This window comes from Rana temporaria, chromosome 9, assembly GCF_905171775.1.
Source record: "Rana temporaria chromosome 9, aRanTem1.1, whole genome shotgun sequence".
In the NCBI taxonomy this organism is placed as follows: Eukaryota; Metazoa; Chordata; class Amphibia; order Anura; family Ranidae; genus Rana; species Rana temporaria.
In genome coordinates this window covers 165405841-165462958 of record NC_053497.1, presented here as the reverse complement: position 1 = coordinate 165462958, position 57118 = coordinate 165405841, and the positions used below count along the sequence as shown (strand labels likewise).

The following is a 57118-nucleotide window of genomic DNA, read 5'->3' as shown; positions in this document are numbered from 1 at the left end:
AATGGTGTATAGGCACGACTGACCATCAGTCAGCTTCATCGATTAACTGATGAAAAAATCCATCAGACCGTTCTCATCGGATTGACCGATCGTGTGTACAGGGCATAATAGGTTTTCTTTTAAGATTTCTAATACTTCTAAGTAATTGGTTCCATCCATTTCCCATCAACTCTGACCAGCTTCCCTGTCCCTGCTGAAGAAAAGCATCCCCACAACATGATGCTACCACCACCATGTTTCACGGTAAGGATGGTGTGTTCAGGGTGATGTGCAGTGTTAGTTTTCCGCCACACATAGGGCCGGATTCAGAGAGAAGCGCCTATCTTTAGGCGGGCATAGCGTATCTCAGATACGCCTGTGGACGTATCCCAGTGCGCATGCTCCAAATGACGTCGGCAAATCGTCATTGCTTTCGACGCGAACGTAACTTGCGCAAACGACGTAAAAAAGTTCAAAATTTGACGCGGGAACGACGTCCATACTTAACATTGCGTATGCCTCATAGAAGCAGGAGCAACGTTACGCCGGAAAAGCATTACGCAAACGACGTAAGAAAAATTCCGCCGGGCGCACGTACGTTTGTGAATCGGCGTATCTAGGTCATTTGCATATTCTACACCGAAAACGACGGAAGCGCCACCTAGCGGCCAGCGTAAATATGCACCCTAAGATACGACGGCGTAAGAGACTTACGCCAGTCGGATCTTAGCCTAATTTCGGCGTATCTTGCTTTCTGAATACAGAAAGAAGATACGCCGGCGCAGCTTTGAATTTATGCGGCGTATCTATAGATACGCCAGCGTAAATTCTTGCTGAATCCGGCCCATAGCGTTTTGCTTTTAGGCCAAAAAGTTAATTTTTGGTCTCATGTGACCAGAGCACCTTCTTCCACATGTTTGCTGTGTCCTCCCACATGGCTTCTCACAAACTGCAAACAGGACTTCTTATGGCTTTCTTTCAACAATGTCTTTCTTCTTGCCACTCTTCCATAAAGGGCAGATTTGTGGAGAGCACGACGAATAGTTGTCCTGTGGACAGATTCTCCCACCTGAGCTGTGGATCTCTGCAGCTCCTCCAGAGTTACCATGGGCCTCTTGGCTGCTTCTCTGATGAATGCTCTCCTGTCAGTTTAGGTGGACGCCCATGTCTTGGTAGGTTTGCAGTTGTGCCATACTCTATCCATTGTCAGATGATGGATTGAACAGAGCTCCGTGAGATGTTTAAAGCTTGGGATACTTTTTAATAACCTAACCCTGCTTTAAACTTCTCCACAACTTTATCCCTGACCTGTCTGTTGTGTTCCTTGGCCTTCATGATGCTGTATAACAAACCTCTGAGGGCTTCACAGAACAGCTGCATTTATACTGAGATTAAATTACACACAGGTGAACTCTATTTACTAATTAGGAGACTTCTTAAGGCAATTGGTTCCACTATTTTAGTTAGGGGTATCAGAGTAAAGGGGGCTAAATACAAATGCACCGCACACTTTTCAGATATTTATTTGTAAAAAAAAATTGAAAACCATTTATCATTTTCCTTCCACTTCACAATTATGTGCCACTTTGTGTTGGTCTATCACATAAAATCCCAATGAAACACATTTATGTTTTTGGTTGTAACATGACAAAATTTGGAAAATTTCAAGGGGTATGAATACTTTTTCAAGGCACTGTAGCACTATAAAAGAAATTACGACTCAATAATGGATCTACTGCGCTATGTCCTGATAAACTATCTGCATTTATTGCTCACCCATTGGACTGCTGATATCACATCCAAGATAGCGGCATCCAGTAGCAGTCTCAGGGTTTTTGGATGTCTACACAAGGGAGGATTTTACAGGTAAATAACATGAATAAAATATGTTACATTTATATATAATATTCTAAGAAGATTGCTGCTGAAATGAATTGTCTGTTGAAAAGGCCTTTGGAATTGAGAGACAAGTAGTGGCGGCTGGTGCTCCAATTTTTTTTGGGGGGGGCGCAAATAAACAAAAAAAAAACCCCAAAAAACAATTGCAGCCTCACTGTGCCCATCAAACGCAGCCACTGTGCCCATCAGAGGCAGCCACTGTGCCCATCAAACACAGCCAATGTGCCCATCTAATGCAGACACTGTGCCATCAATTGTCGCCACTGTGCCATGCCATCAAATGCAGCCACTGTGCCATGCCATCAAACGCAGCCATTGTGCCATCATTTATCACTACTGTGTCCATTGTCACCACTGTGCCATCAATTGTCGCCACTGTGCCATCAATTGTCACCACTGTGCCCATCAATTGTCATCACTGTGCCATGCCAAACGCAGCCACTGTGCCATCAAACACAGCCACTGTGTCATGCCATCAAATGCAGCCACTGTGCCATCAATTGTTACCACTGTGCCATCAATTGTCGCCACTGTGCCCATCAAACGCAGCCACTATGCCCATCAAATGCAGCCACTGTGCCATCAAATGCAGCCACTGTGCCATCAATTGTCACCACTGTGCCATGCCATCAATTGTGCCCACTGTGCCATGCCATCAATTGTCCCCACTGTGCCATCAATTGTCCCCACTGTGCCATGCCATCAATTGTTGCCACTGTGCCCAATAATTGTAGCCACTGTACCCATCAAATTTCGCCACTGTGCCCTGTAAAATGCTGCCAATGTGCACATCAATTTTCGCCACTGTTCCCTGTAAAATGCACTTACCTGAAGCTTCCATGTCTTCCCTCGATGTCTTCTTCTGCCTTGGTGATGCTTCAGCCAATCAGGTTCCTGATAACCAGAATCCGGGAACCTGATTGGCTGAAACGGCTGTCAGTCTTATCCAAGGAACGCAGGGGGGCTGCGGTCCAAGGATAGACATCCGAGAGCCGGAGGGTTGTACTCAGAAAGCCTATCAGAGCAGCTTGCACTGATAGGCCGTTCCGCTCAGCCAACCAGCTGCAGTTATTCAGGTAATCGGCGCCCTATGTCCAGTTATCTGAATAGACCAGGCAGCTGGCAACCAACAATAACATACATATGTGCAATACAATGCATGAATGTATGTTATTTGCGAGAGGGGGTGGCGCTGCAGCGCCCTCTATAGACGGCCGCCAGAATTGCAGTTAAAATGTAAAAATTACATTTTAGCTAAATAAAAGTTCTTAAAGGGCCCGTTTTTTCTTTTTTTTGTGACTACAGGAGGGTGGGGGGGGGGGGGGGGGGGGTTGGCGCCTGGGCGTCCCTATGGACGGGCCGCCACTGGAGACAAGTGCCTTTTCCCGTCCACTCCAAAGCATTCTCTCCAGTTGGGAATTCTGCAGTCAGAGCTTACACCCAGAGACGTATTTAACCACTTGCTGACTGCATTACATATATACGTTGCGGATTGCAAGTGGTTTACCAGGATTATGTCTGAAGATATCAGCTATAACACCGGTATCATTTTTTGCAGCAATTTTTGTCATGAAAGCATTTTGAGCAGCTCATAGGCTACTGGAATGCTTTCCGAGGCGGTGGAATGGGATGCATCCCTCCTGCTGGTGTTTCTCGGGCTTACCGTTTCCGCTGGTTCTCCTGAGAAATGATGCGATTATGCGGCCAGCTGCTCCCATAGGCGATCAATTAGTGGATACTCTTTGATCGCCTCTATGACCTTGAAGGACCGGAGTGATATGACGCCACTTCTGGTCCAGGCTGAAAGTAAATCATTTTGTTTTTGATCTTTTGCTTAGTAGCGGAGAGATTTTTGTCTTTTTGACCCCAGATTTCTCCATAAAGAGGACCTGTCATCCTTATTTCGTTTACATTTCTTGTAATAGGATTATAAGTGATCAAAATAAAAAGGTGTAATTTATCCCCAAAAAGTGTCATTGCAATATCGCAGTTTCTCTATAAGTCGCCAAAGACTAGTAAACAACAAAAAAGAAAAATCCAATAGTTTGTAGACACTATGGGGTAGATTCATAAAGAAGTTACGCTGGCGTATCTATTGATACTCCGCGTAACTTCTAAGATGCTCCGGCGTATCTTTTTTCTGTATTCAGAAAACAAGATGGTATTTTTTTTTGGACCGTGTCAGTGTGTTTTTTCTTTAATTTTTTTATTTTCTACAATCATTTTTTTTATTCTTTTGTTTTTTTATTCTTTATTTTTTTATTCATGTGACAACACTGAAGAAATGACACTTTACTACAATGTAAATTAGTGTGTGTACAGCTTGTATAACAGTGTCAATTTGCTGTCCCCTCAAAATAACTCAACACACAGCCATTAATGTCTAAACCACTGGCAACAGAAGTGAGTACACCCCTAAGTGAAAATGTCTAAATTGGACCCAAAGTGTCAATATTTTGTGTGGCCACCAATATTTTCCATCACTGCCTTAACCCTCTTGGGCATGGAGGTCACCAGAGCTTCACAGGTTGCCACTGGAGTCCTCTTCCCCTCCTCCATGATGACATCACAGAGCTGGTGGATATTAGAGACCTTGCGCTCCTCCACCTTCCGTTTGAGGATGCCCCACAGATGCTCAATAGGGTTTAGGTCTGGAGACATGCTTAGCCAGTCCATCACCTTTACCCTCAGCTTCTTTAGCAAGGCAGTAGTTGTCTTGGAGGTCGTTTGGGGTCGGTATCATGTTGGAATACTGCCCTGCGAACCAGTCTCTGAAGGGAGGGGATCATGCTCTGCTTCAGTATGTCACAGTACATGCTGGTATTGATGGTTCCCTCAATGAAAGTGGCCTAAGTCGCTGATCACCGCCATTACTAGTACAACATTTTTTTTTAATAAAAATTCCAGCATATATTCCACAATTTATAGACACTATAACTTTCCTGTAAACCAATCAATATACACTTGGGATTTTCTTTTACCAAAGACATGTAGCAGAATAAATTTTGGCCAAAATGTATTAAGAGATTTTTTCATTGCGATATGTTTTATAACAGAAAGTAAAAATCTTTTTTTTCCAAAATTGTCGGTCTTTTATCGTTTATTTAATGGGTGCCCAACCATTGGCCCGGGGGCCACATGTGGCCCGTGGAGCCCTCTGATGTGGCCCTCGGCCTCCTGCTCTGGGATAGCAGGTTGGCAAGCCCAGATTACGGTTTGCCGACCACCATCCCAGAGCAGCAGTTTTGTGAATGAAGCCGCTGGTAGAGGAATCAAGCACTGAGCCATAGACTTCTGTTATTACCTGCGGGTTTGTTGCACTTTAAGAAAGTGCGCCACACCTGCAGGATATAATAGAAGTTTATGGCAAAGTGCAGCTAACCCGCAAAAAATACACAGATGCACTGCGCTGCACCTGCGGTTTGGGAAAATCGCAGTGCATCATTGTGAAAGCAGCCTTAGGCCCCTTTCACATGATCGGTCCGACCCAATCAGACTTAATATTTACCTCTATGGAGCAGTAAACAGACACAGACTTGTGTCTGTTTACACCCGCCTCCCTAAAAAAAAAAAATAGAAAGGGATCTGCCCCCTTTCATCTTGGCTAATCGGATTGGATCAGAGGGCCCATAGAGTAGAGTGGGCTGTGTCCATGGACACGGACCTGTCATCCTCCTGCTCCGCTCATTGTGGCCCGCAACCAGTTACCAATTCGCTTAAAGCGGGGGTTCACCCTATAAACAAAAAAAAAAAAAAGTTTTTTCTTCTAGCATAAAATGAGGCATAGTAGCGCGAGCTACAGTATGCCTGTCTTGATTTTTTTTATCCCCGTACTCACAGTGCTATCCTACTTTGAAGATTCCATCTCCCCACGGGGAATGGGCGTTCCTATCCAGACGGAGGATGATTGACGGCCGGCTCTGGCACGTCACGCTTCTCCGGAAATAGCCGAAATAGGCTTGGCTCTTCACGGCGCCTGCGCATAGTCTGTGTGCAGGCGCCGTATAGCGCCGTGAAGAGCCGAGACCTACTCCGGCTGTCTTCGGGGAGCGTGACGTGCCAGAGCCGGCCGTCAATCATCCTCCGTCTGGATAGGAACGCCCAGACGGAATCTTCAATGTAGGATTGCACTGTGAGTACGGGGATAAAAAAATCAAGACAGGCATACTGTAGCTCGCGCTACTATGCCTCATTTTATGCTAAAATGCTGCTATGGAGGGTGAACCACCGCTTTAAGTGGCCCTCGCTCTTCAAAAGGTTGGGCACCTCTGGTTTATATAATAAAAAAATTAAAAAAACCCAGTGGTGATCAAATACCACCAACAGAAAGCTCTATTTGTGGGAATTTTTTTTTAGAATTTTTTTTTTCCTTCAATCGATTTTTATTGAATTTTCAGGGAGTTAGAAACAGGGGGAAGCATACACGCAGGTGATGTTGACATATACATTGTCTATACCTGCAAACAATATTACTATATAAAATCATGCTAGAGTTTACAGTAACGTTTTGCAAATTGGTCAGTTAAATTAACGCAGTGGCAAAAAGCAAAAAATTGCCTGGTCATGAAAGGAAGGTAAATCTTCTGGAGCTGAAGTGGTTAACACATGTACAATAAACAGCAATTCCCATTTTTACAAGCAGCCTGTAATATGATTGCACAATCTACTGGCTCTGTGCTTTATCAGTGGCATAGTTTCCTTGCAGCTGTTTAGAAAAGAAATGAGTTCTTAAGCTTTCTGGAGCTCAGAAAAGTGGGATGATCCCAGTTATCCAATCATCGAGCTGCGGGAAAGCCCCATAGAAAGTAGCTGTTAAACAATTACTTCAGAATACGAGAAGACACGGCTCATTAAGATGGCTCTACTAGGCTACGTCCTGATAAACTATCTGTGTTTATTGATTGTTCGGGCAGGTTAGTGTGTATATTTTCCTTTTTTTATTTATTGATGTATTTGTTTCATCATTTAGTGTGAGGCCCCGTACACACGACCGGTTTTCTCGGCAGAATCCAGCAAGAAACTCGATGGGAGACGTATTCTGCCGAGAAAACCGGTCGTGTGTACACTTTTCGCCGAGAAACCCGTCGGGAAACTCGTCAAGCCAAATAGAGAGCATGTTCTCTATTTCCTCGTTGGGCAATGGGAAAATTTGGCTCAACGAGTTTTCTGACAGTCGAACAAGGAACTCGACGAGCAAAACGATGTGTTTTGCCCGTCGAGTTTCTCGGTCGTGTGTACGGGGCCTTAGTGTTCTTGGCATCAATCACATCACGTTATCAGAAGAAATCTGCATTTTTTTGTTTTTTACCATTGCTTTTTATTTTCATTTTTTACGCTTTTACGTTAGTTAATGTCTAGATATATTAGTGGATCTTTCTCTCTTTTCACAAAAATTCACATGTGCGTGCATCTGTGCATACTGATTTAAATCTGATTAGGACTTCAGTGCCAGGTCTATTCTGACACTTCTCTTCTCCATGTGTAAACCAGCATTTCTTTTTTTTTAGAGAGAAAATTGAGTACTGTCCGTGATACTTTTTTTATTTTCACTAACATACATTTTTTCAGGACAAGCTTTCGGGGTATGTCCCCTTCTTTAAGGTCCAAGCAGTACTCACCTTGAAGAAGGGGACACACCCCGAAAGATTGTCCTGAAAAATTGTATATAAAAAAAGTATCACGGACAGTACTAAATTTTCTCTGTCACAATTGCACTAAAACGTCTACAATCACGTCAAGTTTTTTTTCTAGAAAGTTACTTGCAACCCCCAAACATTATGGCCTGGATTCACATACATTGGCGCATATTTATGCCGGCGTAGCGTATCTAATATATGCTTCGCCGACATTGCGCAGAGAGGCAAGCACCGAATTCTCAAAGCACTTGCCTCCCAAACTGCGCTGGGTACCCTCGGCGTAAGCCATCGTAGGTGGAAGTGGGCGTGAGCCATGCTAATGAGGCGTGACCCCATGCAAATGATGGGCCAAGCATCATAGAAGTACTTAAAACGAACTGCGCATGCGCCGTCCCGTGGACGCATCCCTCTGCGCATGCTCAGAATCACGTCGGAACTACTCCCTAAGATACGACGGATCACTGCCTACGATGTGAACATAACCTACGCCCAGCTCTATTCACATACTACGTAAACAACGTAAAATACGACAGCTGTGTTCCCTGGTCCATACCTTAGCATGAGTTGCGCCTCATATATGGGGAATAACTTTACGCCGGATGTATGACTTACGCAAACCGCGTATATTATGCCCCGCCGCAAGTACGTTTGTGAATCGGTGTATCTCCCTCATTTGCATATAGAAAATCAATGGGAGCGGCAAATCCGCCCAGCGTAAATATCCGCCCACGATACGATGGCGTAGGCGAGTTACGTCGGCATATCTCAGATTGTGGGCACGGCGCACAGATACGATGGCGCACAGTTACACTTACGAGGCGTATCTCGAGATACGTCGGCGTAAGTGCTTTGTGAATCCGGGCCTATGTTTTTTAAGCAGAGGTCCTAGAAAATAAAACTCCAAAACTGTAGCTCCTGTGGGATGTTCACAGTCTGCAGTATTTTTACTATGATTATGAAGTGGGTCAAATTGATAGAAGGGTAGATCCTTCAGACAGTATGCATATTGGGCTGTACACACGTCCCTGCACACCGGTCAAATTAGGACACACGGCTATGTCTTTACATCTGCTGCATCATAGAGTTATATAGTTACATAGTTAGTCAGGTTGAAAAAAGTCACAAGTCCATCTAGTTCAATCATAAAAAATAAATAAATAAAATAAAAAATATCGTACAATCCCATATACCCACAGTTGATCCAGAGGAAGGCAAAAAAAAACAGCAGAGCATGATCCAATTTGCTACAGCAGGGGAATAAATTCCTTCCTGATCCCCCGAGAGGCAATCAGATTTTCCCCGGATCTTTTTACCTATAAATGTTAGTACCCAGTTATATTATGTACATTTAGGAAATAATCCAGGCCTTTCTTAAAGCAATCTACTGAGCTGGCCAGAACCACCTCTGGAGGGAGTCTGTTCCACATTTTCACAGCTCTTAGAGTCGGTTCACACTAGGGCAACACGACTTCCAGCACGACTTTCAGAGGCGACTCCAACACGACTTGAGCATGAACCACAGGGCGATCTGGGGCAATTTACAACACGACTTGAAGTCGTCTCCAGGACAGGAGACTTTCCAGTGGCCAATCAAACAACAATCAGCTCTAGGGGAGGGAGGGGGAGGGAGAGGTTTGCCTGAGAAATGTATGTTATCTTCCTGGAAAGTCGCTTCAGTGAAGACAGTGATCAGACTTGGAGGCGACTTCCATTGAAATCAATGGGTACAAATCGCCTACAAGTCGGATTGAAGTAGTACAGGAACTTCTTTTGAAGTCGGAGCGACTCGAGTCGTGTGTATTAACACCGCTCCCATTCACTTGCATTGTTTTTCTCGACAGCGCGACTTGGGACGGCTTGAGGCGACTTCAAGTCGGATCCCAAGTCGCCCCAGTGTGAACCGGCTCTTACTGTGAAGAAACCTTTCTATATTTGGAGATGAAATCTCTTCTCCCCTAGACGTAAAGAGTGCCCCCTTGTCCTCAGTGATGACCGTAAAGTGAATAACTCAACACCAAGTTCACTATATGGACCCCTTATATATTTGTACATGTTGATCATATCCCCCCTTGTTCTCCTCTTCTCAAGAGTGAATAGATTTAGTTCTTCTAATCTTTCCTCATAGCTGAGCTCCTCCATGCCTCTTATCAGTTTGGTTGCCCTTCTCTGCACTTTCTCCAGTTCCCCGATATCCTTTTTGAGAACTGGGGCCCAAAACTGAACTGCATATTCCAGATGAGGTCTTACTAATGATTTGTACAGGGGGGGCAAAATTATATCTCTGTCTCTGGAGTCCATACCTCTCTTAATACAAGAAAGGACTTTGCTCGCTTTGGAAACCGCAGCTTGGCATTGCATGCTATTATTAAGCCTACAATCTACCAGAATACCCAGATCCTTCTCCACTACGGATCCCCCCAGTTGGACTCCCCCTATTATGTATGATGAGTAACATAGGCTGGCTACACACAGCTTCAGGCGACTTTAGCCGCATAAATATTTGCATTATATGGATCACCCATGTGAGTGAAGTCTTATCTGGAAAGGAGCAGCTGTGGAAAAATAAGCATTAGACATGAAAATTGTGAAGGGGTATGGAATGAGTTAAGACAGTCCTCTTACTGGGAATGGTATGATAACACAGCAATGTTCAAAAGCCGGTTTGAACAGGAGCTAGTGGTGCTGACGTTTACCATCACCAATCATCTGCAGCAAATTTTTCCTTTTTTCGCAGGGATGTTAAAATCTGCATTTCTAAAAAAAAAAGTAAAGATTATTTTTTTTAACCACTTAAATACCGGGCATTTTCTCCCCCTTCCTGCCCAGGCCAATTGTCAGCTTTCATCGCTGTAACATTGTGAATGACAATTGCGCGGTCATGCACCAACTGTACCCAAATACAATTTTGATAATTTTTACCCCACAAATAGAGCTTTGTTTTGGTGGTATTTGATCATCTCTGCATTTTTTTTTTTTTTTTTTATATATAAAGCAAAAAAATCGGAAAATTTCAAAAAAATATTTTTTACTTTTTGCTATAATAAATATCCAAAAAAAAAAAAAAAAAAAATGTATTCCTCAGTTTAGGCCCTTAAGTATTCTTCTACATATTTTTGGTTAAAAAAAACACAATAAGTGTGTATTGATTGGTTTGCGCAAAAGTTATAGCACCTACAAAATAGGGGATATATTTATGGCATTTTTATTATTATTATTTTTTGCTAGTAATGGTGGCGATCAGCGATTTTTGTCAGGACTCAGAACAGATCGAACACTTTTGACACTATTTTGGGACTATTGACAATTATACAGCGATCAGTGCTATAAATATGCACGGATTACTGTATAAATGCCACTGGTATGGAAGGGGTTAACACTAGGGGGCGATCAAAGGGTTAAATGCGTTCCCTAGGGAGTGATTCTAACTGTGGGGGGAGGTGACCGATTGGTGTTCCTATATACAACGAACACACATCTGTCTCCTCACACACACGTCCTGCTCTGTGTGACGAGCAATCGCGGGTGCCCAGTGGACATTGTGGGTGCCGGGCACGCGCATCGGCTCCCGAGTGAGGCGGAGGGTACACCGGCGCCCCCTAAATTTTATGTATGCCTGGACTTCCGCTTTAATCTGTGTGCACAGTAATGCCCGTACACACGATCGGAATATCCGATGGACTTTTTCCATCTGATTTTCCGATCGTGTGTAGCCCCATCTGAGTTTTTTTATCGGAAATTCCGATTAATTAAATCGGACTTTAGATATAGAACATGCTCTATATTTTTCTAATGGAATTCCGTCGGAATTCTGATGAGATTTGGCCGGGCAAAAGCCAGATCGTGTGTACGCGGCATTAGTGTAATGTAGTATTGATCTCAGAGTAAAATATGCAGTATTCTGGAATACTTTGGAATGGCAGGAGGTTCTGGGTAATTCAGTTATGATGCATTACTTTGTTAAAATGTCTCAATATTTATTAAACTTGTATGTGTTTTTCTTAATACAGCAGTGAGAGATAAGTGAATCCGGTGCAGTGTAAGCCACATTTTCCTTATCTGGGAATTCCTGGATAAGGCATAAATGTAAATGGCTGAATGTGAAGGAGAAGGTCAATGGTGATCAACGTCAGGCGGAGAGCAAAACAGGTTCTGGAGTCTTGATAGCATCTCCGTTATTGACGACCACAATGTTTGAAGGACAGATGAATTATGACTTGGAGGTAAAACAGTACAGCCTATCCACAATCTCCTCTGTAGATTGGATAGGAAATTGAATATTTATGTTAAATGTACCTCAATGAATATGCTGCACCAAATACTAAAGACTGATCTCACTTGCTGTTGGGGAGGATTAGAGTTAAGATTGACTAATTCTCCCCTTTAGTAGTAATCTTGTAAGTATATTTCTTAGGATTTTTGATATGTGACTAACATCAGAGGTACCAAGGCAATTTTTTCAAGGAAGGATACGTTATGATGATCTATCTATGCATGCTCATGTAGCTTTATATTAACATTTTAGTATAGGTATGCTTGAATTCCTGTTTTCTAGGCTTCTACTTTTAATTGTTGGGTGTGCATTACAAAAAAAAAATTCCATCAGAATTCCAAATTCTACTCAACTAACTGACTAATAGTGCAATTTTCTGCACCGGTAGATTCTTCTTAATGTTGGATTTCTAATTAATCAAGCTGCAAAGGGATGAAACCATTCTTATGAATTTGGGAAGTGAAGTTGAGAGCTACCTTGGTAATACTGTATATCGTCTTTGAAGGCTCTAAAAGAAAGCTGGAAGATGATCACAAAATCACAAAGATGCCTATGAAAAACAAATGTATAAGGTTTCAGTTTATGTTTTTGGTCTTTGGCAGGACTGAAAGCAATGAGCTCTCTTCATCAGCATATTTTATATTATATTATTTCATTAAATTAAAAGTGAGTTATTGCAATTGTTCTGCATGAACTTTAGGGCATAAGCTGGGTATTCTAAAGGGTGGTTTTTAATACACTGTCAACCAAAATAATCATTCAGGGCAATGTAGATCAAGTTCTAGTAGACATTAGCAAATAGTTTATTTATGATGCATTCAGGTAGGAGCACCAAGGCGAAATGATGACACTCCAATAAACATTATCCTCACTCTTTTCCATCTAGTGGACTACTATGCCTAAAAGTGATAAAAATGAACAGCAGTAGTGCATATCTCCAGGTTATGCTGTTGGAGTTGGTGTCCTAATTCGGCATGAGGAATTTTGCAGACCAATCTGGGGCCTAAATAAGCTATAAATTGCTACATCTATGGAATAGCATGGCCTCCAGGAAATCAGTATAGTGGTAGACACCGTATGGGGTACAAAACAACAAATAAAGAAGCACTCCCAGCCCTGTTGACGTCAATATAGCCACAAGCCCAGGAATAGATCAAATCAAAATTCACTTTAATGCAAAGTTAAAAAGCATGACATGCAGGAGTGCCCAGACTGATACATGATCAAGCCAGTGGAGAGGACAATTTTGATTTGATCTATTCCCGGGCTTGCAGCGCTATTGACTTCCACAGGGCTGGGAGCGCTCCTACTGTATATTTGTTGTTTTGTGCTCATGTCTCATTGCTGATCGGATGAGTAGTTGGATCTGCCCTTACTATGGCTATCTCCATATCCCCTTGGAACCTCATTGCGCTTGGAACTTGCATTTTTTTTTTACCTTCTGGGGGTACTAAGAGATAGGGACATTTATCACTTCCTGAGGCACTGGAATGTCAATCTACTTAATGGGAGAGAAAGTGGATGGTGGAACCTTGTCAGAGGCTAAGGCCGCGAACAGACGAGCATACATGTACGATGAAACCGGTCCGCCGGACCGTTTTCACCGTACATGTATGCCCGGGGATTTCTGTATGGTGGCTGTACTCACCATCATACAGAAATCCGCGCGTAAACAATACGACGATGACGCGGCGACGTGGGCGGCCCTGCCAGTTCAATGCTTCTACGCATGCGTCGAAGTCATTAGACGCATGCGAGGGATGGCGGGCGCTTGGACATGTACGGTAGGTCTGTACAGACGACCGAACATGTCCGAGGGGACAGGATTCCAGCGGGCTGTTTAAAAACAAGCCCGGAAATATTTGCCCGCTGGGAAAAGGCCCGGCGGGCAAATGTATGCTGGAATCCTGTCCGCTCGGGCCTACACACGACCGAACATGTCTGCTGAAACTGGTCCGCGGACCAGTTTCAGCAGACATGTTCGGTCGTGTGTACGGGGCCTTATAGTACCTGCACTGAAAATCCATTTGCAGGTTCCCTATTTAGGCCATTTTCTCCTACCAAATATATTTCTAAGATGACTCGAAGATGTATTTCAAAGTTTCTCTAAACATGAGGCCACATTGCTCTAAACATGTCATCTATTGGATATGGCTACCCTGTGTGCTTCCCCAGATCCTGCTAAATTGTGGATTATAGACACAAATTGCTTCTTGTACCACCTGTTGGAAACTCTAAAATTACAGATCACATGTATGCTTATGTCAATGAAAAGTATGTTTTACCTCTGATAAAAGTTACAGTCTCAGAACACAGTCTGTTCGTAACTACCATTCATGGTTCACATGGACCAGAAAATCAGTTGCAAACTAAGCAGTTTAGGGGTGCCCATCAAAATTATGTGGTCAACTGTCCAGAAATTCTCCATTCTAAAGTGAACAGCTTCAATAAGCCACCAACTGAAGGCAAAGCTAGGTCATGTTCTCTTTTAGATTTCTAATTTATCAATTTGTTTAGAGAAGTTCTAATGGGAAGTTCTATCTATGAGGGAATGAAAATGGTTATTGTGTTTACAGATTAGTGAATCAATCTGCACATTTGGTTAAATCAGATATTTTATGACAAATCAAATTCTTCAAATATCAAAGGATCAAACTTTGGAATCCCTCCCTGTAGAATCCAGATGGTATTTACAAATTTTGCAATTCTTTGCAGATTCTACGTGTACAGATTCAGATCGCAATTAGGTCCGCATATTCCTAGATCATTTGGCTTACCTCTGTTTCCTTCAAGAGATAGATTGTTTGAAAACAAGAGAAAAATGTAGCAGGGTTTTCAAAGATTAATTAAATCTTACTTTCTCTTATCGTCCATGGACGGACACAGCTCCTTAAATCTTGACAAGTGGGTTATGTTCCCTGTTTACAGGAGAGGACTAGGCAGAAACATGTTAAATAGTTAAATACATGTTACATTAACAGAGTTGAACAGCCCCGCCCAGGGGGCGGTCCCTCCAGACATAACCCCCCTCACTGCAGCATGCAGCCTCAGTTTCGTTCTGCCTAGCAAAGGAGAAGGACGTATGGCTCCCTTTGGGCCCAGCGCCCTGAGGAGAAATTTTATTTTATTTTATTTTACTTTACTTTTTCTTGAAGAATCTTCTTTCAACTGTCGGCTGAGAGACAGGCTGGATAATATAGATCCTTGTAGTCTACTCAGTCCGACCAGCAAGCGTGGGCACACCTTTGCAAAGAGGCTTGGTCTGCCACGCCATACCTCATGACTCCTGAGGTGGCCGGTGAGCTTTGCTCCGAGGTCCACATATGACTGGGCTGTGGTGTTGTCTCACTCACAGTGGACCGGGCCGACAGCTACCTCCATTTCGGTTGTAGTTCTGTCAGGAATGCGTCAGCGAGTCCTCGCTTGGACAGGTAAGTACAGTCCCTCCTGCTTCGGTGGGTTGGTACAGCTGGGCATTCCTGGGGTTCGGGGTCCCTTCCCCTTACTTCCCTGCTCCTTTCCCTTGCTGCATTGCTAACATTGCCGCTGTCAGGGGGGAGGGGGCCTGCCTGAGGGGACTGTGTTATCTGGCCTGTGCTTTTTCTTTTTTGTATTGGGCTTTCCTGTGAGGTAAAAAGCCCTGTGATGAGCACAGATGTTTATGATTATACTTCAGCAGACGCTGACTGATTGGTGACACCTGTAACGGTTTTGCTTTTTATGCTTTATCTGTGTCTTATCCTTATATAATAAAGCCCTAGGAGGCTTTTCCTGTTTAAACACAGGTCCCTGCAAAAGTTACCTCACGGTTCTTTTCCTCACAGGCAGCGCTGGGCAGTCTCCTCCTGAGGGAGTCCCCTGGTTACCCCTGGTCAGCGCAGCAAGTGGGTGAGAGGCCCTAAATAGGGCTCTAGGAGCTTTTGTCTATTTGTATGGACAGGTGTGCATATTATAATACACACTATATGTAAATATTGGAGTCAGTATCTGGGTCCTTCCCCACATGCTGGTGGTGGCAGCAGGTGTTAGCACCTGGGATTCCCACAGAGTTTTTATTGTTGGTCCTGGACACAGTTTGTGCCAGGGTGGGGGTGGACTGCGGGCGGGCGGTAAAAGAGTGCCCCCTTCCCCCGTTATCCCCTGGGGAATGCTCTGTTATGGAGCCATGGACTAGGTACCTAGTTAAAAAAAAAAAAAAAAAAAAAGGCAGAATAAGGCATTTATGGGTGCGCTTTTTACTGCTGCAAGGGACTCTCCTAAGCTGCATAGTGCAGCTGGGTTTCCGCCGAGGGCTCGGTCTTTTTTGGATCACACAAATCAGACCGCTGTGTAGGTTTTTTCCTTCTGTGCCCTTCTTTGATAATTTCTGAGATGCGGAATGAGAAAAGCCACTGAGGGCTTTTGTAGTCCCTCACCGCCGGGGCGGGAACCCCCGCTTGTATGGATCTGACTGATAGAAGATCCGAAGTACTGACCCGTTTCATGGTTACCATGCTGGGGTCTGGCTTGCGGCCTATTGTGGCCACTACACTGGGGTCTCAGTGGTCGCTGGCGCTATTTTTTGGGAGGTTTTTCAATTACATTGAAAACTCCCATTGGCGCCCATTTTGTCGTAGCCACGCTATGGCGCAGCTTACATTGTGCTGGCCATTTTCCTGTGGCCGCGTTCTGAACGCTCGGCGGCCATCTTGGAGTAGTCCTGACCCCTAGTGCTGTATACAACTCACAGAGTGAGCATTTTGCACCAGACAGTGGAGGAGCACCGACTCTCTCCTGAGGTTATTAGCCTAGCGGACCAGCTGGTCCAGGGCCTCATATACGTCTGTGATGCTTCATTGAATGTTGCGCCCTTGTTATCCAGGGCGTCTGTTTCAGAATGGTTTTATGCACACGGTGGTGTAGTGCTTAACTCCATTACTTGGCAGCAAAAGAGTCATTGGTTCGAATCTGCACACTGACGCCAATCTGCCTGGAGCTTGCATTGTCGCTCCCTGTGTCTGCGTGGGTTTCCTCCGGGTACTCCGGTTTCCTCCAAAGACATGTGTGCATACACCTACATAATATACATACACACTATGTGTGTGTATTATTTAGGGGCAACCCTCCCAGGCCGTCAAAGGCCCAGCTGGGGGACTAATCTGTCCCTGGGTGCATAAGCCGATCACGCCGGCACCCAAATCCTGCCAATGTATATAGCCTTCCCTCCCTGTCTCTAGGTGGGAGGGGCGGCTTGCAGGTTCACAATTCAGTGAAACCTCCCTGCTCTCCGACTAGTGGGTCTGCGAGGTGGTCTCTTCGGAGTACTAGATAGGGTTTCCTCCTATCCACAGAACAAAGTTCTGTCCTTGTGTCTTCCCCTCCCGGCCCGTCGGTCTGCCTTGGGCAGTGTGGGATTTGCTAAGCTGCAAGGTAATTTTACCTTTCCTGCAGGACGAGAGTTTTGGGGTTTTCTATGGGCCTCAGGCCCTAAATACCTTTGTGAACGTCGGGTAGTTCCGCATGGAATCCATTTGTTCGGTGGTAGCTGCGCTTCATCCGGGGGATGTCCTGACGTCCTCGGACATCAGGGACGCATACATGCATGTCCTGTTTTGCACATGTCACAGTGTTTTTTTCTGTGCTTCGTGATGAGAGAAGGGTCTCTGTCAGCCTGTGGCCCTCCCTTTTGATCTGGCGTCAGCACCATGGGTTTTCAGCAAGGAGCTCGCACTTATTTGAATTTTGTTGGGACAGCGAGGCTTTGCCTCATTGGCTACTTTGACGACTTTCTTCTGAGAGCAGCTTCTGTCTCCGACCTAGTGGATGGGTTATTCCCATTCAGACCCTCCGAAGATTCGGGTGGATGTTAAACGTTTAGGCCAGAAAGTGTAGCTCAGTGGCAGCAAGCCTGCCCTCCATGTGTGCGACCCAGGGTTCAAATTATGGGCATGCTAGGTTCCGACTCAGCGTTGGAGTATCTAGTGTTGATCCAGACTCCTCAGTGGCAAAGGTCCTTCTTCCCCTGGAGAAATTGCAGACTCTTCAGTCTGCGGAGAAGGTATTGGCATCACGCAATCGGTCTTCTCTCCGGGCGCCTGCTGGTTCGGGTTCTGTGGGTAGCCTCCTTCAAGGTGGTACTGTATGCCCAGTTCCACACCCTGGTTTTCCAGTGGAACTACTGTCCAGGTGGTAAAAATCTCTTGTCTCTGAAATCATTAGATTCCTGTGCGCCACCTAGTCAGAGTCTCTCTGAGTTGGTGACAGAGATTCCCGACTCTTCGGTCCAGGAAGTTGTTCCTTCCTTCCAGTGGTCGGTGTTTACGACGGATGCCAGCTCACGGGTTGTGAACCTGGAGGTTCACAAAACTGGGGGGTCCAGTCGGCCCTGAGTCGCTGGACTTGCGTGGACCTATGACCACACCTCCTTGAATGTGTCTGGTCTCGGTAGCTACCCAGGGTCGGGCCTGGCTAGTGCCTGGTGGGAGACCGCCTGGGAATACCAGGTGCTGTCTACTGTTCATTGTCCTACTATTTTAGGCGATCAGGCTATGCTTCTCCTTGTGGTCGACCGATCTGGTTTCAGCCGGACAACGCCACGGCCGTGGCTTCAGTCTACCATCAGGTATGCCGGCAGGCGGACTACTGGAGTCGCCAGATGCTGGACCAGGGCGACTGGTCTTTGTGCTTGGGGTGTTTCGGCTCCCTTGCAGGAGGTGAGCCTCACATGGCATGGATCTCCTGGCAGCTTGTCTCCGCCGCAAGGGTGTCAGTTAGTGGCCAGGTATAGTGATCTTGTATAGACGCGTCAGTCGCGCTGGTGGCCCTGTGTTGTCTGTATCGGTGATTTTTTGCCATTCCTCCATGGTAGTTGCTTCCTCGGCCGCTCCACAGAGTGGATGCTGAGGAGATCCCGATGATTCTAATCGCTCCAGATTAATCTCGGCGTCCTTGGTACGCTGATATCGGGCGCCTGGTAGCAGAGGCACCCTGGCGATTGCCAGGGCAGGAGGTTCCTGTCTCAAGGTCCCATACTTCCTCCTGTTGTACAGTCACTGACTTGCTTAACATGGTTATTGGAAGCCAGACTTTAGGTGACCAGGGTCTGTCTGACTCGGTCATCTCAACAGGGCACCGTAGTCTTCTTCCGGAGGATCTACCGTCGCACTTCTCTTGGTGCGAAGGGATGGAGTGACGTCCACGGGCGTACTCTCGGTGTCCAGGGTCATGCTGTTTTTAAAGCTTGGATTGGATCTAAAAATTGCTTAAAGCACCGTTTGGGGGCAGATTTCAGCCTTGGCTGTGTTCTTTTAGTGGCCTTTTTGCGGCCCGTTCCCTGGTGGGTCCCCTTTTTTTTGTGTGCAAGGGGTTTGTCATATACTTTCCCCTCTTGGCCCATCTCTTCCCCCATGAGTTTTGACTCTGGTGCTCTCGGTTCTTCAGGAACCTTCCTTTTGGAAACATCAGAGATTTTCTCTTGACACTATCTCAGAAGGTGGCCCCTTTAGTGGCCTTTACCTCTGTTAGAGGGGTTTCTGAGTTGGCGGTCTTGTCTTGCAAGCCGCCATGCTTGATCCCCCATAAGGATTAGGTGATGGTGCGCCCGCGACCTTCCCTTCTTCCGAAGGAGGTTTCGGCCTTTCATACTTTAGGCGTGGTACGCGCTTTGTGGGTATACCAGCCTACTACGGCTCCATTTCGGAGCTTCTGACTCTCTTTTGTGTCGGTGTCTGGTCCACAAAAGGGCCTGGCGGTCTCGTCGACCACCATTTCTCGGTGGATCGGGCAGGCCGTCATACAGGCCTATGCTCCTAAGGGCGGGCCCCCCTTTCCGGTCACGGCACTTTCGACCAGGGCAATTGGTGCTTCCTGGGTTTTTTTTTTTTTCTCGACATCATGCGTCGGTCTCACAGGTGTGCGAGGTGGCGATTTGCTCGTCCGTTCACGCTTTTTCCAGAATTTACATGGTTGCTGTGAGTGCATCTTATGATGTTTTTTTCAGCCGCTAGTTTTTGCAGGCGGCTGTTTAAAGTTGCACCTCCTCCGTTGAGGAGCTCTGCTTGTTTTGGGGTGAAGTTAAAATTGTTTTTACTGATATATTTCCCACCCCTCGTTTTTTGACACTGCTTGGGGACGTCCCACTTGTCAAGATTTAAGGAGCTGTGTCCGTCCATGGACGATAAGAGAAAATAGGATTTTTTGTACTCACCGTAAAATCCTTTTCTCTGAAGTCCATGGACGGACACAGCTCCCACCCCTCCTTTTTAGGTTTGTACTGCTTGTTACGAACTGAGGCTGCATGCTGCAGTGAGGGGGGTTATGTCTGGAGGGACCGCCCCCTGGGCGGGGCTGTTCAACTCTGTTAATGTAACATGTATTTAACTATTTAACATGTTTCTGCCTAGTCCTCTCCTGTAAACAGGGAACATAACCCACTTGTCAAGATTTAAGGAGCTGTGTCCGTCCATGGACTTCAGAGAAAAGGATTTTACGGTGAGTACAAAAAATCCTATTTTTTCATTTATTTTTACAGAACGCCACAGCCTTCGCTATCATTTTACGACAGACTCCACTCCTGGAGCTGGGAACCCATCCTATCAAGCTGTGGGTTACGTAGATGATATACAGATTTCAAGATATGACAGTAAGACCCGGAGAGTACAGCTTCTCCTGCCCTGGATGGAGACAGATATAAATCCTCGTCATTGGGAGAATCAGACCTGGATTGCTCAGTATTATGAGGGAAGGCAGCAGGAGATAACACGTGACATAATAAAACATTTCAACAACACCAAAGGTAAAGATTTAGATATCAACCATAAGCAGAGCAAAAGAGATTTACATAGATAATGTGAACACAAACATAAGCCTGAATTTCAGGCAAACAGCTGAAATACATATAAAACACACAAAATACCTCCTTTTACCTGCCAAAGGATTGAAATTTATGTCCATCCAGATCTGAAATTTACACATCTATGCCATGCAGCAAAGTCCTGTCTTTGCAGGTTAGGGATATTGATTTTTCTGCTGCAGTTCCACTTCCACTTAAACATCTCCACCTCATCCCCACCCTATGACTGGACAGTGAAAGAAGGAGCAGCACACTGACAAGCTCATCTCTCTGTCATTCTGTGCTTTTCTCCTATGGGCATGATCCCTGCACCACATCATGCCTGGTTAGCAATTTGTACTGCTCCTGCCTTCTCCTCTCTAAGCTCTGCTGTACAGAAACTGAAAAAGTCTGATACCAGGTCAAATTTTCTATTGAAAAGCCTATGGCGTGCAAAACACACCCAAAAAACTCCACCCGGTGCATTAAAAAAAGTGCAGACGGGTGCAAACGTCAATTGGTCCTCCATAAAGAAGGACCCATCCCTGATCCCCCGGGGCGTCCGAGCAGCCGAAGCCGACACAGACCCATCTTCCTTGGAGGGTCTGCCGAAACAGAATCCTCCCAGTACTAGGTGGGGCCCCCCCGAAGGGAGACCCCATGACAGCAGGCGAACTTAGCCAGAAGGCCATGTCCACCCACTCCCAAGACGTTCAGGGCTGGCCCGAGGACCGGCACCCTACTAATCACACCAGGTCTAATTTAGATACTTACACTGCTTGCAATTACCCACTTACCACCCGCTCACTGTACATTTACTGTGAGTGGGTGGCACAGCCAGGCTAGGCAACTTATGGGAATGCTGCATCCTTTCTTCCGGGTTTGGAACAGGTTGTGATTGGCTACAGCATGGTAGCATTGTCAGCAGGTTGGTGATCCACTGTAGCCAAATCACAGCACAGCCCTTTGTGTGTTTTAAACAGATCTGGCTGTTTCTTCCTCCCTGAGCTCTTTTCGTTCAGGTAGAGAAGAAAGCCAGATACTGTGTGAGTACAAGCAGCACTTATGCATTAACATGCACTGTATTTTTGTCGCTAGGGAGATTGCCCGCCAGGAATAATAGAAGCTTTCTGAGGCGTTGACTATCACAGTCACACTATAAGTTGCTGATCACCGCCAGTATAGTATCTGAATGTATCAGTATCCTGGTCATGATCAGAACCAGAGGCGGCTCTCTAATTAGGCAAATTAGGCGGTCGCCTTAGGCCTCACCCCCCACAGGGGCCTCGCGGCCGCCTAATTTGCCTAAAGAATTGGTTAGAGAAAATTCTATAAATGGTGGATTCATAGTTCATCAATCTTAAAACTCTTAATATATGCAATGTATACAGTTAATTTTTATCACTTGAATTATTTTTCCCATTATGGATGTGAATGGGGCCTCATGTCTCAGATTTGCCTAGGGCCTCACAAAGCCTAGAGCCGCCTCTGATCAGAACAGTAATGTCCTCAATAGTATAGCATCCCCAAAAATGCAGTGTTAGCAGGATCAGCCCCTATCACTGCCAGCACTTGTGTTTACCCCCCTCCCCAAAAAGTGGTGTCAGTATAATTTTTTTGATCACTGCCACCTCAAAACCACACAATTAACAAGATCAGGCCTGATCTCTGCTTCATGTTGTAATAGATTAATTAATTTCCTGACGCAATTTCTCAGGGTAAAACCCATCCTGCCATTTGTCCAAATTATAAAGTGAGAGCATGCAAACCAGAGAGAGATTTCACATCCTCACCTTTCAGCTTTCAACCAGCAAGAGGAAGAGGAAGTCCTCCTCACTATAGTTTTATTAGCCACATGGAATCACAAGGCATACAGTTGATTGGTTCACATTATACATCCCAGCCCCTTATTACCCTCCCCCTCACCCACCCCCTCTGTGTGGCTTGTCCTTGGCATGAAGCCCTCATTGGTCAGTTCATATAGGGATGGTTTCCTGTTGCATGTTCTTCTTGAAAATCCACGTGTCATAAAGAGTCCATTGTCAGCTCAGCAAGTTTCCTTCCAAGCGTCACACAAGCTTTCAGGAGATCAGTGAAAAGAAGGGGGAGGGGAAGGCTTTCCTGTTACAATTGAGGAATCTAGATGGGAGGGGGACGGAGTGAGAGCGAAGAGTGGAGAGTGGGGGGATGACATCTGCTCTTAATAACATGTCCTTTTGTTTCTCCATTTCAAATGGTAACTTCTTCATATTTTCAATGCTGGGTTCATAACTTTAAAACAATATCTGATATAAAATCCTCAAGGAAAATAAGCAGTATTGATCATTCCCATACATACATATGCATAATGCGTATAAAAACAAATATACAGTATAAGGAATATAGGAAAGAGAAACATTTCAGTGATTCTAATCATAACACAAAATACAATTTTAATTTTAGCACGTCCATCACAATGTTATTTCTAGTGCGCAAGCATTCCCTGATTGCTAGCCAGGAGCTCTTTTTTTCCCTTAGTTGCCCCTAGGTATCTGTATATTTAGTGCCCAAAATGTCCCAAAAAGGGTGCTGTGTATGCTTCTGTAGATAGGGGATTAAAGCAAACCTGTTGCTTTGCCCAGAATGTTTTAAAAAAGTGGTTACATTGAATTTAACTGGCCAAAAAACATAGTGCAGTAACCATCTATATCATTAAACAGCAACATTTTCAAGCTGCTGCCATTTACAGGGAGTGCAGAATTATTAGGCAAGTTGTATTTTTGAGGATTAATTTTATTATTGAACAACAACCATGTTCTCAATGAACTCATTAATATCAAAGCTGAATATTTTTGGAAGTAGTTTTTAGTTTGTTTTTAGTTTTAGCTATTTTAGGGGGATATCTGTGTGTGCAGGTGACTATTACTGTGCATAATTATTGGGCAACTTAACAAAAAACAAATATATACCCATTTCAATTATTTATTTTTACCAGTGAAACCAATATTACATCTCAACATTCACAAATATACATTTCTGACATTCAAAAACAAAACAAAAACAAATCAGTGACCAATATAGCCACCTTTCTTTGCAAGGAAACTCAAAAGCCTGCCATCCATGGATTCTGTCAGTGTTTTGATCTGTTCACCATCAACATTGTGTGCAGCAGCAACCGCAGCCTCCCAGACACTGTTCAGAGAGGTGTAGTTTTCCCTCCTTGTAAATTTCACATTTGATGATGGACCACAGGTTCTTAATGGGGTTCAGATCAGGTGAACAAGGAGGCCATGTCATTCGTTTTTCTTCTTTTATACCCTTTCTTGCCAGCCACGCTGTGGAGTACTTGGACGCGTGTGATGGAGCATTGTCCTGCATGAAAATCATGTTTTTCTTGAAGGATGCAGACTTCTTCCTGTACCACTGCTTGAAGAAGGTGTCTTCCAGAAACTGGCAGTAGGACTGGGAGTTTGAGCTTGACTCCATCCTCAACCCGAAAAGGCCCCACAAGCTCATCTTTGATGATACCAGCCCAAACCAGTACTCCACCTCCACCTTGCTGGCGCCTGAGTCGGACTGGAGCTCTCTGCCCTTTACCAATCCAGCCACGGGCCCATCCATCTGGCCCATCAAGACTCACTCTCATTTCATCAGTCCATAAAACCTTAGAAAAATCAGTCTTGAGATATTTCTTGGCCCAGTCTTGACGTTTCAGCTTGTGTGTCTTGTTCAGTGGTGGTCGTCTTTCAGCCTTTCTTACCTTGGCCATGTCTCTGAGTATTGCACACCTTGTGCTTTTGGGCACTCCAGTGATGTTGCAGCTCTGAAATATGGCCAAACTGGTGGCAAGTGGCATCTTGGCAGCTGCACGCTTGACTTTTCTCAGTTCATGGGCAGTTATTTTGCGCCTTGGTTTTTCCACACGCTTCTTGCGACCCTGTTGACTATTTTGAATGAAACGCTTGATTGTTCGATGATCACGCTTCAGAAGCTTTGCAATTTTAAGAGTGCTGCATCCCTCTGCAAGATATCTCACTATTTTTGACTTTTCTGAGCCTGTCAAGTCCTTCTTTTGACCCATTTTGCCAAAGGAAAGGAAGTTGCCTAATAATTATGCACACCTGATATAGGGTGTTGATGTCATTAGACCACACCCCTTCTCATTACAGAGATGCACATCACCTAATATGCTTAATTGGTAGTAGGCTTTCGAGCCTATACAGCTTGGAGTAAGACAACATGCATAAAGAGGATGATGTGGTCAAAATACTCATTTGCCTAATAATTCTGCACTCCCTGTAATCAAAGTTAAAATTTGGTTGCCTCAGCTGACTAATTTTCATTGTCTTTTTCTGGGCCTTATTAATCAAACCTAATTGTGTACATTTTAAATTGCTTTTGTTATTGCTAAATGGGTTTATATAAATTCACTATTATTTTTATTGCAGATCGAAATAACGGGCTTGTTTTACAAGTTCGATTTTGGTGCCAGATGTCTGGAGATGAGGATGATAACGTTAGCGGATATGAAGAGTTTGCGGCCAATGGGGATCATTTTATAGCGTTGGATACATTTATGTCCAAGTATGTTTCTCTGAAGCCTGATGCGAATAAGATGACGGATGCCTGGAACAGCCGCAAGTCCAGCGCTGAAAAGCAAAAGTGGTATATGGAGCAGGAGTGTAAGACATGGTTCAAGGTCTACCTGGACTATATGAAAGAGAGCTTAAAGCCTGGTAAGAATTTATTTTTTATGGAATCATGATTGTTATCTTCTAGTAGGAGTGTACCTGCCATGAAATGAGAAGAGCTCCTGGGTGCAGACTGTGTCCTCCATAACGCTACTTTCACACTGGGGCGGTGCGACATTAGCAGTAAAACACCACTAGCTTTAGCGGCACTTTACTGCTGTTGAAGTGGTGCTATTCGGCCGCTAGCAGGGCACTTTTATCCCCCGCTAGCAGCTGAGGAAAGGGTTAAAAGCGCACGAAAAGCGCAGTTGCCGAAGCACTTTGCAGACGCTTCGGCAGCAGTGGCCATTCATTTCAATGGCCAGGGGAGTGGTGGAGAAGCAGTGTATACACTGCTCCCCCACCACCCCAAAGATGCTGCTTGCGGAACTTTTTTCTCGACCTGCAAGCACACCGCCCCAGTGTGAAAGCACTTGGGCTTTCACACTGGGGAGAATTGAGAGGCGCTTTACAGGCACTATTTTTAGAGAAAATACGCCTGAAAAGCACCCCAGTGTAAAAGGGGTCTAATGATATTAATGCCAAGTTTCATATCTTTAGAGCTGCAGGTTCAGTTATTCTGGCTCTGTAGTGAAATGACACATGTTAGACCAGACCTCAGAAAGATTCTTTTATTCCTCAATAATCAAACTCAGATTATAATTGGTAGTAAGGAGGCCCATTACAATGCATTCTAGGGACAAATTATAAGGCAAAATAGGAGCAGCCATAGAAAGAATATAATAGTTGATATGTGTGTCCCCTTAAAATAAACCATTAAAGGCTAAGTTCACATTGAGCTAAGCTGCCACAACTCCTATCTTTGCATGCAGGCACGTCTCCCCCCAGTGTAACATGCAGGGGTCCAGAACTGTTGGCGGGGTGTCTGTGTAACAAACTGTGGGGGGCTGTGTAATGTAAAGGGGTCCAGAGGTGCAGGGTGCTATGTAATGTAAAAGGGTCCAGAGGTGCAGGGTGCTGTGTAATGTAAAGGGGTCCAGAGGTGCTGGGTGCTGTGTAATGTAAAAGGGTCCAGAGGTGCAGGGTGCTGTGTAATGTGAAAGGGTCAAGAGGTGCAGTGTTATGTAATGTAAAGGGGTCCAGGGTTCTGTGTAATGTAAAGGGGTCCAGAGGTGCAGGGTGCTGTGTAATGTAAAGGGGTCCAGAGGTGCAGGGTGCTGTGTAATGTAAAGGGGTCCAGAGGTGCAGGGTGCTGTGTAATGTAAAGGGGCCCAGAGGTGCTGGGTGCTGTGTAATGTAAAAGGGTCCAGAGGTGCAGGGTGCTGTGTAATGTAAAGGGGCCCAGAGGTGCAGGGTGCTGTGTAATGTAAAGGGGTCTAGAGGTGCAGGGTGCTGTGTAATGTAAAAGGGTCAAGAGTTGCGGTGTTATGTAATGTAAAGGGGTCCAGGGTGCTGTGTAATGTAAAGGGGTCCAGAGGTGCAGGGTGCTGTGTAATATAAAGGGGTCCAGAGGTACAAGGTGCTGGAACCCCACATTCCATCATTAACCGCCGCCACAAAGTGCCGCCATGCCCCCCCCCCCCCCCCCCCGGGCTACTCAGTCTAAAATGCCCGGGCCTATTTTTTGTCCCAGTCCGGGTATGTTTGCATGGCATCTCCAGCATCTCTCCAGACGGGCCTGGCCGCATGCTAAACTATGGAATAGGAGGACCCACCTATCTATCTATTCACTCTGTATTCAATCAGGCAGGTGTTCAACCTTTGGCCTGTGGTTTGCATGCAGCCTGGGTCCATTGGGAGGGATGCTGGGGAAGCCATGTAAACATCAAGATGAGCAAACTAACCATAGTTCTGTCAAACTAACACTTGCCTAACCCAACAGGAAATCAACGAACCTCAAACATAGTGCACAAACTCCCTTGAAGACCATAAGAGCCAAATCTTATAATTCTGTCTGGTCTCTGTACGTTGAGCTTCGCATTCACAGCAAATTGTACATTCTTGGCACAGTGCCTTGGTGCTGGGATGAATCAACTTCTACACATACGTGAAAGTTACATAATCCCGCACCAGCCAATTAAGACGGCCCAAAACCCTACACCAGGTAGAAGCCAGGGAGAGGAGGACACCTCTGGTGGAGCAGAGGCGAGTGTTTGCTTACTTTAGTTCTGCTTTAACAATAACTATATGGCAAATTTTTGAACTTTAAACATTTTTGAGGACATATAAAAAAAAATTGTTTTTTATAAAAAAAATTACTTTTAGGTAGATTCAGAAAGAGTTAGGCCGGCTTATCTACAGATAAGTCGACCTAACTCTGACCTATGTTTAAGTGTATTCTCCAACAGAGATACGCTTAAACATATCTAAGATAGGACGGCTTGCGCCGTCCTATCTTAGATTGCATTGTTTTGGCTGACCGCTAGGTGGCGCTTCCATTGCGGCCGGCGTAGATTATGTAAATGAGCTTGTACGCCGATTCACGAACGTACGCGCGGCCGCCGCAGTCGAATTACGTCGTTTCCGTAAGAGATAGGCCGCCTAAAGTTAGAGCTATGCTCTAGTGGACTAGTAATGTTAAATATGGCTGCCGTTCCCGCCGCGAAATTCGAAATGTTTACGTCGTTTGCGTAAGTCGTCCGCGAATCGGGATTTACGTTGTTTACGTCCATGTCAAAATCAATAGGCCCGTACGGCGTACTTAGCCGCAATGCGCACTGGGAAATGTAGTCGGCCGGCGCATGCGATGGTGAGCCGTTGGTATTACAAGTTATTACCACCAGATGTGTAAGCTGGCGCCATCTGGTGGTGGCCGTTGGTATTACAAGTTAAGCATTACAAGTTAAACAGCAATTCTAATGTAATTTTTCACTATTTTCACTGCCATCTTCTTCCCTCGAAATTAGAACCCCCAAACATTATATATATTTTTTATCCTAACACCCTAGAGAATAAAATGGCGATAGTTGCAATACTTTCTGTCACGCCGTATTTGCGCAGCGGTCTTACAAGCGCACTTTTTTGGGACAAAATTACACTTTTTGTAATTAAAAAATAAGACAACAGTAAAGTTATCCCCATTTTTTTTTATATTATGAAAGATAATGTTATGCCGAGTAAATTCATACCCAACATGTCATGCTTCAAAATTGCGTCCGCTCGTGGAATGCCGACAAACTTTTACCCTTTAAAATCTTCATAGGCCGCGTTTAAAAAAATCTACAGGTTGCATGTTTTGAGTTACAGAGGAGGTCTAGGGCTAGAATTATTGCTCTCGCTCTACCAATCGCGGTGATACCTCACATGTGTGGTTTGAACACCGTTTACATATGTGGGCGCTGCTCACGTATGTTTTCGCTTCTGCGCGCAAGCTTGGCGGGACGGGCGCGTTTTCTGGCTCCTAACTTTTTTAGCTGGCTCCTAGATTCCAAGCAAATTTGTCAAACCCTGTACTATACTATAATTAGAGCTCCAAAAGTAATTAAGTTCACAAATTAACAGTTAAATGCCAAAATCAATCATCACCCAAATTGCTGATGCGTTTCAGAAACCTAGGGCCAAATTCTCAAAAGAGATACGCAGGCGGAACTGCTGTTCAGCCTGCGTATCCCTGTGCCTAACTTTGGAAACGATCCTCAAAAGGCTTTTTCCAAAGTTAGGCAGAAGATCTGACATCTGTAAGACACTTACACGGTCAGATTTTAGGATGCAGTACCGCATCCGCCGCTGGGGGCATTTCTCATTGAAATGCTGCTTTGCGTATGCAAATGAGGACTTAAGCAGATCCACAAAGCTTTTCAGCATTGTGATTTCTGCGTAAGTTCCGATTTGCTTGCGCAAAACTAGGGCTGGTTTTACAATGTGGAAAGTTAGTAACACCATGTAAAAGCACATTTAAGCGACGGCATTTGGTATGCATTCCTGAGGGAGAACTCCACGGCAATTTGTAAAATCAAAACCGGCATGGGTTCCCCCCCAGGAGCATACCAGGCCCTTAGGTCTGGTATGGGTTGTAAGGAGACCCCCCCTACGCCGAAAATTCGACGTAGGGGGTCCCCCTACAATCCATACCAGACCCGTATCCAAAGCACGCTACCCGGCCGGCCAGGAATGGGAGTGGGGACGAGCGAGCGCCCCCCCCCCCTACTGAAGCCGTACCAGGCCGCATGCCCTCAACATGGGGGGGTTGGGTGCTCTGGGGCAGGGGGGCGCACTGCGGGCCCCCCCACCCCAGAGCACCCTGTCCCCATGTTGATGAGGACAGGACCTCTTCCCGACAACCCTGGCCATTGGTTGTCAGGGTCTGCGGGCGGGGGCTTATCGGAATCTGGGAGTCCCCTCAAATAAGGGGGCCCCCAGATACCGGCCCCCCACCCTAAGTGAATGGAGTAAATCATTTATTAGTCTGCTCCGGAGGCCCCCCCTGTCTTCTTTAGCTCTAATACCAGGGGGGGCTTCTTCTTCCGCTCTCCGGGGGTCTTCTCCGCTCTCCGGGGGGGTCTTCTTCTTCCGCTCTCCGGGGGGGGGGTCTTCTCCGCTCTCCGGGGGGGGGGTCTTCTATCTTCGCCGCTCTCCGCTGTTGACTCGGCGCACCCTGGTTCTTCTCCAGCTGTCCGGTGCCTTCTTCTTCAGCGCTGGCTGCCTGCTATCTTCGTGTGTTAGCTCAATTACTAGCAGGCAGCCAGCGCGGTCTTCTGTGACGTCATCTTCTTCTCTTCTCTTCTTCTCCCTTCTTCCGATGTTGACCCGACGCCTCTTCTCGCTGCAATGATGGAAGCGCGCCTTGCATCCCATTTATATAGGCCTCACCGTCCCATCATGCTCCGGTAGGTACCCACGTGGGTAGGCACCCACCACGTGGGTGCCTACCCATGTGGGAGGCAAAGTAACTATCACTTTGCCTCCAGGTGAATGGGTAGGGGTACGATGTACCCCATATCCATTCACTTAGGGTGGGGGGCCGGTATCTGGGGGCCCCCTTATTTGAGGGGACTCCCAGATTCCGATAAGCCCCCGCCCGCAGACCCCGACAACCAACGGCCAGGGTTGTCGGGAAGAGGTCCTGTCCTCATCAACATGGGGACAGGGTGCTCTGGGGTGGGGGGGCCCGCAGTGCGCCCCCCTGCCCCAGAGCACCCAACCCCCCCATGTTGAGGGCATGCGGCCTGGTACGGCTCAGGAGGGGGGGGGGGCGCTCGCTCGTCCCCACTCCCATTCCTGGCCAGTCGGGTAGCGTGCTTTGGATACGGGTCTGGTATGGATTGTAGGGGGACCCCCTACGTCGAATTTTCGGCGTAGGGGGGGGTCTCCTTACAACCCATACCAGACCTAAGGGCCTGGTATGCTCCTGGGGTGGGGGAACCTATGCCGGTTTTTTATTTGAAAATTGGCATGGAGTTCTCCCTCTCAGGAATGCATGCCGAGCGACGCTGTCAATTTTTTTTTAATTTATTTTTTTCCCGGCGCGTATTTTTTTTTTCACCCGTCGCAACTTTATTGTCCCTTCACAATCCACAAAGCCCGGCGTAAATTACGTTCGCGCGCTGCACGTCGGGAAAATTACGTCACACGCATGCGCAGTACGGCCGGCGCGGGAGCGCGCCTCATTTAAATTGTAATCGCCCCCCGGAGAGGAGGACCGCCTTGCGACGGAGGCACTTAAGTTACACGGCGTGTAATTTCTAGGTAAGTGCTTTGAAGATCGGGCACTTAGGTAGAAATTTAACGCCTGTGTAACTTAACTGCTGAAAGTTAAGTTAGGCAGCTTTTTTGAGAATTTGGCCCCTAGTTCGCTTCTTCAGGAGTAGATGCTATTGATGAAAAATCGAATAAAAAAATATTAAGCAAAACTATTTAAAAAATATTGATATAGAATAACACACTCCTAAAATAAGGGGAAAAAAAGGGGAAAAATACTGTGGTTAAATAAAAAATGGAGGGATGGGATGGAGGTATATCACTTCACGTACTGGATCACTTTATACAATTATTGAAATGCATGGAAATGTTACGATATTTTTATTTATTTGTTTACTTTTTGCCATTGGAGCCTCCACTGTATGTCATCACTATGTAAAAGCTGACATGGTGAACACATATTTAAGGGACCACTCGGAAAAGTCAAGAATATTAAAGAAGAATTCAAGGATTTTTTGCCCCACGCAGTGGGGTTGTGCTTGCACTGCATGAGTTAGCTGCTCATTTTTGTCCTGGGGTGAGGAGAGCAGAGATATGCTTACCTAATCCACCAATCCGCTGGTCCCTGCTGATCCTGCCCCCAGCACACTAGCGGTCTTGTGTGGTGGCCAATCCTGATGTCATCATGCCAATAGACTGCCTCTGGATATGAGTATGGCAGGAAGAGTCCACCGTTGGACATAGGGGAATGCTGTTTTTCCGAGGAACGAAGGATGAGGTGAGTATGGTCTTTTAGTGCACCCCTGGACAAAACAAACGGGGAAGAAAAAATTCCCTGAGTTGTGCTTTAAATCATTGTCTTTTTTTCTGTTTTTTTTTAGTACGTCCAGAAGTGAAGGTGTGGGATCATCATCAATCAGAGGAGAAGACGAGACTTCATTGTTTGGCATACGGTTTTCACCCCCCAGATGTGGATGTGAAGTGGGTGAGGAATGGAAAGGACCATATTCCTTCATATGAAATGACTCCAATTCTCCCCCATCCTGATGGCACCTATCAGATCAGAGTCAGTGTGGAAGTGCCAACAATGGAGGGATACAACTACTCCTGTCATGTGCACCACAGCAGTCTGGATTATGTTCTTATTGTGACTCTGACAGAACAGGATATGCAAGGTACAGCACTTTTTTTCAGATCTAAACATAGTGATATGCAAACTTTTTGGCCTCGTACAGACGACCGGACTGTTCGCTGAAATCGGTCCGCCGTCGCCGCGACGATGACGCGGCAACGTGCGCAACGCTGGAAGGTCAATGCTTCCATGCATGCGCCGAAGTGATTCGACGCATGCGAGGGATGGCGGCCGGTCGGACATGTACGGTGAGTCTGTACAGACGACTGAACATGTCCGACGGACAGGATTCCAGCGGACATGTTTCTTAGAATGCTAAGAAACATTTGTCCGCTCGAAAACAGTCGAGTGGACAAATGTCCGCTGGAAACCTGTCCGGTCGGCTGTACACACGACCGAACATGTCTGCTGAAACTGGTCCACGGACCAGTTTCAGCAGACATGTTCGGTCGTGTGTACGAGGCCTTTGTGTCCAGTCCAAACTTTTTTTCTAAGGGCCAGTTCACATATGTGTGGTTTTGTAAGCAGTGTTGCCAACCTACCGTGTTTCCCCGAAAATAAGCCCGGGTCTTATATTAATTTTGGCACCCAAAAACACACTAGGGCTTATTTTCGGGGTAGGTCTTATCATGCCGTGTGCTGTCTTCTCTCCCCCATGCCTGTCATAAATCCCCTGTGGAACCGTGTAAAGTGCTTGTAAAATCCTAGAATCCACTACATATTGCAAAATGTGTATGTCTCTGCAATCCATTAGTGCCACATACCTTATAGTGCTTGGCACATCTGTAACCCACCAAAGCTCTCTTCCCCTTCTTCGAGCACTGCAGAGGCAGGGGGGCCTGACATCCCCCGCTGACAGCTTGCAGAAGAGCAGAGTGACATCAGCTGAGCGCCGCTCGGCGCTTCCATGGCCAGCCGGGGCCCTCATCCCAGCTCCGAGCACTGCAGAGGAAGGGGGGCCCCAACATCTCCTGCTGACAGCTTGCAAATACCGTAAACAGAGCGGAGTGACATCAGCCATGCGCCGCTCGGCGCTTCTGTGCTCCGTCGGAAGCCTCTTCCAAGCTCCGAGAACTGCAGAGGGAGGGGAGCTTGAGATCCCCCACTGACATCTGAGAGGAGAGGAGAAGAGGAAAGCAGCGTGAGATCAGCTGAGAGCAGCGGAAGGTCAGCGATATGCCGTAGGTATTTGGCACAACTAGATCGCATAAACACCCACCCACCCACACACTCTCTACACTTAATAACACTGTAATAGAGTGGACAGCACTGTAAACTAGGTCTTATTTTTGGGGTAGGACTTATATTGCAGCCCTTCCCGAAAATCACACTAGGTCTTATTTTCGGGGTAGGTCTTATTTTCGGGGAAACACGGTACTAGATTGAAATTCACTGACACAACACCCAACATTTACTGGCACAGCTAAGTATTTAATGACAGTTCAAAAAGTTCCAAAATTACAGTTTTAAGTGCAAATTCCAGTATTTATGCTACAAATAAGTGCAATATGCAAGTACCAATGCGATTTAAGGTAGATATTAAGGCAAAAAGCATATTTCTTATTTTTTTTCCGATATAGTAAGTAAGTAGCTAAGGGACAGGACTCAGAAGGGCAAGAAATTAGAATGGGCGATGTACTCTCACAGTGATACTGACAGCAGTGTGCAGCAGCACAGATGATGATAACTCATCACCGACATTACACGTCCTCTCCTGAGTCACAGTGACAGTCTCTCTCCATGCCTGGTGGTCCCTTCAGTCCCCTCCAGTTCAAACAGCACTGACAGTCCCGCTTCTGGCTTGCCTTTCTCCCGTCCTGCAGACCCACACACACGAGGCTCTGGCCACTCGGCTCGGCTCCCTTGCACCATGACATCACACGACACGCTCAGACATCGCCTCCATCAGATCCGTCTCCCCACCAGCACCGCCCAAACACACTGTAGCAGGCACTTGGATGGTCTCAGCCGGCTCCGGACCCAAGCTGCTCATGCACAGTTCCGAGCCAAGTGTCAGAGCCATATTTTTTACTGGCAACCTTTTCCTCTTACTGGCATTCACTGGCAGGTGAAAAGTGCCAATTTTTTACTGGCTGGCAGTAAAAATACTGGCAGTTGGCAACACTGGTTGTAGGTGCACTACCATGGACCTCTATATGGCATGCAATTTGATGAAACTGTATCAAAGGTGCAGCAATCAGGACTTTTTTTTAACACACTGCACATTGCAACAATACACATGAAACCCACAGGTGTGATTGGAGCCTTACTCTCCAACAGCTAGACAGACAGAAATAAAAAAACTTTTCTTTAGTAAATTAGATGCATACTAAGGCCCGGATTCACATACATCGGCGCATATTTATGCCGCCGTATCGTATCTAATATACGCTACGCCGACGCAGCGCAGAGAGGCAAGCCCCGAATTCGCAAAGCACTTGCCTCCCAAACTACGCTGGGTTTCCTCGGCATAAGCCGTCGTAGGTGGAAGTGGGCCTTGCTAATGAGGCGTGACCCCATGCAAATGATGGGCCGAGCGCCATACAAGTACTTAAAACGAACAGCGCATGTGCCGTCCCGTGGACGCATCCCAGTGCGCATGCTCAGAATCACGTCGGAACAACTGGCTAAGATACATTGAATCACCGCCTACGGTGTGAACGTAACCTACGCCCAGCCCTATTCACGTACTACGTAAACGACGGACTTGTGTCGTAAAATACGACGGCTTGTGTTCCCTGGTCCATACCTTTGCATGGGTTGCGCCTCCTATATGGGGAATAACTTTACGCCGGACGTACGACTTACGCAAACCGCGTATATTATGCGCCGGGCGCAAGTACGTTTGTGAATCGCCATATTTCCCTCATTTGCATATTTGAATCTAAAATCAATGGGAGCGCCAGCATAAATATACGCCCACGATATGCCGGCGTAGGCAAGTTACGTCGGTCGGATGAAGCCTGTTTTTAGGCGTATCTTAGTTCTGTGGGCACGGCGCACAGATACGACGGCGCATATTTACACTTACGCGGCGTATCTCGAGATACGTCGGCGTAAGTGCTTTGTGAATCCGGGCCTAAGACTGCAGTAATTTTTTATTCCCATGTCTCTGCTTTCTACTGCAGATTGTCCTTTACCTCCTGTCTGAGGAATCTTGTTGTAGGTGTCACCGGCGCAAAAGAAATTAAAAACCGTGATCTGCTGCAGTACTGTGTAAACCCTATGCAGGGGTTAAATGTGCATAAAAAGAAAAATGTTACTGCGCTGATCTAATTATCCAGAGGGTTTAATCTCTGTAGATGTGAACTGTGGGCTGATATAATACACAATCAACCATGTGTGAAAAAAAATATCAGGGACACGATGTACCCAATATTTAGTGTGGATAACCTAAATACAAACGATCTATAGAAATATATATTATGCAAGTGTGACACAATATTTTAAACATGAACCAAAGATTTAGGTTGGTGTATCGGCATACACATCAATATGCCATAGTGCTCCCGTGAAGGAAAAAAATGGCTTCTATTGCTACTACTAGCCGACTAAATAGTGAAAACAAACGATGCAAAAAATATATAAATATATGTAAATAAAAAATATTCAAGAAAACAAACAATGTGCAATGTGCCAACTGCACTGTGAATAGTCCAATGACTAATATTGGAAACAAATAATACCAAAAAATATATATGAATAAAAAGTAATCAAGAGGCCAGTAGAATGTGCAATGTGCTAGCTGCACTGGCCCGGATTCAGAGAGCAATTGCGCCTGCGTAACCATAGTTACGCAGCGCAATTGCTTGCTTGCGCCGGCGTTACGAATGCTCCTGATTCAGGAACATCGTAACGCCGACTGCAGCCTAAAATCTGCGTGGCATAAGGCTCTTATGCCACGCAGATTTTAGGCTGCATTCTTGCGATGACCGCTAGGGGGCGCTCCCATTGTCCTCAGTGTATAGTATGCAAATTGCATACTAACACCGATTCACAATGTTGCGCGAGCCCTGCGTACGCAAGTTACGGAGTTTCCGTACGGCGTCTTTAGCGTAAGGCTGACCCTTCTAATAGTAGGGGCAGCCAATGCTAAAGTATACCCGCCGTTCCCGCGTCGTGAAATTTGAATTTCAAGTCGTTTGCGTAAGTGATTCGTGAATGGCGCTGGACGCCATTCACGTTCACTTTGAAGCAAATGACGTCCTTGCGACGTCATTTGCCGCAATGCACGTCGGGAAAGTTTCCAGACGGTGCATGCGCTTTACGATCGGCGCGGGAACGCGCTTAATTTAAATGATTCCCGCCCCCCGCGGGATCATTTAAATTGCGCGCGCTTACGCCGGGCAATTTTGCCGGCACGCCCTCGCAATTTACGGAGCTACTGCTCCGTGAATCGAGGGCAGCGGCGCAAATTTGCGGGGGCGCAGGGCAAAATCGTTGCCCTGTGCCTCCGTAATTTAGGCGCAATTCTTACTGAATCTGGGCCACTGAAAATAGTCCAATGGCAGGCAATCTTGCTCTTATACAATAGGTTCCAGTATAACAAGAGTTCAATGCTGGTAGTGCTGTATACAGAAAAGTGCAGCTGTCTCTTCCACCCGACAAAGATGTGCCACCATCACCAATGGTTAAACTCAACACTCACCAGACCCCGGATAATATTAGGCCCCAAAGTGGTGTCTTTTCTTTGTCCGTCAGTGGGTGTTGCCTCCTTCTCCCTTTTACAAGATATCCTTAAATCCTCAAAAACAAGGGGCTCATCATGGTGTAGTATGTTAAAACGTATTTATTAAAAAGATAAAAAAAGTTGCACTTACAATAAGGAGTGCCTCTGACCAGCACTGAGTGTCTTTGGCAGTGTCAACCGTTAAAAGCCGCTGACCAGCATTTAAATAGCGTCCTAGAAGGTGTGCGTACCCCGCTTTTCTCCTCATGTGTTGCTACAAGGGATCCTGGCATGCTTCCCCCTCCGTGTGTGTGTCCAGACAGCCTCTACGCGTTTCGCTATTGCGTCATCAGGAAAGCTTTGCTCCTAAGATGTGGCTAGCAGGACTTTTTTTAGGCCCCTTTCACACTGGGGCGGGAGGTGCGTCGGCGGTAAAGCACCGCTATTTTTAGCGGCACTTTACGGGCAATTTCACGGCCATATTCGGGCGCTAGCAGGGCGGTTTTATCCTTGCTAGCGGCCGAGAATGGGTTAAAAGCCATGCAAAGCGCCTCTGCAGAGTCGCATTGCAGGCGGTATAGCCACGGTGCCCATTGATTTAAATGGGCAGGAGCGGTGGAGGAGCAGTATACACACCGCTCCTTCACCGCTCCAAAGATGCGGCTGGCAGGACTTTTTTTACTGCCCTGCTAGCGCACCGCCCTAGTGTGAAAGCCCTCAGGCTTTCACACTGGAGAAACAGCAGCGGTTGTTCAGGGTCGGTTTGCAGGCGCTATTTTTAGTGCAATAGCGCCTGCAAACCGCTCCAGTGTGAAAGGGGTCTTAGGAGACACACTAATGTCTATGGAGGCTTACTGCAACCCATATATTCATTTTAACCACTTGCCGACCTCCTCATGTAGATATACGTCAGCAGAATGGCACGGACAGTCACAAGTACGTACCTGTACGTGCTCTGCTTGACGTGGGTCGGGGGTCCGATCGGAACCCCCCCCCCCCCGGTACATGCGGTGGTCGGTAAGCCTTGGGGAGCGATCCGGGACGACGGCGCAGCTATTCGTTTTTATAGCTGCCCCGCCGCGATCGCTCCCCGGAGCTGAAGAACGGGGAGAGCCGTATGTAAACACGGCTTCCCCGTGCTTCACTGTGGCGGCGCATCGATCGAGTGATCCCTTTTATTAGGGAGACTCGATCGATGACGTCAGTCCTACAGCCACACCCCCCTACAGTTGTAAACACACACTAAGTGAACCCTAAATGTTACAGCGCCCCCTGTGTTTAACTCCCAAACTGCAACTGTAATTTTCACAATAAACAATGCAATTTAAATGCATTTTTTGCTGTGAAAATGACAATGGTCACAAAAATGTGTCAAAATTGTCCGAAGTGTCCGCCATAATGTCGCAGTCACGAAAAAAAATCGCTGATTGCCGCCATTAGTAGTAAAAAAAATAAAAATGCAATAAAACTATCCCCTATTTTGTAAACGCTATAAATTTTGCGCAAACCAACCGATAAACGATTATTGCGATTTTTTTTACCAAAAATAGGTAGAACAATACGTATCGGCCTAAACTGAGGAAAACAAAATGTATATATGTTTTTGGGGGATATTTATTATAGCAAAAAGTAAAAAATATTGCATTTTTTTCAAAATTGGCGCTCTATATTTGTTTATAGCGCAAAAAATAAAAACCGCAGAGGTGATCAAATACCACCAAAAGAAAGCTCTATTTGTGGGGAAAAAAGGACGCCAATTTTGTTTGGGAACCACGTCGCACGACCGCGCAATTGTCTGTTAAAGCAACGCAGTCCCGAACTGTAAAAACACCTTGGGTCTTTAGGCAGCATATTGGTCCGGCCCTTAAGTGGTTAAGAATGCTTCACAAAACAGAATAAAAACATACTTCTCATCAGAAAGCAGTTGAGGCCAGTGTGTAGATCCACTATCAAATGCCAAGATGTGGCAATTGAAGAAGGTATGAAAGAACAGGTGGGGATGGGTCCTTTCATCAACTGCCACTTGTGATGGATAATGTGGCTTATTTTCAACTGCCATTGAAAAATAAAATAAAATGCAGCAAACCTATTCATTGTCTTTTCTTATTTTCCTGAACAGAATCAAAAACGGGAAAACAGTCCTCTGGGCTCACAGCACTGTATATTGTCATTATCGTTTTAATTCTTTTGGTGATTTGTGGTCTTGTGATCATTGTAAAGAAATTCTATTCAAGTAAGTATGGCGGCTGGAAACATCTGAATATGGGTACAGAGTATTTTGGGTTCATTTGTATGTTTTAAAAGGAAGCTACAGTATAATGGTTTTGAGTGATTTAAAGCAAAGTTCCTCCTGGGGAAAAAAATGAAAAGTCAGCAGCTACTGCATTTAATATAAGGACACCTACCTGTCCAGGGAGCCTGCAATGTTGGCACCCGAAGCCGCCCCATCCCTCGGCTCCGGGTGCAGGCGCTGGCATCCTTACTAAGGGAAACAGGAAGTGAAGGCTTGTAGCTTCACAGCCTGTTGCCTACTGTGCTAGGGTGACCACATTTACAAACTACCATTCAGGGACACCCTCCCTTCCCAAAAGTCAGCTTGTGCTGTAACGAATCACAGCACAGTGATTGGACACAATAGGCGGGATTTATTATTTCTCCAATCACAAGCAGGGGGTGGGGGATTGTGCTCCCCCAGGCATTCCTAGCCAGGACAAGTACTGTCAGTGAGTAAAGCCGTGATGTGACGGCCATTTTTGGGGGGCATTAGATTGGCTGGAGGGTGGCTGTGTCAGCTTCATTCAGGGACACTGTATTGTCCTGGAATGAAGGTGCCCGGGACAGACCTGCAAAATGCGGGACTGTCCCGAGCATTCCAGGACAAGTGGTCACCCTACTGTGCATGCGTAAGTCACGACACAACGCATTCTGAATGATCGCTGCTGTCTTCTGGGACCTGTGTGTCTCCAAGAATGCAGCGGGCGGGGTTAGGGGGGACATTGGGCAGTTCATTGCACAAAGTGCAGCAATCTTTTTCAAGAAGTGGGAGCAGATACCAGGTATCCGCTCCCCCCTGAAAGGTGGCAAATGTGGCACCAGGGGGGGAATTCGATCCGCAGAAGTTCCACTTCTGGGTGAAACTCTGCTTTAATGTTTATATTTTTATCTAGTTATAAAAATCTTGCAACAAACATAGTGGTAACACAAGATTGCTGAGCATTATGCATTTTAACTACAGAGAAGCTGTTTGCCTTCTGACTGTTTCTATCTGATTGAAACTTCAAACTAAACAGATCAGGCAGGGTGGGGGTTGAGGGGGAATGGATCACTGTTCTAAAGCTGGCCAAAGAATGGATTGAAATTTGGATTGCCGGTGTCCAGCAATTGTGTCACGGAGCTGAAGAACAGGGAGATGTCAGTGTAAACACAACATCTCCCCGTTCTTTCTAGTGACATATCACTGATCGAATGTTCCCTCTCATCGGAAACAGCGATCAGTGACGTGTTACGGCAAGCCACACCCCCTAACAGTTAGAAACACTTCCTAGGTCACACTTAACCCCTTCAGTGCCCCCTACAGGTTAACCCCTTCACTGCCAGTGTAATTTTTACAGTAATCAGTGCATTTTTATAGCACTGGTCGCTGTAAAAATTACAATGGTCCCAAAATGGTGTCAAACGTGTCCAATGTGTCAGCCATAATATCGCAGTCATGATAAAAATCGCTGATCACCACCATTACTAGTAAAAAAAAAATATTAATAAAAATGCCATCAAACTATCCCCTATTTTGTAGACACTATGGGCCAGATTCAGAAAGAGATACGACGGCGTATCTCCTGATACGCCGTCGTATCTCTGAGTTCCGACAGTCGTATCTATCCGCCTGATTCATAGAATCAGGTTACGCATAGATATCCCTAAGATCCGACAGGTGTAAGTGACTTACACCGTCGGATCTTAGGCTGCAATCTCACGCTGGCCGCTAGGTGGCGCTTCAGTTTGTTTACGCGAGGAATATGCAAATGAGGAGATTCAGAAACGAACGACCGCCCGGTGCTTTTTTTTACGTTGTTTGCGTTCGGCTTTTTCCGGCGTATAGTTACCCCTGCTATATGAGGGGTAGCTAATGTTAAGTATGGCCGTCGTTCCCGAGCCGAGTTTTGAAATTTTACGTCGTTTGCGTAAGTCGTTCGCGAATACGGCTGGACGTAATTTACGTTCACGTCGAAAGCAATGACGTCCTTGCGACGTCATTTAGAGCAATGCACACTGGGAGATTTTACGGACAGCGCATGCGCCGTTCAAGTAAAACGTAAAAAACGCGGGGTCAAGGGAAATTGAAATAAAACACGCCCCCTACATCCCCATTTGAATTACGTGGCCTTACGCCGCAACACATACGCTACGCCGGTCTAACTAAGGGCGCAAGTTCTTTCTGAATAATGTTTTTTTATTTTTTGTGGTTGAACTGGATGGACTTGTGTCTTTTTTCAACCTGACTAACTATGTAACTCGCACCCAAAGTTAGAGCGGCGTAACGTATCTCAGATACGTTGCGCCGGGCGGACAGATACGCCTATGTATCTGAATCCAGCCCTATAACTTTTGCTCAAACCAATCAATAAACGCTTATTGCGATTTTTTTTTTTACCAAAAATATTTAGAAGAATACGTATCGGCCTAAACTGAGGAAATTTTTTTTGTGTGTATTGATATTGCTGCATTATGCAAAGCTATTAACCACTTAAGCCCCGAACCAATTGGCTGGCCAAAGACCAGGCCACTTTTTGCGATTCGGCACTGCGTCGCTTTAACTGACAATTGCACGTGGCTCTCAAACAAAATGTATGTCCTTTTTTCCCCACAAATAGAGCTTTCTTTTGGTGGTATTTGAACACCTCTGAGGTTTTTATTTTTTGCACTATGAACAAAAAAAGACCAACAATTTTGAAAAAAAAAACACTAAAAAAAAATCGCAATAAGCATATATTAATTGGTTTGCGCAAAAGTTATCATGTCTACAAAATAGGGAATATAATTACGGCATTTTTATTTTTTATTTTTTACTAGTAATGGCGGTGATCAACGATTTTTAGCGGGACTGTAACATTGCGGCAGACAGATCAGACACTTTTGACACTTTTTTGGGACCAGTGATATTTATACAGCGAACAGTGCTATACAAATATAATTACTATATTAATGTCACTGATAGGGAAGGGGTTAACACTAGGGGGTGATCAAGGTGTTAAATGTGTTCCCTGGGAGGTGTTTCTAACTGTGGGGGGATGGGACTGACTGGAAGTACAGAGAGATCGCTGTTCCTAATCACTAGGAACAGACGATCTCACTGTATTCCCCTGTCAGAATAGGGATCTGTTTGTTTAGATTGACAGATCCCGTTCTGGCTCTCTGTGGAGCGATCGCGGGTGGCCAGCAGACATCGTGGCCGCCGGTCACGGACATCGGCTTCCCCCGCTGCACTGTAGCTGTTAAAGGTCGGCAAGTGGTTAATCAAAATCTTATCCGAATTGCTTCTTCTAATTGTTTCTAATGCTGATGTGACCTCTGAGTAAATTTGCACTGAAGTCGGATCAAAGTTGCACAAAAGTTGCAAGCAAGTCGCATCGCAGGTTTTTACACAGGTTGAACTGGATGGGCTACTGCCTTTATTCAACCTTACCTACTATGGACCAGATCCACAAACGAATTACGCCGGCGTATCTATGGATACGCCGCGTAATTTTTAAAATGCCCCATCGTCGTATCTGTGTTTTGTATTCACAAAACAAGATACGACTGAATCTGGGTTCGATCCGACAGGCGTACGTCTTAGTACGCCGTCGGATCGTAGGTGCATATTTACGCTGGCCGCTAGGTGGCGTTTCCGTCGAATTCCGCGTCGAGTATGCAAATTAGCTAGATACGGCGATCCACGAACGCACGTCTGGCCGGCGCATTTTTTTACGCCGTTTCCGTAAGGCTTTTTTCGGCGTATAGTTAGCCCTGCTATATGAGGCGTATCCTATGTTAAAGCGGAGGTTCACCCATAGCTTATACATTTTCCCCTTAGCTTCATGCTCGTTTTCTCTAGGGGAATCGGCTATTGGTTTTAAAATATGATCCGTACTTACCCGTTTACGAGATGCATCCTCTCCGTCGCTTCCGGGTATGGGCTGCGGGAATGGGCGTTCCTTCTTGATTGACAGTCTTCCGAGAGGCTTCCGACGGTCGCATCCATCGCGTCACGATTTTCCGAAATAAGCCGAACGTCGGTGCGCAGGCGCAGTATAGAGCCGCACCGACGTTCAGCTTCTTTCGGCTACGAGTGACGCGATGGATGCGACCGTCGGAAGCCTCTCGGAAGACTGTCAATCAAGAAGGAACGCCCGCTCCCGAAGACCCATACCTGGAAGCGACGGAAGAAGATGCATCTCGAAAACGGGTAAGTACGGATCATATTTTAAAACAACTAGCCGATTCCCCTATACAAAACGAGCAGGAATCTAAGGCTAGAATAGAAACAAAAACCGAATTGGGTGAACTCCCGCTTTAAGTATGGCCGTCGTTCCCACGTTGAATTTTTAAAATGTTACGTCGTTTGCGTAAGTCGTTCGCGAATAGGGCTTTGCGTAGAATGACGTCTACGTCGTAAGCATTGGCTTGTTGCAGGTTAATTTCGAGCATGCGCACTGGGATACCCCCACGGACGGCGCATGCGCAGTTAAAAAAAACGTCATTTATGTCGGGTCAAGACGTATTAACATAAAACACGCCCCCATCACATTCATTTGAATTGCGCGCCCTTACGCCGCCTAAGTTACACTACGCCGCCGTAACTTACGGCAGAAATTCTTTCAGGATACAAAAAAAAAAAAACTTAAGTTACGGCGACGTAGCGTATCAGAGATACGCTACGCCGGACGGAAGAATGCGCCGCGCTACGTGGATCTGCCCCTATGTCTATACAGTACATAGTCACACTGGAAACCACAAGAAAATCACATCGACCCAAGCCCTAAACTTCAAGCTTATCAAACTCGCATGTGTATCTAAAATACATATTAAAAATGCGGTTAAAGGTATAAAAGAAGAAAATGACTGTAAACGATGACCTTATTTCTGCTTTTCTTTATAGGACGTGGACAGGCTGTAAAAACAGAAGAAGAGGGGATGGAGGAAAGCGATAGTTGACTAGCCCCGCTGCAATTCTTTTTCTTTCATGTATACATGTCATCTTTATTACCTATTTATATCACTTATATCACAATGCATTCCTGTTCAAAGTACCAAAACAAAAAGGAAAGCTGCTATTGGGTGTAAAGTACTGGTACCTAGAGGTGCGCATGTCTGCAGCAGACTGCAAGTTCCCATCGCTACACCTGAATACCCAACTCTCCTGATGGGGAAAGTTCTGACACTTCCAGTGCGAGAGATTGTGGAATTTCCTCCCATGGGGTCAGGGAAGCTTCAGTACAACCAGGAAGAGCCGGAGCTTTGGCCATCAGAAGAGTCGGGTGATCAGACATGATGGTGGAGCATTGCAGGCTTCTGCAAGCATGTGCACCTCTAGGTGTCTGCACTTTACACCTGCAGCAGTGTAAAAAAAAACAACAACAACCCACAACTACCTTAACCACTTGGGATCCGCCTGCCGTCAATTGACGGCTACCGCGCGGATCCCAAAAGCCAACAGGACGTCAATTGACGTCCGCCCCTTTGGGCGGTCCCCGCGCGCGCTCCAGAGCGCGCAGCGGGGAAAATCTGTGTTGGCCGTGTCCCTTGGACACAGCCAATTACAGATGGCCGCGAACGGCCAATCAGAGTGGCCGTTTGCGATCTGCGCGGCCAATGAGAGATGATCTCATATGTAAACATATGAGATCATCTCTCATTGCCGTTTTACACAGAGACAGCGGTGCTGTCTCTGGAGGGGCGACCGATCTGTGTCTCTTGTACATAGGGACATAGATCGGTCACCCCCCCCCAGTCACCCCCCTCCACCTACAGTTAGAACACTTTATAGGAAACATATTTAACCCCTTCCTCACCCCCTAGTGTTAACCCCTTCAGTGCCAGTCACATTTATACTGTAATTAGTGCATATTTATAGCACTGATCGCAGTATAAATGTGAATGGCGCCAAAAATGTGTCCGATGTGTCCGCCATAACGTCGCAGTCCCAATAAAAATCGCAGATCGCCGCCATTTCTAGTAAAAAAAAAAATAATAATAAAAAATAATAATTCTGTCCCCTATTTTGTAAGCGCTATAACTTTTGCGCAAACCAGTCGCTTATTGCGATTTTTTTTTTTTAAACAAAAATATGTAGAAGAATACGTATCGGCCTAAACTGAGAAAAAAAATGTGTTTTTTTTTTTTTAAATTGGGATATTTATTACAGCAAGAAGTAAAAAATATTGTATTTTTTTTCAAAATTGTCGCACTTTTTTGTTTATAGCGCAAAAAATAAAAACCGCACAGGCGATCAAATACCACCAAAATAAAGCTCTACTTGTGGGGAAAAAAGGACGTCAATTTTGTTTGGGAGCCACGTCGCACGACCGCGCAATTGTTAGTTAAAGCGACGCAGTGCCGAAAGCTGAAATTTCACCTGGGCAGGAGGGGGGTTTATGTGCCCAGTAAGCAAGTGGTTAAAGGGTCACTAAAGGATTTTTTTTTTTAGCTAAATAGCGTCCTTTACCTTACTGCAGTCCTGGTTTCATGTCCTCACTGTTCGTTTTTGCTCTGATGTTGCTGTAATTCTCCTCTGTTTTGGACACTTTCTGGTTGTCTGTTTTGGACACTTTCTGGTTGTCTGTTTCCTGATCACCACAGTACTGGGAGATTTTAGTTTTGTTTTCAAACCATCACTGCTCTATGGCTCTGTCCAGCACAGATACAGCATAACATGCTAAAACGAAACTAGATGCAAAAACGAAACTAAAAAACTACAGGTACATTATATGATTGATTTTTATCTATTTTTTATCTTTTTTAAAAGGAATCAGTTAACTATTATGTCTCTATACCCTGTAAACAGTCATTTCAGCAAAAAAATGTTTTTCCTTTAGTGACCCTTTAAAGTGGAACATGCTAAGAAAAAATAATGGGCCTAATCCACAAAAACCCGGCGCAATGTAATTTTTCCCGTTTAAGTTACACCGCCGCAAAATCTCTACCTAAGTGCCCGATCCACAAAGCACTTACCTAGAAATTTTGAGCGGTGTAACTTAAATCCGTCCGGCGCAAGGTGTTCCTAATCTAATGGGGCGAGTCCCATTTAAATTAGGCGCGCTCCCGGGCCGGACGTACTGCGCATGCTCCCGGCGCGAATTTCCCGACGTGCTTTGCGCGGTTTTACATTACGCCGAGTTTTGTGAATCGCGCCGGGTAAAAAAAGTTGCGTCGGGAAAAAAAAAAGATGCGCCGGGAAAAAAAAAATGTAAAAATAAATTTGACAGCGTCGCGGGAAAGAAGGGTCTACTTTTACATGGTGTACTAACTTTACACTTTGTAAAAGCAGCCCTAATATTGCGACGGCAAACTAATACTTACGGAGAAAAAACTAAGCGTAAAAGCTTCGTGGATCTCCGTAAGTGCTAATTTGCATACCCGAAGCGGCATTTCGACGAGAAATGCCCCCAGTGGCGGCCGCGGTACTGCATCCTTAGATCCGGCAGTGTAAGTCCCTTACACATGTCGGATCTTCTGCCTAACTATGGGAAACTGATTCTGTGGATCAGTTCCATAGATAGAAACAGGGATACGACGGCGTATCAGTAGATACGCCGGCGTATCCCTTTTGTGGATTAGGCCCAATGTTCTTTAGAAAGGAACTATTATTATTATTCCACATGAATAATTATGCTACCAAAATTAGTGTGTGCTGTAAATTGCCGCCAGCATTGTTTCTTCATGCTGGAGGCAGCCATTTTTAAAAAGAAAAAAAAAAAACATCTGGCCAGCTTCACGGCTGAAAAAGGGTTGCCAATCGGCACCCAATCAGTGCCAATGGCTGAAAGCACTGACCGATGTTTTTTCCGGAGTGCGCAGGGGGGGCGTCCCCTGTTAGAACACAATAGCTCAGCAGGGGAGATATATGTACTAATATCAGATTGTTAGTACAGCGGCTCCTCCTGAGACCCTCATGTTTTTTCGCTGGCTTGAAAAAAAAAAAAAAAGAAAAACTGTGTAGTCGACTTTACTCTGGTTATGTGGAAGAAACCGGTTATTGTTACTCTTTCACCTTATAGAATGAAGTATAAGGGCCGCGGATGCCCCAATTTCTGTAATGAAAGCAGTTGTATAGTCTTTTCTGTAACTTTTACCTACAGGTAAGCCTATAAAAAGCCTATAATATAATAAAAAAAAAATCTTTATGGTTTAAGAGACATTCCTCTTGCAATGTGCTGCTTACTGCAGCGGCGCATGCGCACAGGGGATTCTCGGCTGAAGGCCCGGCAGACGCCAGACCTTGCCGGAAAGAAGTCTCCCGCGCGCATGCACGGGAGTGACGACATCGCGGCTCCAGCCACTCACAGCGCTGGAGCTGGGATACTCGGAAGACACACCGAGGCAACATGTCAGCTACCTTGGCGTGGACCAGGTGAGCCTTGTTCTAAGGTAAGTATTTCATAATGAGCTAGTATGCGGTGCATACTAGCTCATTATGCCTTTTGCCTTACAGGTGACAAAATACTATTTTTTGGGGACTATACAACCGCTTGAAGATACGGTTTTGATGGAAGGATTCTCCAGCAACTATGGAGGAGTTTCCCCTTCGTATTGTTTTAGTGGACTCTCCATTAGCTGCCTGTATAGCATTATATCACACTCCAATGGTCCTGATGGACAGTAATGTTTACACTTATACTTTAATTTATCTATTTATTTTCTGTCTTGTGTTTTTTTCCTTTTCTTTACTTTTTGAATTGTAAACTTCTATGCTAGATTTGGATTAAATAATGATACCTGGCTTCTTTTTACAATCTATTGTGTGTCTCTCTACAATGGTCAATGTTGAGACTGTACATATCTCTGTGGTCCCTTGTTATATGTTCTGTATAGCTTTGTTATGAGCCATGTATGGAATTTGATACTTCATTGTCTGACAATAAAAATTCTTAAAAAAAGAAAGTCCTGTCATCTTTCATTTTTAGAAAAGGAAACAGGTGCATCCTGGGAGCTCAGACTTCATATTAACCACTTCCAGACCTTAGGTGTTTTTCAGATTTGGTGTTTGCAAGACTAAAACAGTTTTTTCTGCTAGAAAATTACTTAAAACCCCCAAACATTATATATATTTTTTTCTAACACCCTAGAGAATAAAATAGTGGTCATTGCAATACTTTTTGTCACACCGTATTTGCGCAGCGGTCTTACAAGCGCACTTTTTTTGGAAAAAAAACACTTTTTTGAATTCAAAAATAAGACAACAATAAATTTGGCCCAATTTTTTTATATATTGTGAAAGATAATGTTACGCCGAGTAAAATGATACCCAACATGTCACTCTTACAAATTGCGCCCGCTCGTGGCATGGCGTCAAACTTTTACCCTTAAAAATCTCGATAGGCGATGTTTAAAAAATTCTAGAGGTTGCATTTTTTGAGCTACAGAGTAGCTCTAGGGCTAGAATTATTGCTCTCGCTCTAACGATCGCGGCGATACCTCACTTGTGTGATTTGAACACTGTTTTCATATGCGGGCGCTACTCGCGTATGCGTTCGCTTCTGCGCGCAAGCTCGTCGGGAAAAATTTTTTTTTTTGTTTTCTTATTTATTTTATTACTTTTTACACTGAAAAAAAAAAAGTATCACTTTTATTCCTATTATAAGGAATGTAAACATCCCTTGTAATAGAAAAAAGCATGACAGGTCCTCTTAAATATGAGATCTGGGGTCAAAAAGACCTCAGATCTCATATTTGGGCTTAAATGCAAAAAAAAAATAAAAAATTTGGAAATATAATTTTTTCAAATGACAAAAAAAAAAATTGTCTCTTTAAGAGGCTGGGCGGGACTGACGTTTTGACGTCACTTCCGCCCAGCAGAGCTATGGGGATGGGCGAAGGAGATTTTTCCTTCAGTCTCGTCCCCGCTCAGCTGCCGAACGGTCCCGATCGCCTCCGCCGCTACCGACGGCTCCGGTAAGCGGCGGAGGGCGCGGGAGAGCGGCAGGGGGGCCCTCTCCCGCCACCGATAACGGCGATCTCGCGGCGAATCCGCCACGGAGACCGCCGTTATCGTTTACCAGACCGCGCACACTAAAGATTGATACCTCGGTTGTGGCAGCAGCTGCTGCCGTTACCGAGATATCAATCTTTAAAAAATGGACGTACATCGTCGTGCGCAGGTCTGGAAGTGGTTAAGAAGTGAGAGAGAGAAAACCAGCTATCATATTTGCAGCAGATGTCACAGACTAAACTTATCTGCAGCCTAGTTATTTTAGATATTTCATACATTGATTGTATGTACTGATCTGTTTTTCTCAATCGTTTCCCCCCACCCTGGAGCCCGCAGTCACTATATCTGGTCTCCAACAGTACATGGAAATGCAATTATTTTAGTAAATAAAAACTGCTAAATACCTTTTCTCATCAGCAGTATATAGCAGTCTTGTAACTTCTATAAGTGTCCGGTCAAAGCTTGTAGGAGGAGTTTTCATTCTCCTCTGACTGTCCTATGAGGCTGCAGGACCCCTGACCCTCTGGACAGTTCTGATTGGCCCTGTGCTGATCACATGCACTCTCCCAAGAAATAAAAAACTCTCTATCAATACACACCAAACTGAGCATGTGCAGAGTGACTCCCCCATCCTGGCACTCAAGGATGGCTGACGCCAGCCCTGCCGTCCAGCATGGTCTGGAGATGGGGTTCCTGTCCCCAGGTGAGAAGAGATCCTTGTCTCCAGGGGAGAAGGGGCTCCTAATAGGGTCCTTTACCTCCCAACATTTTGAGATGGGAATGAGGGAAACCTACTAGCAAATGTATGTAGGCATAGAACACACCCCCTGCCACACCCCCTTAAAGGAGCAGTAACCAAAAAAAAGGTTATTTAAATCCACAAGTGTTTTTTACCACTACTATTCCTTTATATTTGCTTTTAGAATTTACAAATGCAGCAATTTAGAAATTTGGATGAAAGGTTTAGCACTGGCAATCTCTTTTTTGAAAGATAAAAAATGCATTTTATATACAGCTATATAGATCAGACCAAAATGAGGAGGAAAGAAGGGCAGAGGGACATTGCTCCAAATCAGGGACAGTCCCTCGCAATCCGGGACAGTTGGGAGATATGAGGTCCCCCCCTATTGCAGTCCCCCTCTTTAGCAGTGTCATCTGTCCACCTTTACATCACTCCCGTAGTGTCCTCCGCCTCCCCGTATCAGTTTTCTGTGTCCCCCCCCAAAGCAGTTTCCTCTGCTCCCCCTGCACCCCACCCCACACCCCCATAGCAGTGTCATCTGTCCCCCTTCACATCACACCCATAGTGTCCTCGGCCCCCCCACAGCAGTTTTTTGTATCCCCCCGAAGCAGTGTCCTCTGCCCCCCTGCACCCCACCCCACACACAAACACAGAACTCTCCTACCTTACACAGCAGGGCAGAGATCAACATCACAGGGCTGAAGTTAATTAATACTCGATGTGGCGCTTAGCCGCTTACTCAATGAGCAATAAATATCTTCAAACACAGTATAAAGTGCACTGTCACTTTTGTATTTTTGCACTTTATACTGTGTTTGAAGATATTGCTTATTGAATAAGCGCCAAATATAGTATTAATTAATTAGTACTGTGTGGGAACACCTTTTCATGTTGGCAGCCACTCACATATATATTTTTATCTATTTTGGTTTGCGCATTAGTATTTTCACTTTTAACTGCTGAAGTTATCTTTTCACACTAACAGGCTGCTAAGATTGCCCAGCAACCAATCACCTGCTGTTTAATGTGAAAAGTATACTCCAGCAGTTCCCGCCCCCATCCAGCCCTGTGATACCAGCCACTCGCCGCTGTACAATGAAGAGGACGGAGGTGAAAATGTCCGCGGGCCGGGTGCCCGTGAATTAATCATGAGCACTGATGGGCCAGAGAGGTAGCGGTGGCGGGCCGTACATTGCTGACCTCTGATTTATTAGATGTGATGGCTGCATTCCTTTTCATCTGGTAATCTGTCCAGTAACACACCTCCTGTATTAGAGCGCCCCCACTCTCGATGAAGGAGCAACAGAGACGCCTTTGGACAGCAGCATTGTCAGTCTGGGGGAGGGGAGTATTAAATGTACCAGCAGATTTAGATACACTAACAAATTGAAACCAAATTCCAAGCAACACTGCAATTACAGCAACAGATTTTTTCCTTTCAGGCCCCATACACACGATAGAATTTATCCGCAGATACGGTTCAGCGGACCGTATCCGCGGATAAATCCTCTCTAAGATTTCAGAGGATTTCAATGCGATGGCGTGTACACACCATCGCATTGAAATCCGCGCTGAAATCCTCTGCCGATGACGTGTCGCGCCGTCGCCGCTATTATGACGCGGCGACGGGCGCGACGCTGTCATATAAGGAATTCCACGCATGCGTCTATTCATTACGGCGCGTGCGGGGAATCCCTTTGGACGGATGGATCCGGTAAGTCTGTACAGACGAGCGGATCCATCCGTTGGAATGGATTCCAGCAGATAGATATTCTGTGCATGTCGACAAATATTTATCTGCTGGAAATCCATTCCAGGGGAGATTTATCTGCGGATAGATATCCGACGGAGTGTACACACCATAGGATCTATCCGCAGAAACCCATTTGATGGGATTTATCTGCGGATAGATTCTATGGTGTGTATGGGGCCTGAGAATTTACATGAATGAATAAAAGGTGATAAATTCTTGCTGGAATTCAAAGTGTCATTTTCTGTAAAGCCCTACCTAATTGTAATTCTCAATGCCCGACACACAAACGGATTTTTCGACGGGAATTGTGTGATGGCAGGATGTTGTCGGATAATCCGTTTGTTTGTATGCTCCATCGAACAATTGTTGTCGGATTTTCCACCAACAAATGATGGATAGCATGCTTTAAAATGTTCCGACAACAAATGTGTCTTGTCGGATTTTACGATCGTGTGTAAACAAGTCTTTCGGACAAAACTCCAAAGTACAAACACGCATGCTCAGAAGCAATGCTAACCATAACACAACATTAGCAGAACTTGCCCAAAGGATGGCGCTAAAGAGCTGAAAAAACACATAGTTTTGTGTTTGTTGGCTGACAACTCTTTGCCGTTTGTATGCAATACAATTTCACGGCCAATGCCCTTCGGACAAAAGTCCTATGCTTTGTCCGATGGAAATCCGATCGCGTGTATGAGGCTTTATTTTTAGAGAGTAAAAATGTGGAGTGGATTTTACAGGAATCCAAATTATTAATTCACAAAAATTAAAATTTTATAGCAAATTGAGGGCCAGGTGGGGTGGGACTCTCCTCCTTCTGGGTTGATGTCATATGACGTTGACCCAGTCTCGCCACTCTTGCATGCCTCTAGTCGCAACACAGTGATCGGTGGTGAGCAGTGTCCCTCGCACAAAGCACATCACCGATGGGTGTAGAGAGCCAATAGCATTGACTCTTTACCATGTGATTAGCTGTGTCCAATCACAGCTGCTCCCATGTAAACAAATGTTGGTTATCGGCATTTTCCTTCCTCAGCGCTGTCACTATGTGAGGAAAGGAAAGCCAATAACCGGCATTCCTGTGACAGCAGACATTTACACTGATAATCAATGCCCTGATGATCAGTGCAGCTCTATCAGTGTGGCTTCGGCTGCATGGACCACATTTTACTCTTTTCCCTGCCAGGAGCCTAACGCCCCGGGTGATCAGAGCTGGGCCCTTTTCGGAGGACCACTTGATGATGCACCCGTCACAGTTTTTCTGTGTTTCACACTTTTTGTGTGTGCACATTTTTGCCTGCACCGGGTGAAGTTTTTGGGTTGTGTTATGCACACCACAGGCTTTTCAATTGAGCTCTATCAGTGCAGCATATCAATTCCCATCAGTTCCATCTATCAGCGCTCATCAGTGGCTCTCCATCAGTGCAGCATATCCATGCCCATAAGGCCCGCCTATCGGCGCTCATCAGCACCACCCTATCAGTGTCTCTCCATCAGTGCAGCCTTATCAGCGCATATCAGTAAAAGAGTTAAATATATATGTACACCACAATTACCACTTCTTCACTCTCCTCTCCACTATCCCTTTCCCCCCACTTTATTTAATTTATTGCTTATGTTTTGTCACGTTTTTGTCTTTTTTTGTTTGTGCATGTTTTGTTCACTATGTGATTAGTAGGGTGCGGGTCCTCGGACCAGCCCTGAACGTCTTGGGAGTGGGTGGACATGGCCTTCTGGCTTAGTTCGCCTGCTCTCATGGGGTCTCCCTTCGGGGGAGCCCCACCTAGTACTGGGAGGGTTCTGTTTCGGCAGTCTCTCCGAGGAAGTTGGGTCCGTGTCGGCTTCGGTTGCTCGGACCACAGTACCTCAGTCCCCGTCTGGAGCCTAACGCCCCGGGGGATCAGGGTTTGGGTCCCTCTTCACAGGAGGACCACTTGACGTTGCACCCGTCTGCACGTTTTTGTGAACACTCTTTATGTGTGTGCACATTTTTTCTGCACCGGGTGGAGTTTTTTGGGTGTGTTCACACGCCATAGGCTTTTCAAAAAAAATAAAAAATCAGTAAAAGAGATAAATTGCTTATTTGGAAAATGTTATTACAGAAACAAAGAAAAAAGTTTACAAAATTGGTATTTTTTTGTTTATTTAGCAAAAAAAACAAATACCACCGCAAGAAAGCTCTAAAAATTATAAAAATTTAATTTGAGTAGTATTGCATGGTAAAACAATTGTCATTCAAAGTGCGACAGCGCTGAAAGCTGAAAATTGGCCTGGGCAGAAGGGGGTGAAAGTGCCCTTGTAGGCAAGTGGTTAAAAAAGGTAGCTCTGCCTGCTACAGTGTATTCCGGCTGTATTGTATTAAAAGAGTCACATGATGTAGGTCTTTCATACATAACTTAGAAATGTAAAAAGTAAAACTGATCAACCATTCTTTCCCTTCCCACCAATAATCAACAGACTAAGTAAAAAGAAAAAAAAAGGCTTGCATTAGCACACATCGTCCCATAGCTAAACTCAAGACTGGCCTTTTTTACACATAGACAGTGTGAGTGATGGCCTCTATAGTCTCCACACTCCATTGAAAACACGAAAGACTATCAGCCAGAATCCGCTTAGCTCCTCTTACCATATTATCTAATAGTCAATGGCCCAGATTCAGGTAGCAATTGCGTCTGCGTAACCATAGTTACGCAGCGCAATTGCTTACTTGCGCCGGCGTTGAGAATGCTCCTGATTCAGGAACCTCGTTACGCCGACGGCAGCCTAAGATATCACTAGCATAAGGCTTTTATGCCAGTCATATCGTAGGCTGCATTCTTACGTTGGCCGCTAGGGGGCGTTCCCGTAGTGGTCAGCGTATAGTATGCAAATTGCATACTAACGCCGATTCACTACCCTACGCGAGCCCTGCGTATGCAGTTTACGTCATTTGCGTACGTCGGGTTTCGCGTAAGGCTGCTCCTGCTATTAGCAGGGGCAGCCAATGCTACGTATACCCGTCGTTCCCGCGTTGCGAAGTTTAAATTTTACGTCGTTTGCGTAAGTGAATCGTGAATGGCACTGGACGCCATTCACGTTCACTTTGAAGCAAATGACGTCCTTGCGACGTCATTTACCACAATGCACGGCGGGAACGCGCCTAATTTAAATGATCCACGCCCCCTACGGGATCATTTAAATTACGCGCCCTTACGCCGGGCATTTTTGAGGAGCGCCCACGCAAATTACGTGGCTACTGCTTCGTAAATGAAGCGTAGCGCAAATAATTTGCGGGGGCAGCGGGGGGGAAAAACGGGACGCTGCGCCTCCGTAAGGAGTGCGCAGCGGTACCTGAATCTGCCCCAATGTCTCCAAAGGATCCAACCTTTCTTGACACGTTTGCTCACAAAGTTAGGGAAAGTCTGATATTCTCTTTCATATTTTTAATGGAGGCCGCATCCTAAATTTTCTTTCTTCTATGTCTGTAGCACGGGAGGGTCCTGCCTACAGTGACCACCTTCCTTTTTACTAACATGGGGGATGCCCAGCCACGCACAGGACCTGTTGTGCAAACACCGCTTACCAATCCCCCGAAATGGATATAACAGTTGTGGATAAAAATAAACATGTATACCTAGATGCAAATGTAGCAGAATGTTGCTACTAGTTACTATCATCCACCATGTCACCCTGCTGCCAGACCTGCATCTATCACTCTCAGAGACAATGAACAGTCATTTTTCTTTTTTTTTTTATTGGGGGATATAACTTGGTTGGGGAAAGGGGTATGGGATGCCCATAGAACAGATCACTTTGCCATCATAGTTAGAGAATTTGTTAAATTAATTGAGCTTTGAAGAACTGATGGACTCTAACATTCACAGTCACTTCCCCTGCATAAACTCCTACAGATCGTTGCATCTCCTCTTCATCAACTCCTGCAGACTGTTACTCCCGGGACTCCTCTCCTCCTGCACAAAACTTTACTGTGACCTATTAGTCTTTCCACCCGATCATCTTCACATTACTCCAGGGATAACTCTGAATGGTTCCAGTTGCTTTCTGACTTGCTGAACTGTTATTAGGCCAGGGGACTGCAGTACCCATTCTTGGCGGCCTAGATGTTTAGCAGCTTGAATTAATGGTGGACTACTGATCCCAGCTAGCCCAACTTGCAAATCCTGTGCCCGCAGGTCACATCGATTTGACACAAAAACCCCCAGTCTCTCCTCTGGCCTTGCACCCAGCTCCCCTGGCATGCCTCCTCCAGATATCCACTGTGCCTCACTCACTGACCTTCTCCTGCCCTGAGTCCATGGCGAACAACTTATCTGGATGTGCATACCAACCGCTTCTCCAGCCCCTCTGTTGCAGGACACCTCTTCCATGACCGTGTAAAGATGAGGCTCCCTCCCAGCTCCCAAACTCCTCCGCCGAGGCGCACCCCCCAAATGGGGATGGGCCTCCTGCTGCGATCTAACACTCGATTCTTCACTTCACCCAGCCGACAACTCCCCTCCAGTGGGCTGGACCTGAGCTTATGAAGGAGGCCTGCCCTCTGCCAATTCCAATTGGGGATTGGTCAGGGCTCCTCACATGAACTCCCTGTCACTCCAACTCTCAGCCCTGCCCTTCTTCCAGAACATTCTCCCTGGAAGCAGGGGAGGCACCCAAGAACTGAAGGACAGGTGATCACACCCACTGCTACACTAGCCACTCCCTGCCCTGCAGATCAAAACAAGCAGGCCTAGAATGCAGCATAGGCCTGCCTGACAGCTATCACAACAATCCTCACTTCTAGCACCTACCTATAGTAAAATAGCACAGCAAGACTGGTTGGTGGGATGGTCAAGTCTGTTGCTTCTGATTTTTGTTCTACTTATGGAAGTTGTGAACAATAGAGGGTCATGTGTACTGGGCCAAAACTGGAGGGAGGGCACATTGAGAGGTGTGCCACAGCTGACAGGTGTAGTGACAGTGACATCATTACTCCTGTCAGCTCAGAGGAGAGAGCCAGGTGGCAGGTTGTGTTCTCTCTCCCCTTTCTCCTTCCTGCCACTGCAGAGCTCCTGTTGCCTGTACTGTTCTTCCAATGAGTGGCAGTTCGGAACTTTATCTCCCAGCCACCCCACACTTTGTGCAGCCATGAGGGAGCTGCTGAGTTGGTAAGGCATTGTTCATGCATGCTTGCTCAAAATACTGATGCTTAACCACTTCCCACCCAGCCTAAAGCAAAATGACAGCAGGGCGGGGGTTTCATTGTTCTGGGAGGATGTCATATGATATCCTTCAGAACAAGCCTCCGTCAGTGCCAATCAGTGACACTTATCAGTGCTGCATATTAATGCTGCCTATCAGTGCCCATCAGTGCTGCATTTTAATGCCTCCTCATCAGTGCCCATTCGCAGGGCCACTGATAGGGGAGACCACCGATCCTCTTGTAGGGGGCCTGAGCACACAGGGAGGTCCACACAGGGAGGGGGATTAGTGATGGACGACAATTGCAGAACTCTTCCTCCAGAAGTCTCTCCCCCTCTCCCTGCTGCCAGCTTGTATCGGCTGAGAAAGACGTCTCTCACTAATCCCCCTCATGGCTCTAATGTTAGCTATGCTCCTGAGTTTGTTATCTCTGTAACTTTGTTTTCTCTCCCTCTGTCTCTGATCCCGGAGCTCTAACTCTAACCAGGCTGTATATTTTTTTCATCTCATCTTCATTTTTATTTATTAAAGCGGGGGTTCACCCTATCGACGGGAAA

General features: G+C 45.8%; 1 protein-coding gene across 3 annotated transcripts; it reads left to right on the top strand.

Annotated features, from left to right (window-relative positions):
• The first annotated feature begins 6582 nt into the window (after window positions 1-6582).
• Window positions 6583-44312, top strand: LOC120914283 (major histocompatibility complex class I-related gene protein-like). 3 transcript variants are annotated; one of them, XM_040324913.1, is made up of 7 exons: window positions 6684-6791; window positions 11522-11734; window positions 20294-20557; window positions 25021-25308; window positions 31782-32075; window positions 38821-38934; window positions 43840-44312. In XM_040324913.1, exons 3-7 carry the CDS (start codon window positions 20440-20442, stop codon window positions 43893-43895), a joined length of 870 nt encoding a protein of 289 aa, XP_040180847.1. In that variant the 5' UTR covers window positions 6684-6791; window positions 11522-11734; window positions 20294-20439; the 3' UTR covers window positions 43896-44312. The 3 variants fall into 3 exon arrangements, with proteins under 3 accessions (XP_040180845.1, XP_040180847.1, XP_040180844.1); XM_040324911.1 differs by lacking the exon at window positions 11522-11734 and having other exon boundaries at window positions 6583-6791; XM_040324910.1 differs by lacking the exons at window positions 6684-6791; window positions 11522-11734 and adding an exon at window positions 13802-14531.
• The last annotated feature ends 12806 nt before the right edge of the window (window positions 44313-57118 follow it).

What these genes read in the sequence shown, in the direction of transcription:
- LOC120914283 (XM_040324910.1), top strand. Translation starts at nt 14,468, where the DNA reads ATGGTATTTACAAATTTTGCAATTCTTTGCAGATTCTACGTGTACAGA. An exon ending in GAAAGAGAGCTTAAAGCCTG is followed by an intron (nt 25,309 to 31,781) that starts GTAAGAATTTAT and finishes GTTTTTTTTTAG; the next exon opens with TACGTCCAGAAGTGAAGGTG. An exon ending in TGTAAAGAAATTCTATTCAA is followed by an intron (nt 38,935 to 43,839) that starts GTAAGTATGGCG and finishes TTTTCTTTATAG; the next exon opens with GACGTGGACAGGCTGTAAAA.